Source organism: Protopterus annectens, chromosome 4.part1 (assembly GCF_019279795.1).
Source record: "Protopterus annectens isolate FY-2018-M chromosome 4.part1, PAN1.0, whole genome shotgun sequence".
Taxonomy (NCBI): domain Eukaryota; kingdom Metazoa; phylum Chordata; order Ceratodontiformes; family Protopteridae; genus Protopterus; species Protopterus annectens.
Genome location: NC_056734.1, coordinates 635,117,893 through 635,189,981, shown reverse-complemented (window position 1 = coordinate 635,189,981; position 72,089 = coordinate 635,117,893). Strand labels below are relative to the sequence as shown.

Genomic DNA, 72,089 nt, shown 5'->3' with positions numbered 1-72,089 from the left:
CAGTAAGCCTATCCATTTCTTTATAATATTCCTTTGCATCTGGATTTAGCCTTGATATTCTTGTGCCCTGGCCCTTAAATATATTTGAAAAATATGCTTGGGGTGCATACTTCTACGGTGCAGTAATTTATTGTGGTAACACAGTTTTCTATGTATTCCTGTGATCAAATTCCCATATTTTATTTCAATATGTACATCTAAAAAAATCAAACCTTTGTGAAGATAGTTTAGTATCTAATTTAAGACAACAGGTAGTATTTTGTATGTATTCATCAAATTCTTTAAAAGTTTCTTCTGTCCCTGTCCATAACAAAATATATCATCAACCAAACATCTATAAAAGGCTATGTATCTGTTGTAAATAGGATTCTCCAACACATATTTCATTTCCCAAATAGCCATGACTATATTAACGTAGCTATTTGAACATACTGTGCCCATAGCTATGCCATCTAACTGTAAGTAATATTTTCCATTATATACAAAAACATTATTGGTCAAAATTATATTCGTATAAATAGCTAGTTGTTGAATAAACTTGTCATAATTACTATGCTGCCCTAAATAGCTAATGAAGGCTCTGATTCCCTCTTCATTGGGAATGATTTTAAATAGGAACCTTATGTCCATAGTAACCAAATACATGCCATTAGTATCCTGTCTATTAGGTTGATACTGACACAAATCTTGTAAAAATTGTTTTGTATCCTTTAAAATATATTTGTTGTTGTTTAATATTGGGTGCAAATGCTTCTCTATATATATTGAGAATGGTTCCGTGAGCCAGCCTGTCCCATTTACTATTAGTCTTAATGGTGGCTTTGTGGAATTCTTATGTATTTTGGGAATTCTTTGAATAACCAGTACCATACGATGCTCTATTATAAAGTAATCTGCTAGCTCTACAGTTATCTCCCTTAGAGCTACTAGTTCTGCTAACATTTGCTTTATATCCTTCTGTATTTTCCTTATATGTTGCAATGTAATTACTTTATACGTAGTTGCATCCAATAACATATCTGGTATAGTTTGGTCATAATAAATTGCATCCATGACCACAGTAGGGCCACCTTTGTCGGTTGGTTTGATAATTACATCAACATTGCTGCGTAAAGAATGTAGTGCTTTCCTTTCATTAACTGTGATATTTTTGAATCTACCTATATAATTATCCTCCTTGTTATACCAATCATAAATATTATTGATGCATATTTTCAAAAAAGGCATCTAGCAATGGATGTAACATTGGAATCATAGTGCTAGGCTTTTTATAAGTAACTATGTTATTTTGTAAGGTTCCATAATTCATTTTAAACATAACATTTTGTAAAAACAACTTTGAGTCCAATATTACATTAGCTATATCTGATGCTTGAGATGGTATAAAGAATAGTCCTTTTTCCAAAATTGAGAGTTCATCTGATGTAAGCTGATAATTAGAAATGTTCCATATTAATGATTTTCCCCCACACTCCTCATTCTCTTGATGGTTGGGTGGGACTACTGTCACTTGTGTACTTCCTTTTTTCTCCTCCTCAACTTCTCACTCTGCCTCGATGTTTCAATTCCTTTTTGTTTATAGGAAGCGGTAGTTTAAAAAAAAACTGTTCTTGTGAAGGAATGGTAGATCTTGGAACTCTGGGTCTCACTACTAAATGTTCATCTGGTGTATGGGGAGATCTTGAAGTTGACGGTCTCATACTAGATGTCTCTATCAAGTTCTCATTAGATAATTCATCATTCCCATTTCCTTGACCATATACTGTCACTTTGTCTGTCACTGATATAGTATTAATAGATCTGTTTCAATCTGATATACTGTTGCTGGTCACAGTATCATTGTTCACCACATCCGTTCTCATCCCTTGTGTCCTAGGCCATGCAAACATGTGGCCATTCTTGAAATCTCGTAATCTCTATCTAATTTTTTAGTTTTTATTTGGAATTGTTTTCTCTCAAACAAGGTTACTGTATCTATCAGTTCCATAATTCTACTATCAACAAGCTTGTCCAGAAAATGTTCATATAATCTAGATTGGTGAGCTATTATACAGTCTATTCATTTGTTTTGTTCTGTAGTAAAAAACTTTATCAGCAATTTCATATAGCTATTGCTGGCTTCCAGGTTAATTTGTTGTCATGATTTTAAAAGCTCATGATGGTATTCACCATAACTAGGCATACTGAGGACTTGCAGTCCTCTAGGTACAACTTGGAACTGAAGGCATGCTTCTAAATGCATCATCTGTACTTAATATCTCTTATATCTGTACAGTTCTTCTAATTTGTACATATCATTTTTAAATAAATCAAAGTCTATACCTTCTGTATGCTCTACACATGTCTGTCCCATAGTGGTGAAGTATAGCAAGGGGTTATCTTCCAATTTCAGCATTTCACTAAGACATTTAAATGTTTTCTTATTTTGTTCAGAATCTTTACTGGTGTTATTGGCTTTGATGGTATCTTGTAGAATTTCCCTTCTATTCAGATTGTAATCCAATTCCACTTGCGTAAATCCCTCGGCCATGCTCACTGGCTGGTGTATAAAAAACACAAATATCAAAATCCAAATAATTACACCAGCAACTTGGATTAACGGCTTGTTAGTTGAACAAACCAAAATTACTGTTACTGACAGAAAATAATAAACGCTAGTGTGCCGACACCCAGCCAGGTTAAAATATGAAACTTTTATTTGGTAAGCACTTTCACAACACTCAGTTGCTTCATCAGACCATTTTAAAATGCATTAGAAAACAGCCTTATACATATTAAACAAATAAATATATTTTCCAATAAAAATCTAAATGCAATCAACATATCTAATTAAAAATCAACACTGCATAATAAATGAACTTTGTTTAATAAATCCACCTATCACTACATAGAATGAAACCAAGTGTTGTGAAAGCACTTACAGAATAAAAGTTTAATATTTTAACCTGGCCATGTGTCGGCATTTATTATTTTCTGATAGCAACAATATTTTTGGTTTGTTTGACTAATGAGCCATTAATCCAAGTTGCTGGTGTAATTATATGGATTTTGATAGTTGTGTTTTTTATATACCAGGTAGTGTCTTGAATGTAGTAGTTATGAATTTAAAGCCAATATTGTTCTGCAGAAATGGCTAGAATTTGAAGCATTTGCTATCTTTATAATTTTGTAAATAAATAATTTTACATTCTTGGATATTTTGATAGGTGCACTCTTGATATTGGTATATCTGATCTGACATCAGCATAGAATTAACAGCTGTTGAAACATAGAGTTTTTAACAAATCGCAAAGTTTTCCTGGCAAGTGTGAAGATATAGGAAAGAATTTGCTTTCATGGCTACCTAGTTTTTTCATAACATATGATTGTTGTTAACAGCAGTGTTAACAAACAGCAATTTTAAAAAACAGCATCTTTCAATAAATTGACAAGTCATGTTGGCGAGTATGTAGATTTAGTTAAAGACTCGCCTTTACCACTGTCCTGCTTTTTGATAATATATGATTGTTGGCTTATTAGCGGCAACTTCAGAATTATTACAGAAGTCCTTTGTTTTGTGTGTGAATGGAGAAAGTGAATAGGAGATTGTTGACTAGATTGGTTAAAACCTTTGAGTTAATATGATGGCCATGTAATTGGCTGATTTTAGGGAGAGAAGATACTTTATTGGCCCTTTTCTCATTAGCCTTAGCCAATCAAAGCAGAATAGAGTCATATTTGGTGTAAGCTAAAGATCAGCAATTGATTGGATTTCATCACTGTAATTTAGTTGAGAAACCAGACTGTGACTTTTTTAACTGCTGTATAATTCTCATACACATATTCTGATTAGATGATGAAAAATATATATATAAGTCATATTGAATCATCACTTTAGAATGTATGTGTTTGTTCATTTAACTATCAATCTGAGAACTATTTTTACACCAGGATGTGACTCCACAAATATGTCAGACACACCTGCAAACATCTTCTTCTCTGCATATACTGATGATGTCATCCTCTATAAAGTGCACTTTGACAGAGTTAAGGGTAGACTTGTGCTGTGGCAAGTGCATTAAGTATTGTGTTCTGCAGCTTATGTAGCTAGATAAATAGGGGTTCTATTCTCACAGCGGTTAACTTCAGGATGTGTGTGTGTGTTCATTCACCTATCAACTTGAGGGTGTGTGTTTGTTTATTCAGCCTGAAGATAACTTTACACCAGGATGTGAGTCCACCAGTATGCCAGACACTCCTACCCAAACATCGGGCAGGATTCACGAAGCCCCCGTGTAAGAGATACAAGGCTTACACGGAGGCTGCAGTTAAACAGTGTGACGTCAGCATGTCATGCATATGCATGAGGGCATGATGAATCACACCTAAGGCTAACACGGTCCATGGAAGACAGTAGGGGGCGTGTCCGTAGGCTGAGCCCTGCAAGCAGACACGCCCCCAGAAGAGAAAAAGAGCCCAAAGTAAACCCCCATGACAGAGTACATGGAAATGTGAATAAACACAACACATGCCCCCACAGACTATGAACATAAAATTATATAAATGAACATGTTATATATTTTTTTAACTGTAAAGATGTTTGCCCGTGAGTGCGCTCATTTGCGCAGGCGTGCCCGTAGCTCAGCCACAGTTAGCAGTAAGTGGAAAAGCATATAAGAACTAACTATGCAAAGTAAGCCAAAAAGCAATAGCGTAGCAGTAGAAACATCGGCTGAAGAGCAGGCAGTCATGGCTCAAGCCCCCATAACATCAATTTTTATTTTTAGTGAAATAAGTATGAAACAAGTCCCTGACATATATGTACACATATAAAATTAAATTTTATGTAAAATGTAATGAAATAGGCCATTTATTTTGAAGAAATGTGAGATAACAAAATAATAAAAAATGCCAGATATGCCCATAGCTGAGCTATAGTTTAACAAGTTGAGTGCATCTGCCCATAGGTGAGTAGTGGTTTAACAGGTGCAAAATGAGTGCCTGTAGGTCAGCAATGGTTCAACAGTTGCAAAATGAGTGCCCGTAGGTGAGCCGTGGTTTAACATGCTGAAACTGTGTGCCCCTAGCTGAGCTGAGCGTAATATGCGTGCTGACAGCCAAATTAAGCGTAAACCAGCGTAACCCGTTTGCGTGGAGCTGCGCACCGTGCCAACAAGCTAACCGATGGGCAACGTTGAGAAAGCTGTAACAAAACTGCCTTTACACAGACACACCCCCTAGCCTGTCTAGACAGTCATAAAATATAAAAAGCAGTGGCCAGGTTCGAACCCAGGATACCATGCACCATAGTAAAGGTACTGGACCACTAAGCTATAACAGCTGTACTTAGAAATGCAGTAATAGCAAATATATAGGAATGAATAGAAAGAGGAGCATGACAAAGCAGGTTTTGTGAAGCTGATACAATTCCAAAATGGCCAATCACAGATAAGTGCGGGAAAAATGGCATATATAAGCCCCATAGGTGGGAATACACAGCATAACCGATTGTAGAACTAGCTTGCAGCCAGAATGTTAGGAGTAGGTGAGGGTAGTTGCTTCTCAGCACAGAGGTGGGGCATTGAGGAGTCCAGATATATGGTCTGGCTCCTTGTCCACAATCATGAGGCCCAACTCATGCAGGGCCAGGTCCTGTGGGGAGCATATAGGGCTGAGGCATGGGACCGGATGGCTCATGATCTCACCAGTGCCACAGGGATTCCAAGGACTGGTGAGCAGGTCCGTCACCACCATGCGGACCTGAAGAGACGTAAGCAGGACCAACTGAACCTTTGGATCCAGGAGGCCCGGCAAATGCCCAATGCCCCACTACTGAGCAAGTTACATCTAATTATGTATGTAAGAAATTAACCTTGCTGATATTATGGAGATATGTATTCCAATATTACTTTATTTATATTACAGCTGCAGGTGTCCATTCTGCGAACTGCAGAGCCTATGGCGATAGGCTGGTGTGGTTGCGCCACCAGGCAGGTCAGTAATCCTCTCCCTGTAACTGTAAATAAATATAAAAGTATGACAGTTAGCAAAAGAATGTAGTGTAGTCACTAAGTAATAAAATGTGCAAGTAACAGTGTAAGAGTGTTTGCAAGTATTGCTCGATTACAAAAGTGTGTTGCAGTCTGTAATCCAAACAGAAAAATGAAAATGTCTGAAATAAAGTCTGAAATAAAGATGCCCCACCTGTAATATAATAGTACACAACCTGCAGCAGGCTGAAAAGTACAGCTGCAGAAGATGAGCAAATCACATGTGTGAACTATATCCCAGTTGAAATACTGAAACATGGCAGAAGTTAGACTGTTGGAAAGGATTGTAATAACTACAGGTAAAACATGTCAATAAAGCCTAGAAGTAAGTACCATCCTGAACTGTAAAATTAAAACAAGTGAGAGAGTGTGAGAAAGAGTTATGAATCCACCAATAAAGTAGTAATAACCCCTGAATAAAATATACTGCAGTTAGTACAGAATGAAATGAATGTGACAAGCAGAACCAAACTGCAAAATGTGTTCAAAATGTTCCTGCAGCTGGAATGTGTATCCCAAAATCTGGATATGTTGCTCTCAGTCTGCAATATGCAGATAGTATGAATGTCTGAAATACCAAACATCCACAGTTGTCTATAGCTATATAAAGCAAATATAGCAGGATGATGTAGCTGAACAAAGCCAGATATGAACGTGTTTGAATAAAAATGAAAATGTATATTGATGTAGCAGTAACAATCCTATCACCAACTTGAAGTAGTTATCACATAGGAAACTGTAGGTAGAACAGTAGTGTGTATATATCTGCAGCTATTAGAAATGTACAGCATATGTATTGGTATTTGAAGGCGTTAATTATATTTTCTTCACCCTACCCTATAACCACATATAATCCATTCCACGTGAAATTGGTATGTGCAATCACAATTAACACCCCTGGATGTTTGTCCTGTTGGGTCATACATATTTGCATGTACATTGATGCATCTGCCCTGTTCATACATCCAAACCTGATGGCCTGTTGCCATCAATCAACCCTGCATGTTGTTGGACTGTGTATTGCTGTCCAAATTATGCATGTGTTATGCTCGCTGTTCAATGGTGTGAATATCTGGGTGTTTGGTTAATGGGAATACTAATGCATGCTGTTACAACTAATTGCGAATGGTATTGTATGTTACTAACCCAAACTGTTATGACATAATGCAAAACATAGGACGACAGGGAAGGCGGGTGCCAGCGGACTCACCTCTCCCACCTCAGCTGGCGAGTGCACCTGGCAGTAGTTCCCAGTCTGGACCCTCCTCCGGTGGCCTGCAGGTGGAAGCGCTGCAGGGGATGGGGCTCGTCCCCCCTCTGCAAGTGTGGCTGGAGGAGAACCACCACTCACCCTCCATAGCGTCCGGACTGTGGTGCGTAGGGAGATCCAGGAATCTCTTCTTGGGCCCCTACGCCAGCTTGAGGCACAGGTGGCACAACTTACGGGCATGCCTGTTGCCCGGCCTACACAGCCCCCAGCACAGCCCCATCCTGGGCAGTGAAGGTACAGTGGCAACTGCCCATGGGTGGGGATATCAGTTCCACTGTTGCCATCTGTGGGCTCATGGGCTCTGGATATCCAAACATCCGTCCCCGTCAATTGTGTAACCCACCCACACGTGTCATACACCGCCCCTGTATGCGCCTTGTTTGTCTCTTCTGTTGACCTACCCAACCTACCTCCCCAGCTATACCGACTTCCTTTACCTGACATACCACTCTCACCTGAAAAAAAAAAAAAAAAAAGGGCACTCTGTACCCACAAAAAAATTACGCCCCATACATAGCTGCCCACTTCGCACACATGTCTGCTGGACATGAAAACTGTCAATTACAATTAGCTGTACAAGTATTATTGTTGTCCTTACACCTCTCTCAGGGGTGGAAGGTATCAAATGTCACACCAAATTACAAACATATGCACAGCTGATGCTGATGAAGAAATGGGCAGCTATGGGCCTTACCTACATCCCTCCTGAAAAACCCAAGCTTGTTTCCCTACTGTCTTACCCTCTTTGTGACCCCTTTTTCACCACTTTCCTGTCTCCCCATTTTCATTTCTTTCAAAGAAAATAGCGTGGGTGTGCGCATGAGTAAGCACTTCTAAGCGGTTGTAAGTGGGTGTGCGCGGAGCTGAATGCAAGTGCGCATGCGGGAGCTCTGCGCAAACCAGCGCTAACCCAGTTACAACTGCTTAAAAGTGCCTTAGTCACTCTGAATGGCAGGTCCTGTAGTCAGTTCAAAAGCAAAATAAAATCCCACTGTCAGTCCCGAACCCAGGAAACAGTAGTCTGCATGACTTACCACTAAGCCATGACTGTTATATAAGAACATTGTGCTACAATAAATATATCATGTAATAGTAGGAATGAATGTAAAGGGAATATAGGATGTGTAGTACAGAAAGCATGTCATGTATATTTACTGTCAAATCTAGTGGATTTCTATAATAGTAGTGTGTGAACAGAAACAGCCATGCTAGTTGGTAGCTAGTAGGTAATAATGTCAGTTATTATATATAGATAAATATATGTATATATATATATATATATATATATATATATATATATATATATATATATATATATATAGTTGTAGGTGTCAGTGTACATACACACTTAGTAGAGGAAACAGGAGAGATGAACGGAGAAATGTTAATCTACAACACAGCCTGAATTATGTGAGAGATACTAACCTTTACACTCACAGAACAGTGTCCACAGCATACCAGCATGGTCCCCGCCCTTACAATCTGAAAGGGCAATGCCTATCTCACATACCCTTTTATAGCATTGTCCTGAAATCACAGTGAGAACTGCAATCAGTACACAACTGGCTGCATGCAATCAGCAAATGCTGGCTAACAACTGGTGCAGAGGCCATCACATGGACATATGCAGATACCTACAAAAGCATCCTGTATTCCCAGTCCACGCATGCAATACTTTCATTGCACCGTCTGGAGGCAGAGAGAGAGAGAGAAAGAGAGAGAGAGAGAGAAAAAGAAAGAAAAAAAGGAAATAAAAACACAAACAAAAACTACATTTAAGAAAAACTAAGTTGAAGCTGTCATCAGTGACAGTATCAAGCTGGGCTAGCAGCAGCAGGAACCTATACTAACGGTAACGCAACCAGCTGTGACAAACACAGGTAATGTAAAGTAACAAATTCATAGTCTACATACTGCGAACCCTCCATATGTGTTATTGGTCTGTATCTTTATGTATGTCTATGTGATAAGTTGTGTGTATGTTGTTTTACCCAAAGGTGATGACTATACATTTCATGCCATTCAGTGTTAGGCCATGATTCTGGCACCAGTTGTCCGTTTCAGTGAGGCCTGTCTGTAGGATGTGTGTGCCAGCTGGTGTATCGACTATGGTGCCTAGTTTGCAGTCATCTGGGAACTTTGTCATCCACAACCCGCCCATGTTTGCTTTCACAGCTGAGAAGTAAATGCCATACAAGAGGGGTCCTAGGACAGAGCCCTGTGGGATACCACTTGTGACTGGCTTTGAGTCTGACATGGCTCCTGCAATGTTGACTTTATGGATTCTGTTGTTCAACCAGTTTGCAACCCATCATGTGACATATGCATTAACATTTAAGCTGATGAGCTTGTCTATGATGCCTGAGTGGAGTATTGTGTTGAAGGTCTTAGTCAAGTCCAGGTAGGCTGTATGGACTGCTTTGCCCTCATCAATGGCTGTAGTGACTGTTTTGAAAAAGTCAACCAGGTTCAAAAGGCAGGATCAGACCTTCACAAAGCCAAACTGGGTGGGATCAAGTGTCTGTAGGTCCCCAATATCGCTATATATGAGTTCCATAATGAATCTTTCCATAGCTTTGCAGACCAGGCTGGTTAAGCTTATGGGGCGGTAGTTCCCAGGGTCAGTAGAGGTGCCTCCTTTGTGGAGTGGGACCACTGTTGCTGTATGCCAGGGTTCAGGCACATATCCCGTAGTAAGGCTAAGGTTAAATATCAGTTTTATATGCGGTTGTAGCTCCTCTTGGAGTTCACGTAGCACACATCCAGGGATACCAGCAGGTCACATTGATGCTGTGTGTTCTGCTTTGCTGAGGGCGGCCCTCACCTGGACATCTGAGATGACAGGGAGGTTACATTCAGCTGTGATAAGTATTTTTTCTTTTGGGGGAGAGGGAGGGGGGATATTTGCACTGAACCTGTCTGCCAGAATGTTGCCAATATCTGTGGGTTCAGTGAATTTTATGTAGTTGTGTACTAACTCTGAGCATATCTGAGGCATTTGGTCCATGTTTCTAACAAAACTGAAGAAGGCCTTGTGGTTATCTTTAGTGTCCTTGGCCATGTCTCTCTCAGAGTTGGCCTTGGATGTTGTTATGAGAGAACTTAGCTTATTACTAGTGCCGACCACAGATGCCTTCCCTTTATGTGATTCCGCTCTGTCCTGCAGTAGCCTCCTTCTATCATTATACAATTTGTCTTTGGCTGGGGTCCACCAGACAGGATGCTTAACCTTTGTGCATAGGGTCTGGGTTAGAATTGTGTGTGCATGTTCCATGCATTCTTGGGGATGTCCGTGGGAAGCATTTGCAAAGGGGTCAGCATTGTGGGTTGTGGCTTCCACTGGCCCAGTGGGCTGCATGGATACCATCTCAGTCCTAACAAGTGAAGATCTGTCTATTCACATATGTTTCAAAGTAGTCTATTGTGCTGGTGGTGGGATATGTATATCCAGGACGATTATTTTGTGTCCAGATCACACTAGTGGATGATGTTCCACATACAGTACCTTGTTATGAACCCCTAGAGTGAGGTGGTGCATTGGACCTGTCTCAGTGTGCTGACTAATGGGGCTTGGTACTATGTTGTATGGAATGTGGCAGGTATTGTTGCACAGGTGTCAGCTGAGCACTGATATCTGGCCATGTACATGTGTATCCACCAAGAGACACACACGTGCTACATATGGGAGTAGTAGTATATCACTACAGTTGAGTATCATGTATAGTATGTGTGCTCTATTTTGCTGACATAGTCTGCTGATATCCTGTTTGTGTTCTCTTTCAGGGACATGGCGCGTCAGTGAAATCCTGCCTACTCTGCTGCAGAAGATGAAGAGATACACCAGAGCCTGGTGCGGGATTATGACATACTGTTTTCCCGCACCAGCCAGAATCAGCAGGAGAGGGCTGCACTGTGGCAAGACCTTGTCCGTAGGGTAAATGACATTGGCACGCATAATAGGACATATGAGCAGGTACAACATCACTGCAGTGATTTAATCAGAAATGTCCGTCGGCGTGCGTCGGATATCCACAGGCAACAGGTCGCCACAGGAGGTGGGGTGGCCACACATCCCCCCCTCACCAGACTGGAGGGGATACTCCTAAGTGTTGTGGCTCCAGCCCAGGAACATCAACAGCAACACACCTGCGTTATGATGGAGGCTGGAGCCACACAGCAACACGACATGGAGCGTGCAGGTAATATGCCATATGTACACTTGACTGTTCTGTACACTGTTACTTTATGCATGTGTAAGGTGTGTACTTGGTATGTAGCTGTCAACATAGTATGTAATTGTGCAGGTGTGATATTGCCAATATCAGCAGCTGACATGTGAAAGGCAACTGTTGTACTACTGAACTGTATCATACGCAGTATCAATGGCGCAGTTGTGCCCACTGACACTAATCCCCTCATTTCTGCAGGTCCCTCCAGTGTTACAGCAAGGCAGCCCAGCCATGCTGGTGAGTGTGTTTTAACAATACCTATAGTAGTCCTGATAGTGCTAGTAATAATACTGTACCTCAGTAGTGCTCTGTGTGTATACTGCAGGGTGTGCATGTGTGCATTTGTGTGTGTGTCCACGTGTGCATGTGTGCATGTGTGCATGTGTGCATCACTGGCAACATTGCGTAAACATTGTAAACTGTGTTTCCTGTCTTCCTCCCACAGGTTCTGGTGCTGCTCTGGTGTCCTGCAGCAGGGAACCTGAATCTGGTGCCACAGGTACTGATAATGATGATATCTGTATAATGGCACAGGAAGGTGTGTCAGGGTCCATCATTGGTCAGCCAATTGACAGTACACAGCTGTCAACCCCATCATTGCGCACAGTCATCCTGCCAGTACATCCTATGTCACCAATGTCCCTAGGTGATGGACAGCATTCAGTGGGCATTGACCAGGGTAATGTGGTATCTGTGGCACATGCTTCCCCACACAGCAGCCATGGGCAGGGTCCTGAGATGGTACCACACAGACAGTTGCCCATGGGTTCACGTGGGAGCATTCGTGGGCGTACTGCCTCTGGCACACGTGCCCAAAGAGGTCTGTCAACCTCAGCTATGTTTCGGGCTGTCATGCAGGCACAGTCACGTATGGTAAGGTACACCAGACAAGGTCTGAGGGAGCTGAGAGCATGTCGCACATCCATGACTGACAGTATGCGTGACATCACGGATGCTATCCGTAATTTCACCGATGTCATAGACAGACGTTGTGGGGACATATTACAGCAGTTCCACAACTACATGTCCATGAGCCAGGGCAATGGTGGATGGCTGTGGCGTCGAAGTGGCTGTATGCCAGCAACAGCAGCAGCTGGCAGTCAGCGCAGACGACAACAGGCACGCGGATGCCCCCATAGTGCCAGCAGCAGCCCTAGCAATGCTGGGTCTGTGCTGTCATCAGACCGCCCCAGGAGACCACATGCATGTGGCTCTGGACAGTCCCAACAGGGACCTGTGTCCAGTCAACGAACACCCGCTTCTGATGACAGCACCCAGTCTGGGTTAGTATCGGATACGGTCCGTAGCACCCCTGCCAGGCACAGGTACCATGTCCATGGCCACAGACACTGATCTGTATGACTTGCCAGGTGCAGTCTGTGGCTGTCCACAAACTCCAGTATATGGCAGCCATGAGGTGGAACTGTGTGCATGCATACACACATGCGAAATGTTAACACCTAGGGCTCCCACATACATGCACACACTGCACCAACAGTGCCTCACCCTGTACTGCTGTCCCTCACCAACACACATACACATACATGTCAATTGGTGGAATCAGTGGCAGACTCAGGCATACCTAGTTCACACCCTGTGCATTTGATGAAACTGTGCCACCTCCTGCAATCTCCAACATCAGTGCAGGAACAGGTTAACATGTTGCTGATGCACAGGGTGACTACATAGAAGTGTATTATAGTATCATGTTGGTAACAGTACGGTGTGCAGATATGATTGTGTGTATATCCCAGCATGCCTGATGCAGTAACTGTATGACTGTCCTGAATTGCTATCTACACCCATAGTAAGTACCATAGTGTAACAGCTGCACATTATTGCATACTGGTGGTAAGGATGTCAACATATAGCCACATACATAGGTAGCACAGGGGAAAAGGTAATGCAAGTAGTGATACGCAATGATGGACATGTACACTAATGGTGGTATGTTGCCCACAACCACTATGCAATGTGGATGTTTGCGCATGTTGATATGTGTGCAGTACCAATTTAATTTAAATTAAATTAAATATTAAATAATGTCAGTTTTACCATGGACATCTGAGCTGTGCATCCCTGGGTACATGTTTATAGTGCCTGCATATTTGCACTGTTACCTACTGGAAGTGGTACCCCTTCTTTGTTGTACAATGGACTACTTCCAGCCCTGCTTACTGTAGCTTTGTTTGCATGCATGTTTGCTTGAGGTTCCCTGGAACACTGATTCCACCTGCAATGCAGATTTACAGAGCTTCTGTGGATTCCTAGTAACATCTGCATAGCGTACTATACGTATGTCAATTTTCCACTTGACAGAATGTCACTGTCTGTCCTGTTCACATGTACATTGCCTGTGACACATTGCATATGACTTACCTGGCATTTACCCACGTGTGCAGTCATAAATGCCAACGCTATGAAATCAGTAGCAGTACACCCACACATACTCACCTTCAGTATGTTGTTCTCCATTGGCCCTATGTGTTGGTAATCACCATGGCAATCACACTACTATGGTAGCATGTGCAAAGGTAACCTGTGAATCACCTCTATGGTCCAGTTGTGGTATATGTGAGTCATGTGGCAATGTCACAGCTGCCACATGTATGCAGTCAACCCTCTCCCCTGGCCAGGAACGTACAACACATGTGTGAGATGCAACCACATAGCCAATCTGGGGACTGAGCACTCTGAACCCAGTACTGCCATACCCTGTCAGGTGGCATGACATACTACAGTGACTACAATACCAGTCTGACATAGACCTGCACTGACAGCAATCCGAACACACTGGGGCATACTTGGAGCCTCAGAATAGCATCCTGCCTGAGCATCACACACCTCCGCAGCTGGCACACAGGCATTCATTAAGTCAGAACAGAGCACATGCCACACATGGCACACACATCCCGTGTGCCACACACTCACAGCCTGTAGGGCTACACAACACACCTGCTACAGATGTGTCAGGTACCTCTCTTGGCCGCTGCAGTGGGGTCCCGCTCAACAGGCTGTACATGGTGAAGGTTACAGTGATATGCCCATGGGGCACTATGGTCCACCACATAACACATGCATACAGGTCAGTCAGAGGCATGGACACATATGACTCAGTCATTGTCCATGCCACTGTGGATGACCTGAGATGTACCTCCCTGGACTACATGATAGGGAACATAGAAGGGCTCTCTCAGCATGTGGCATGGGCTGGTATGAGCCTGACCTTGGTTGCCATCATACCCTCACCAGGTATGCTACCACAATATGTAGGAAGGGTGTTCTATGTCTACATTCTGCTCAATCTCCAATGTCATTCATAGGGTATCCAATGACTGTCAGTGTGTGGTTACATGCTAGGGAAGCCACAATGATTTGCGAGGGGCAGCTTGCATGTGTCAACCATGGGCCATTGTATATTGGCGAAGCCCCTTGATACACACATAGTGCCTTTTGCTGCAGGACACATATTACATAGCCACCTCCGTGGGTATCACATGGGATAGGACACTAACAGTAATGCTACACAACACCAGCAGTGTACACTGCAAGATGCATGCACTGGTCACTGTTCTCAGCACGGTAAACTGCAATATCTGTGCAGTAACAGATTCCTGATTCACGGCTCACAGGTGCAACCCATCACTGCCAGGTTATACCTCATACCATGCCTGTCGTCCCCTACACATGTACCACACATGAACAGGGGGGAGGTATCTCAAGGCACCACAGATACACACACCTCCAGGTTGTTGGCACAGCACAAAGCATCAGAGCCTATCCATGTGCAGCTAACAGTGTGTTGGACTGCCTTCTGGTTCTCAGCCTGGCACACACAACCATCCCATACACAGGAAACCCACCTGTCCTCCCTAACAACACTGGGAATATGACGGTCTCTGGATATGTCTTTATATGGCTGGACTGCATCCAGCCGAACATTGTGTGCGAGCATTACTGTAGCTGCAACACACTAGCTGAAAGGCTCCCAGCATGTAGTTACTGAATTGCAGTGGAACAACATGTTACCACTTCCACAACAGGTGGGAACATGCAGCACCTGTTCATCGACTACATGTAGACTATATGGCCCAGACCAGATGTGTATCCCCCGCTGTTAGGATGATACCATATACAACTCACACTGTATATACATATACCGCATGCAGCCCCTGCACAGTAAGACACAGTCATAATGTTATGCAGTGCAAATACCATTTATTCACTTGAGGCACATGTCAGACATGGTAACTATTGAAGGTCACAGGTATATATGTGTATGTGTCACACACATACATCATGTTTGCATTGCCATTGCAGGTTTAAGCAATGCCATGCATTGTTATGAACAACAACCCACACATGGTCATTTTGTGTGACACAAACACACGTGGCAGTTGTGGGTTTCCAAAACATACCTATCTGTGCTCTGACAGTAGTAATAGGCCCAGTAGTGGAGTGCACTATTGGCATTACTGGGCAATTAGCCCTGTTTGGCTGTACTGATAGTGTGGTGACATCACCTGTGTTTACTGGGGGAATATCCAGCATCTGGTGTATTGTAGTAGTTGCCAAAAGGAACTGTTCCCGCATGTTTGCAATTACACACACCCTACTACCCCCCCACACACACACTTGCCGGATTCATACCCCTACTTAACTATGTTATGACACGTGAGAGAAACGCATTATCGAAGTGCACTATTCGGATTACTGCGAGGTCCCTCTTCTCCGGCTGTACTTATAGGGTGGTGACATCATCAGTGTTTGGAAAGGGTAATGTGCATCATGTAGTGTGTTCTCCTGATTGCCAAAAAGCACATGTCTTTCATACAGAAATGCACACACACAAACTCACCTCATTCAAACCCCTACTTAACTATGCTATGACACTTGCGAGAGACGCATTAGCAGAGCGTGCTATTGAAATTACTGGGAGGTTGCTCTTCTCCAGCTGTACTTATAGGGTGCTGACATCATCAGTGTTTGGAAAGGGAAATGTTCATCATGTAGTGTGTTCTCCTAATTGCCAAAAAGGAACACATCTTTCATACAGACTTGCAAGCACACAAACTCCTTTCATCCACACACACTTGCAGGATTCAAACCCCGACCTAGGTAGGTTATAACACTTGAGAGAGACGCATTAGCAGAGCATGCTATTCGCATTATTGGGAGGTGTTCTTTCTCCGGCTGTACTTATAGGGTGCTGACATCATCAGTGTTTAGAAAGGGGAATGTGCATCCTGTAGTGTGTTCTCCTAGTTGCCAAAAGGGACATTCCTTTCATACAGACTTGCACACACACTAACCCTCTCCACACACACTGGGCGTTTGCAGGATTCAAACCCCTACCTAGCAATGTTATGACACTCCAGACGGACGCATTAGCAGAGCATGCTATTCGCATTACTGGGAGGTGTCCCTTCTCCTGCTGTACTTATAGGGTGCTGACATCATCAGTGTTTAGAAAGGGGAATGTGCATCCTGTAGTGTGTTCTCCTAGTTGCCAAAAGGGACATTTTTTTCATACAGACTTGCACGCACACCAACCCCCCTCCACACACACTGGGCATTTGCAGGATTCAAACTCCTACTTAACTATGTTAAGACACTCGAGACGGACGCATTAGTGGAGCATGCTATTTGCATTACTGGGAGGTTTCTCTTCCCCTGCTGTACTTATAGGGCTCTGACATCATCAGTGATTAGAAAGGGGAATGTGCATCCTGTAGTGTGTTTCCCATTTGCCAAAAGGGACATTTCCCTCACACAGACTTGCACACACAACAACCCCGCTCACCCACACACACTGAGCATTTGCATGGTTCAAACCCCTACCTAACTATGCTATGACACTTGAGGGCGACACATTAGCAGAGTGCCCTATCCGAATTACTGGGTATCTGTTCTGCACCTGCAGTATTTATAGGGTGCTGACATCTTTATTTCTACAGAGGTATGTACATCTAGTACTACCTGTCAGGTGGGGGATAGCATATATATGCATTTGCAGCCACCTACTTCAGGGTCAGATATGCACATCACACTGGCAGGTTATGTTCTATACCATGCTTCGTGACCACAGGACCTGTAACACACAACACAACCAGTCCAGAACACCGCTCCCACATCCAGGACACACACTTTGCTTCCCTGGGAACAGTGCCAGGATATGCAGGTGTTCACATACACCATTCCAGTTGTTAACATCACGTACAGGCATATTGTGTGTGGGAACTACTCAGGCCTCTACAACATTACCCTACAGCCACTACAATTTGTGGGTCCATGTGCTATGGCAGAACCACTCACCACAGCCACATGGGGGAATACATATTGCACCTGACCATCTGCAACATGGGTACTCACTGTTCCACACCAGAGGTAGACCACCATTGTTGATATCTGACCATACCCACCTTTCCCTGGACATCCATACCCATCCCCACCCCCAGGCAAGGTTGTCACTGCAAACAAACTGTATTTATCACAAGCAGACTTTACACTTTTGAAGACTGGGGTGGAAGACTTCAAAGGACCCATGCTGGGGGACTATACTGGCCACACTGCATAATCCTTGACAATTGCATTCTATGAGCATGTGGAATGTTTGCATTGATCATGCTATCCCAAATATACCCATTAGTGCTCCACAACAGGACACCTGTCAGGTGTACACCAGCCATATATGAGCTGTCCAACAGACAGAGTGAGCTAATACATTGCAGAGCTGTAGCTCACAGAGGGAGGACATCTCTGAACAGTACCGGCACGACACTTCAATCCCACATAATCATCACAACACAGTGTTGTCAGTGAAATTTTCCAGACAATGCAGATAAGGCTCCCCTCAGTCTGTTATTGATGCCCACTTACTGTTAGAGGTCCTCAGCAACCCTCTTCCAGCACACACCAACAACATGGATGTGGCTTAGCACATTCAAACCCTGGGATCTCCACTGTGTCCCTGCTTGACAGAGGCACAGCACACTAGCCTCACACAATGCCTTATGTGACCTACTTTACAGTGGCACAGTAGCCTACTGTACTGGGGAGGCAGACGCCAAGCACACTCTGACTAAGCTGTCATTCCCTAGGGCAAACAGCCTAGTGTTGACCTCTACACCCATATGTTTAATTGTCAGATGCACATTATTTGTTGCTGATAGACTGTTTGCAGGTCTTTATTGCCATAGCATTCCCTGTTTGTATGAACAACGTGTGTATCTGTGGAAGATGTTTGCATATGGGAGGGATCCACTATATCACGTATGTCTCTGTAGTCATTTAACTGTGTGCACTGGGCAGATTGCTGTAATGTGGTTGGTTCCTGGAATAACACGTACACATACCAGATATGTGTGACCAACTGCTAAACTGTGATTTGGCCTAAGTGTGTGAGCATGCCCAGTTCAGCCTTCCCATGGCATGTTGTCTGACATATGTCTCATTTATCAAAGTGTGCGAGCATGCCAGTGTGTGCTTTCCATATGTTGAACTCTGCAGCCCACCACATTTGTGGATGTGTGTGAACTTCAACAATATCTCCCGTTTATGGTTGTGTGTTGTATGTCATGTTGTGTAGTTACTGTCCAACTAAATTTGTGTGTGAACACAACAGGGATTATACTGTGCCTGCAGGGTTTGCATGGGATACTTTGCATACAGTTGTCAACATCCTTTCATACTGACCTAACACTGTAGTACCGTATAGTGTACTGGTTCAGTACTTTCACTGTGGTGGACAGTATACTGGGCTTTAGTCCTATCACTGCTTTACATTTCCATAGTGAGCACAACAGCCTGGTTAGGGGCCAGTTGTGCACATCTGACCATGTTGCATTATGTTCAGATATGAACTACTGATACCAGGCTTGTCCAACATTGGTAGTGTATACCACAACATAGGTGTACATTGGCAAACAGTAGCGATGTGCCCTAGGCCATATCTAATGCTGGTCAGAGAGTGTGTTTGTCCTTCGACACACATTGTAAGTGGAGTTTGCCATAACATATGCCATGATTGGTATACTGTGCCTCCGTCTACCTGTGACATAACAGTGATACCCAGGGTAAACCTACCATCTCCCATACACTCATCACGATTCCTCTTGAGGTGAATCGATGAGTGACTCTATGGATAACCTGTACTGGGAGTTTACTCATGAGTGGGGGTGGCTTCTGTGTTATGGATCATGCAGTACAGCTTGTCCTATGTATGTCAGTGCTGGGGTTCAGGTCTCTCATGTGCATAGCTCACTGCCATTCAGATTGTACAAGGTGCAGCATGTTCATTGATTCCAGCTTGGACATGGCTTTATACATCAGGCACAGCTTGCCTCTGGGTGGGCAGTATGGCAGTGTGTGGAGCTGCAGTTTGCTTAATCAGGCAACACATGGCATCTGTTCAAGCTCTTTGCTACTCCTGGTGAGGTACTGTTGGGGACTTTACAGTTGATGGAGGTATCTGCTGAGGTACATCTTACAGGGGCTATTGTAGTCAATTGTAACGCTGATGTAGGATGACTGCAGAGCCACAATGACCTCCCCTTATCTAGATCTGACAACCTTCATGATTAGGTGGGTATATGGTATGTTTCTGTGAACACTACAGCCACATGTTTGTCCAATGCAGGAAATCTATCACCTTGTGTCCCCAGGTCTCTCATTACATGTTAGGTACATAATGGGTTAACACCTATGTGGTAATTGGTGGGCACTTACTGTATATCCACGGGGGTTGACTATACACTTTTCTGCAATTAGCTTGCTGACATGGCTATGGCACCAGTTGTCTGCTTCTATGTGGCCCTTTTGTGGGATGCTTGTGTCAGCTGGGGGGTCAGATATGGTGGGCAGTTTGTAGTCCTCTGCATACATGTTCAGACACAGTCCTTCCATGTTGGCCTGTACCTATGGGTCATATATACCAAACGAGGGAAGTCCCAGGACCAAGCCTTGTGGGATGCCACTTATATCTGGTTTGTAGTCTGACATGGCTGCAGCATGTCTGACCATGTCAGTTCTGTCCTTGGTCTGGTTTGCAACCCCTCTACTGACATAGGGGTTTATATTTAAGCTGGTGAGCATATCTATACTGAACACGTAGGGTATTGTATGGAAGCATTTGCAAGGTCCAGCTACGCTGTGTGGACCACATTGCCCTCATCAATGACCTTAATGACTGTTTCAAATGGGTCAAACATGTTTAGGGGCAGGATCTGCACTTAAGTAAGCCACACTGGGTAGGGTCCAGTGTCAGTTGGTCCCCGATATCTTTATGTCTGCGGTACATGCTGATCCTTTGCATAGCTGTGCAGACCAAGCTTGTCAGGATTCTGGGGTGGTAGTTTGCAGTATCCATTCAGGCAACACCTTTGTTGAGAAGGACCACTGTTGTTGTACACTGCTCTTTGGGTACATATCCCGTGGTAAGGCTGACATTGAGCAGTAGTGTGATTTGGCATTCCATTCTTCTTGGAGTCTATGTTGGACTCAGCCCAGGACACCATCTCATACCATTGCTGCTGTGTGTTTTGCTTTGTAGATGCTGGCTGTTACCTCAGCATCTGCAATGTCAGGGGGCCAGCAGTCTGCTGGTATAGATATTTTACATTCTGGGGGGGGGGTTTGCACTGCAGCTGTCAGGTTGTATGTTGGCAATATGTGTGTGTGTTTGGTATGTTGTTTGTAATATTTGTGTGATTCAGAGCATATCTGTGAATTCCCAACACGTTTCCTACCACCAGTTGAGTAAGCCTTGGGATTATCCTTAGTGTCCTGTACAATTTGTATCTTCATAGGTTCTTAGGTTCATACTAGGCTATCCACCCTAGGGCATTTGTAAGCCTAGCCAGAGTGTGTGTTTCTTTCACCGCCCCTTGCTATGTGAATATTATGGCCATTTATGATTTACTTTACTGTGCCTCTGTCTGGACATGACACAGTGAAGACCCCCAGTGTACATCTACGATCATCCATCCACTTGACAATATTCCTGTTGAAGAGTGTCAGTGAGGGGCTCTGCCTAACATGGAGTGGGATCCTGTTCCAGGGTGTGGGGAGCCTCTGGGTTATGTATCTCTCCCTCCAGCACATCCTATTTCATTATGTGTTGAGGTTGACATCTGTCACTCTCACAGCTCCAATGGCTTTGATTTTTCTGGGGTGGAGCATGTCCATTACTCCTGTGTTGGACATGGCCTTGTACAACAGACATACAATGCCTCTGTGTAGGCAGTATGTGACTGCATTCAGCTGGGGTGTCTACAGCCAGGCAGCATATGACATATATTTGAGACCCTTTATCCTCTTGGTGAGGTACCTTTGAGGTCTTTCTAACCGCTGCAGGTGTCAGGTAAGGTACATCCCAAATGAGGCATTGTACTAAATTATGAGTCTGATAAGAGAACAGTACAGGGGCACAATGACCTCTGTTGATGTAGATGTGAATCCTTTCATGATACGGTGTCCAATATAGACAGTCTTCCTAGCCACATTGGCAATGTGAGTGTCACATAACAGGTTGCTGTCCACTTGTGTCCCTAGGTCCCTGATTACTCCTTCCATACATAATGGTTTACCACCTATGTGGTAATTTGTGAGTACCTTGTTTGGTATTTTGTGGGACATTCATACTGTCCAGTGTCTTCAGGACGTCTGGGTGGGGTTACTGTGTGTGAGAGTGTGGTCTGTAGCATGCTACAGACTGTACAGCAGTTTTGACTACGGTTAGGTGCACATGGGTGGTCTTCGATGCTTTGTGCATTGTCAGTTACCTGGACGTATGGGTGTCTGTGCTGCATATGGATACTCCCCCTCCTTTTATGTTTTGGTCCAGGTTTTGGGGCCATAACGCATGATATGAGGTATAACCTGGTAGTGCTGGTGTGCTGTCAGTAGGCTTGCAGCAGGTTTCTGTCACTGCACAGACATCGATGTTCTCCATACTGGGGAGGGCCTCAGGAGCATGCATATTGCGGTTTACATGGTTGGCATTGGTCAGCATTACTCATGTTTCTTACCACTTATTTTTTCTGGGTGGTGGGTTAGTCTTTTCAGCCTTGCCTACGTACGGCTCTATGGAGGTGGCAAAAGCCTTATCCAATATCCAGACGCCCAGGGTTAACAGGTGCAAGCCATCCCTGGAACAGCAGCATGGCATGTCATGCAGGACATCCCAAGCAGACAGACATTAGATCCTCTTGGACTGACAGCTGTAATTGTGCCACCTGTTAAAGCTGATCATTCTGTGTTTGTACTGTGGCATCATTCTTGGTGAGGGTAGGATGCTGCAAATGGCCAGTGTCATACCGACCTGGAGTACATACTCAGAGAGCTCATCCATGTCTCTTTTCATGTAGTCCAGGGAGGTACATCTCAGGTCATTCACACCAGCATGGACAATGACTGCATCATATTTCTACTTGCTTTGGGGTGACCTGCATACTTGTGTTATGTGGCGTATTGTAGCAGCCTACAGGCAGCTTACTGTACCCTTTCCCTTGTTCAGTCTGGTGAGTGGGACAGCAGTGTGTCTGCCTATAGAGTCACCTATTACAACTGTATCAGGCATGTTGTTTCTCCTTCTGGCATGTGACTGTTTGACACACCAGCTTTGTGTACTATGTGTTGCATGTGCTATGTTTGGAGGTTGTGGTTGCTTGGGGGTCTGCTTTGGAGGCCTCTGTTGGTGTGGTGTGTTTGTAATTAGGGCCTCCGGGAATGTTTTTCTGTGTTTATGTGTTTGGTTTACAGTTGTAATAGGTCTATGTGGGACTGGGTTTGTGGTGTGTGTGGTTACCTTCTCCTCCTGACTAGTTTTGACAGCACTGAGTTGAGGGAGCTCTGCCACCGGTTTGGATAAATGGTTGCATCTCTCACATATATTTGTATTTATTGGGGGGTGTTGAGGGTTGTCTGTGTATTTGGGGCAGGTGTAACATTGCCTCAGGATTCTACTTGTTGTAGCTGGCCTTAGTGGATTGCATGTGTGGACATATTTTATTGCCATACTACTGATCAGTGATTACTTCCCTTTTTATGTTTGCTCTATCATGTAGTAGCTTCCTCATTCTCCTGCATGGTTTGGTAATGGCTGGAGTCCAGCATGACAGATGCCTGCGTGTATGACAGCGTGTCTTGTTGTTATTTGTGATTGCATACTCCAAGCATTCCTGGCTGTGTTCATGGAATGCCTGTATAACAGGTTCTGCGGTGTGTCCCATATTTTGCACCTGCACAGGGCCTTTAATGGATTCCACATCAGTTTGGAGGGGTGCAACCTATGCTTTAAACATGTTTTCACTGTGGTTTTCTGGCCAGGGACTGTGGTCAGGATGTGTATATCCGGTGTGTTTACTCTATGGTCTGGTCTTACCAGTGAGGGATACACTTCTCATCTTACCATCCAGTACCCATGTTGCTGATTATCACATCCAGTATGCTTACCCCTCTTGTGGGAGTGGTATGTTGTTCCTGGGCATTTTGGTTTATGGATTCTAGGAACTTTTCTCCTACAGTGTAGGTGCTAGTATAATGCTCCCAGTGTATGTCTGGGTATTTTCAGTCAACCAATATAATGTGGTTTGGGGGCTTGATATATTCATGTATTCCAACATAGGCCAGGTGCAGTTCCTGGTGTTAGGATGGTAGTCTGTAGCAGGCTATAAACTGGGAAGCAGTTTTAGCCACTGTTACTTGACCATGGCTAGTCCATGCTGCTTCTTGTTGTGGTACCAACATGGGGTTGTGGTTATCCTTGACAATTATTGCTAGTCACCCTCCTTTTGTAGCTTGTTCCATGTTTTGAGGCTGTACAGCACAGTATGAGGTGTAACCTGGTAGTGTTAGGGTGCTGTTGTGAGCCTTGACCCAGTTTTCTGTTACAGGACAGATATCAACATTCTCCATACTGGGTGCGTTTACACTGCATGCATCTTGCTGTTTAGACTTCTGGCATTGGGTAGCATTACATCTAGGTTCTTATCCCTTGTGGTACCTATGGAGGTGGGTTTGTGTTTTGAGCCTTACCTATTCAGGGCACGCTGTGGGTAATGACAGCCTTTGCCAGTATCCATGAGGCCTGGACTGATAGGTGCACGCCATCCCTAGCAGGTGGAGCATCATGTCATGCTCAGCATGTCATCCCAGGCTGGCACACATTGGCTCCCCTTTGACTAACTGCAAACTTCAGCCAATTATTGCAATTGATCATCCCATCGTCATATTGTGGCATCATGCTTGGTGAGGGTAGGATGTTAGTCAGGGTCCTCAAGTGTGCATATAGTACATGGTGTTACATTACTTAACACATGGCATTCATGCCTCAGGTGGTGCTGCAGGGCTGCCTCTGTCGGATGCACATATTACACTCCCTGTACATGTTTGAGAGCAGGTTATGTCATTTTAGGCATCCATGTTATTATATGAGTGAGTCAGACAGGGGTATCATTCCCAGGGTTCCTATTGAGCCAGTGTATGTGCTATGCGTTGCCTCTTTGCCAAGGCCAGGGCATACTGCGCACGCCTCCTTCTGCCTACTGGGGCAGGCTCAGGTTGTTCCTCCTCCAAGTCATGCTCTGCCTGTGATGGCCTTGGCAATGGTGGGGGGCTGTTTGGCCCAACCCTATGCTGGTCCTGCTGCAGCTGTTTTCGCAAGATCATATTATGTAGCATAGCACATACCATGACAATTTGGGTACATGTAGTTGGTGAGTACTGCAAGGCTCCACCAGATGTGTCCAGACACTGGAACTGTGACTTGAGCAGCCCAAACACACGCTCTATTACATTACGTGTTTGTGCGTGTGCCTCATTATGGCGTTCCTGTTCAGGTGTTTGTGCGTTTCTGATGGGTGTCATCAGCCACGGCTCCAGTGCATAACCTGCATCCCCCACTAGGTGTCCGTGTGGGATGTCCCCAATGGCAAATGTCTGGTACAGCTGCGTCAAATGCCAGATATGGGAATCATGGTAGCTCCCAGGGCAGCCAGCACACACATTCATTATTATGCCCTGGGCATCACACACGACCTGGCAGTTGATGGAGGGGAAGCCCTTGCAGTTAATGTAGGCCCTACCCCGCTCACCGGCTGGTGCTTTGATGCGTATGTGCGTGCAGTCTATTGCACCCACTACCTCTGGGTATTCTGCTATTTGCTGGAAGAGACGCATATTGCTGGCCAATACCTCACGGGCATTGGGGAAATATACATGATCACCGACATGTACTGACATGGCATCCAGGAACTGGTGCAGTACCCTGGAGGCTGATGCCTGTGATATCCCCATCATATCACCAGTTGGTCTCTGGAAGGTACCTGTTGCTAGTATTCTTAGGTCAACACATACCTTGGTTTCCACTGAGATGGGTTCCCCTCTGTTGGCTCTGTGTGTGAGGCGTGGCCGGCACAACTCGACAATTTGCTGCAGGAGGTCTCTGTCCACTCTATAGCGCTCTACTATCTCCAGCTCATGTAACCCATGGTAGGTGACCCTGGGCCTGTACACTCTTCTCCGTCTCCTCACTGTGGGTTGTCTGGCACCATCTGCATTGTCACCACCCTCAGCAAGTCGCCTATGTCTCCTTATGACAGCTATGGCAGCCCCTAGCATTTCTGCTCTGAGTTCAGCTTTTTCAGTTTTCACTTCTAATAGCTTACTCCTGTTTTGCAGTGTCTCTTGAGAGATACATCCTGCACTGCTGTTTGCAGAGTTTTAAGTGTTTGGCTGAGCTACTATTCTGCCTGTGTAATTGCCTGCTTCTAATTGTTTTCACCTGCTAGCTCCAGCAGTATTCCCTGCTAGCTTCCTACTAATTCTGTTGCTTCCTTTTTCCTTTCTGTTTCCTCAGGGGGGAGCAATGTGCATACCAGCAAAAACACATTCACAGTGGCTTACACGCACACACATGCTTACATGGTTCGGAATCTGCTTATTCGGGTTAAAACGCGCGCACACCAGCGCAAACAGTCTTATAAGTCTGCCAACAGGCTCCCACATGCTCAGTCTGTCCTACACGCGCGCACACTAGCGCAAACAGTCTTAGAAGTCTACCAACACACTCCCACATGCTCAGTCTGCCTTACACGTGTGCACACTGTCCTACCCACACCTCATGGCGTGCAAACGTGCGCATGCATGCCCAACAAGAAACTTTGGTGCAAGTAACAGTGTACACCTTCCATTTCTTGACATTCCCATGCTTATCTTGTGGCACTCCTCTTTCCATGATCTGTGTCTGACATCTGTCATGTAACACTGACCTCCAATGAACTGCATTTCTTTCTACCATTCCCCCCTGTGATGTCACCTATCTCCTACTCTATTCCTCCCCCTTATGTATCTCTTACACTACTCAGAATGTGCTCATTTGCTATGTGACAGTGGGATTCAGTATCCTAACACTCATTTACATCAGATTGCCTACTAATGCTTAGTTACATGTCTTAGACTCAGCTTCCTCCCTTAGCAACCACAAAACGGTGGCCATGTTGTTTTTGGTCTGCTGGTCCCTGCATTGTAAATCCATGTATTGCATAAAACCCACATTTGTGGGTTTATAACCTTCATTTTTATGTTTTATATAGCGCAGCCCGTTTGCGCGGGGCTGCACTGCGTTTAAACACCGGTGATCGCCGAAAAAAAAAAAATTATTTCTCATATTTGCATCAGGGTACCTTGCCAATGGCCACATATTTGGCCATTGGCATGCTGCCTGACACATATGCACCCTTTATTTGGAGCAGACATGGCTCCATTGTGATTTTTGCAGAAACGTACTCAGTTGTCAAATGAGTACATTTCTGCAGCTAAAACGGCTCTTACACGGGCTACTTTCTGTTTCGTGGATCACTACTCTACCTCATTTGCATGCCTTTCGGCTGCAAGTGAGGTATTTAGCATATCCACGCCCAGTCTGTGTAAGAGACGTTTTAGCTGGTCTCTTACACGGAGTTTCAGGCTGTTCCTGGATTGCGAAGCTTGCATGGAGTCTTACACGTCTCTTACACTCCATGCAAGCCTTCGTGAATCCTGCCCATCATCTTCTCAGCATGCACTGATGCTACCAGCCTCTATAAAATATACTCTGACACTATTTCAATCAGGCATAGGTGGCAGTGCTTGTCTTGCATTGTATAGACTACAGCTTCTATAACTAGACAAATGCGGTGTTCAAATATGAACTCAATCAACTGGGAAGTTTGTGGTTGGTATTATATTATGGTCATTATATAATATTTTCAATCTGTTTTGATTTGACTCACACTCAGGAGAACCCTTTACATAGACCTCTGAATGAAACATCCCCTTTTTCCATCTGTCCACATAAAATTCATTCTGCATAACACTGAGGATGTCATCATCTCAAAGATGCATTCACACATTGCGAAGCAGAGTCCTTCCATGACCATCTGCAAGCCATCTCCAGACCACCAGAGGCACAATACCCGAGGAATGCCAGGCACCTAGCATTACTGCAGCACAGGTTAAAGCTGCCTTGTCCAATGCCAAGAATACAGCTTTCATGGGACCTGACAGTATCCCTGGATGTGTTCTACATGAACTACAAAGTGAACTGGCACCACATCTGTCTGCCACGTTCAATCACAGCCTCACTTCAGGCTTTGTCCCTACCGAATGGCACACTGCTACAGTCATCCCTCTCCATAAAGTGGGAGTGACTACAGACCCTTGGAATTATCACCCCATTAGGCTGATGAGTCTGATATGTAAGGCTATGGAGCACATCATCATGCACCTAATTAACAAGGATATAGAGACTCTCCAAACTCTAGATCCCACTCAAATGAATTATTTGAGTAAGTCACCAGAGATGTGGATGAGGGCAAGGCAGTTCATACAGCCTACCTCGATCTGGCCAAGGCCTTTGATACCATTCCCCACTCAGGAATTATTGATAAACTTACCAAACTAGGCCTCAACCTCTATATCACTAGGTGGGTTGCATATTGGCTCACAGATGGAACCCACAGTGCCAAAGTAGTGGACTCCAAGTCAGACTGCCGACCAAAAGGATTGGTCTTGGGTCCTCTCCTATTTGGCATCTACTTCTCAGAAGTCCAGGCTAACATGGAGGGACTCTTACTGACCAGGTTTGCAGATGACTGCAAACTGGGAGCCATTATTAACTCCCCCAAGTGATGCATACATCCTACAGAAAGGATTCACTGAGACCATGGCCTTAAGCTTAAAGCCAACAAATGTGTAGTCATACCTTCAGGAATAACTCAGTTCCCACTAATTACCACATCGATGGAAGCCCACTGAACACTGAAGGCATTATAAGAGATCTGGGGACACAGGTTGACAGCAACATCTCCTTTGACCACCACACTGCCACTGTGGTCAGAAAGTCCTTCTGTGTGGCACATCTCATTACCAAGCATTTTGCATCCAGGAAGAAAGAGGTCTTCCTTCATTAGGCCAATCATCGAGTATAATGCCCCATTTGGAATGTACCTCACTAGACACATGCAACAGCTGGAAAGCCACAAAAGTACCTCACAAAGAGGATTCTAGGCCATAAACGCATGTTGACAGACTCAAAAAAACTCCAGCTATTCTCTGTCTCATATCACCTACTAAGAGGTGATCTCTACTTGACTTACAAAGCCGTGTCTAACTCAGCTCTGTTAGAAATGCTGCATCTAAAAACATCCCAATCCATCTGCACCACATACTCCAGAGACCTCAACCTCATTACCACAATCAACAGAACATGCTGGAGGGACAGATTCATAACTCACAGACTGCCCATGCTCTAGAATAGACTTCCCATACATGTCAACCAGAGCAGCTCAATGGCCCTCTTCAAGAGAAATCTTGAGTGGATGGGAATAGAAAGTTCACCCTGGGGATGACTCCAGTGGCTCTACTTGATAGAGGCACTGGGAACTAATGTCAGGTGGCACAATGCCAGGGCACGTCTTTGGGCTAGGCTTGTAAAGGCTCAAGGACCATTAGCCTAGTACACACCTATGAACCTATGAACCTATGATTGCTAATTCTGTCATGGAATCATTCACATGTCACTTATAGACAGAGGCAGTCTATATTAAATCAAACAAATACACACATATGCAAGTATGCCTACTATCTTCCATCACATACATATAGACATTAGCATTTAAATGGTATAATAATGGCTAGGATTTTATGTGCTCTTGGACAGTAGTCTAGTAATGTCCTTTGACCCTCTGAACATTTCATATGTCAATATTGTTGTCATCCACATGTGCTATTTGAAGTGTGGATGTACTGTATCCCTACATCAGTGTATTCTAGTCTCTGATTTGAATTACCATATTGATTGCTGCTGCTGCCATTTGTTTATATGTTCTTTCCATAACAGTTGTAGTCATATTCCTCCTGAGGACTGTTGACATCGGATGATGCTATGTATATTGTTGCCTTACTAAGCCATGTGTTCTTGTACTGCAGTATATCAACATTCTACATAGTTGTCATGCAACCATCACAGTAACAGATGCAGTATGGCACAGGTGCGCATGTGTATACCTGGCATCTGGAAATGTTATCTAACATGCAGCAATATTAAGACATACTGATTACATGGGCTCAGATGCCTGGGTTCATCCACATGTTGTAAGGCTGTTATATAGACAAACATATGACATGTTGAGATTCACTTGCAACCTTTGTGCCCATGATTGTGCCTGTTTCTGTCTATATTTTCCATGAGTCTGTTGCTATGTGTCCGTAAGTTGAGAGTTATGCTGACATGTCAGTCATAATCAAGCAAGTCATTTTTCACACTATGCACATACCCCCATTGTATATACTGTCCTTGTTAATTGTCCCCTAAAGTGAGCATGTCAGTGATGTTTATATCACAACCATTTATCTCGATTGACATGTAACCTTGTGTGACCATTACATATACAGTGGATATAAAAAGTTTATACACCCCTGTTAAAATGCCATGTTATTGTGATATAAAAAAATGAACCCACAATAAATCATTTCAAAACTTTTCCCACCTTTAATGTGACCTATGACCTGTACAATTCAATTAAAAAACAAAGAAATCTGTTAGGGGGAAAAATATAAAAAAATCATACAATACGTTGGTTGCATACGTGTGCACACCCTTAAACTAATACTTTTTTGTGTATGCACACCCTTAAACTAATACTTTGTTGAAGCATCTTTTGATTTAATTACAGCATTCAGTCTTCTTGGGGTACACATCTGTCATCAATTAAAGAGACTCTGATTAACCTCAAATAAAGAACTTAGACACCAAAAGACACTCCGCACACTCCACTTCTTTAGCCACTAATAACTCAGAAAGTAAAACCACTGCATGAAGTTCGAATTAACCGTAGTTTTATTAAATACAATTAAAATAGACTTAGCACTTTTGCCCACTATGCAAAGCCATCATCAGAGTCAAATTCAAACACTAAAATGACTTCCTATATACTAAGCACATACATCATTTTCTGTCTGTTCTGCTTTGAAAACAATTTTCTTTAAAAAACAATGTTAAAACATTCCACATAACATAATATAAAACATTTCTTAAAAACATAAAACATTTTGGAACTTATCAGCCAGGATACAACTATAGAAATTGTGATGTAACAATATACATTTTAAATATTTTTTGCTCTGTGTTTTAAAATACATACTTTGAGATGTTGTCATTAATCCCCAGTTTATTCTTAGCATTCAAACATAACTGCCATTCTGTTTCTTTTATTTATAAATCTAAACATGCCCTCCCCAATCCTCTATACTGTCTGGGTCCCTTGCTCCCTTCTTGTACTACTAATGCCTCTTTATTAAGCTACTTCTTACTCTTCCAAAGCACCTCCATGCCTACCTTCTACTCAAACTATCCCTTACACTCACCTGCAACCACTTTTATGCACTCACTTCCACTCTATATCCTCTTCTCTTATTCCACCTAACCTACTGTACCTATTCTATCCCAAACACTTCTCCACCGCAACAAAAACATTTACTCATAAACTACTGCTAGCCCCAAACAGCTTCCTATTATACAAACCCAAAAGGCTAAAAGTTATTTCCTGTAATGTCCTAGCCTTATTTTGAGATATCCATCCCAACCCCGGCCCTTGTCTCATTACAAACAACTTCTTCCCCCCACCCCCTACTTCTCCCACTACATACAACCCTTTCCCCCCTTCCCCTTCTTCCTCTGCCTTCTCTCACAACACTCTTAAGCTCTTCACTATTAATGCCCAGAGCCTTAATAACAAAGTACACCAAGTACAGGCTTGGATTAACCATAACCAACCTGACATCTTAGCCATCTCCAAAACCTGGCTAAAACCTCATATTGCGGACTCTGAAATCTTACCTCCTGGTTTCCATATCCACAGAAATGACCGATTAAATAAAAAAGGTGTCGGCTGTGCTCTAATCTACTCTAACCTTCTTTCCTTAATCCCTCTTCATATCCCAACTCCACAATTCAAAAATTCTGAACTAACAGCAAGTATCCTATGATTGAATAAACATAAGAATATCTGCATTATTTCGCTATATATCTCCCCAGGGAACAACATCTCTACCCTTGAAAATATTCTTTATTGGGCCTCAACTGAAATCAAGTATGAAACTTACATTCTAGGCAACGTTAATATTGATTGGAATAAAATCAGCACTCCTTCTCCCTCCCTATCCATTAACCTCTACAACTTCACCCAAGTAATCCACTCAACCACCCGTCCTAACAAAATTTACCCCCCAGTATCCATCATAGACTGGATCCTAGTCACCCATCCAAACAAAATAAATCACTCTGGCACTATCCCAGACACCTTTAGTGACCATCTCCCTGCTTTCATTCATCGCTCAGCTAACTCCACCCCATATCAACACCATTGCATTCCCACTCGCAAACTTAGTAACTTTAACCCCATAACTTTCTCAAATACTTTTTAAACAAATTAATTGGCAAATCCTAAATACTCTTCCCCTTGACAAAGCTGTAGAACATTTCAACTCTGTCTTCTTAAATACTCAACTCCCTAGCCCCTCTAAGAAACAAACAAATCAAAGCTAATTCTGCTCCTTGGCTGTCCAAAGAAACAAAACAAATCATGCACCACAGGGACAAATCCTGGAAGCTTTACCAGAAAAATAAAATGCCTACTACCTTGCTCCAATACACCCAACTCCGCAACCATGTAAAAAAACTAATCACCATGGACAAAAAAACTACTACAATAAGCTTCAGTCCAACAATAATAAGAACCCAAAACAATTCTGGAAATCAGTTAATTCCCTTCTCCATCCAGGGTCCAGGAATAATCCCTGCCCTGACCCAAGTATAACTGACATTGAACTGAGCTCACATTTCAACTCATTCTTTACAGAATCCATAGCTAACCTAACCAAAACTTTCCCAAACAACAATCCACACAGCTCTCATTCTTCAACACCCAACAACCATAATAACAGTCCCCTTAATTTCCAGCTCAAACCAGTTTCAACCATTATTATAAAAAGGCTCACATCCAAACTAAAGCCATGCTCCAATGCCCCTGACAACATACCCTCTTCCTTCCTCAAATGTGCTGTTGATGGTATTGCTCTCCCAATCAGTATCCTAATAAACAGATCCTTAAAAGAGTCATATGTACCCAAACACTGGTGCTCAGCCAACATTCTTCCTCTTCACAAAGGAGGCAAAAACACCAATATTTCCAATTTCCACCCCATTGCCCTAATCTCTCCAATATCCAAAATTCAAGAAAAATGTGTCCACCACCAACTTATACCTTTCTTAACCCAGAATTAACTCCTAACACCCACCCAACATGGCTTCCACCCTGGCCACAGCACCATAACTGCACTACTATCCTTCCTAGAAACAGTCAATTGAGCCCGAGATTCTGGACTACTAGTATCCACAGTACTCCTAGATCTCTCTAAAGCATTTGACACCATTTCCCACAAACACCTTCTCTTTCATCTGGCCAACCTTAATCTTTCCCCTAATACTCTATCCTGGTTCTCCAGTTACCTATCAGACAGATCTCAAGCTGTCAGATGGAAGAACCCTACCTCCTCCTTCTTACCAACACCCACTGGCATTCCCCACGGGTCCATCCTTCATTAATAACCTTCACACTGTCATCCCTGACACAACAGTTATCCAATACGCTGATGACTCAACTTTAGTCTGTGCCACCTCTAACCTTCCCAAACTACTGACTAAAACCCAAATAGCATTTTCTACCACTGAGAACTGGATGCACCAAAACCATCTCTGTCTCAACTCAAATAAATCCAAAATACTACTTTTCCCTCTCTCCAGGGCTTTCTCTTATGACAAACATGCTTTCAAAGTCCTAAGCCAAATGAACACTGCTATAGAAGTGGTCCCTTTTGCAAAACTTCTTGGCATTACCATAGATGAACACCTTAAATTCGATATCCGCATACAACAAAACATAAAGAAAACCCACCAAAAGTTAGGTATGCTCTATAGGAATAACCTCTTTCTCTCCAACTCCTCTAGGCATACCTTGGCAACTACCTACCTTCTACCTTCTTTACTATATGGAGCCCCTCTTATAACTAATCTGTCTTCTTCCAACACCTCAAAACTTGAAATTTGCTATAATAAGATCTCTAAATTTGCAACTAAGTCCAAAACCTCTACTCATCACTGCCTTACCCTACAATCACCGAACTGGCTAGAACTCTCTAACCACCTAGACTATCTTCAACTAACCACCGCTCACAAATTAATATTCTACCCAGATAAATGCCCAGCCTTAACAAACATCCTTTCCCCATACATCCCAAACAGATCTCTGAGATCTGAACACCAAAATGTAATTTCTATCCACAAACCCAAACGTTCTGCTGGCCAGCTTCTACTCTCTTTCTCTCTAGGCAAGAAATGGAACTCTCTCCCTCCTTCACTTAGGACTATACCAAACAGAAACCTTCAAGACCCAACTTTTCTCATACCTGTCATCCAAACAGAAATGTTCCTGCTTACACCCTACCTAAATTTAAAGGAATTCCCCAATGAGCTCATCATACTCCTTGCTCCACTCTTCCCTCAAACTATTATTTCTATTCTCCTAAAATAGACTTAAGCTGACAGTCACCGATTAAGCAATTCTCTCACCTGACTCCAAGTATGTAAATATTGTAAATATCACAGTATTTCTATTGTCTGCACAGCAAGTTTTTACCTTACATAATTAAAACATCTGCATGCAAACTGCCCCCCCCCTTTCTAATGTAAAAACACAAGAAACCTCAGATCTTTATTTTACAGACAGTCGATCATGCTGTGCTGAATGAAAATACCTGTAAACTGTGTTCTCTATTATCTGTTAACTGTGTTTTATGATGTACATTTTATGCATTTGCATTTCCTTGCTGTATGAATTTTATACATGTATTTTACCTTTAACATTATGTAACCATTATTGTATTGCTTATGGAGCTTTTCCCCTCGGGCCTCCACTGAAAATGGGCATGTTCTGGCCCAGTGGACTTCCCCGGTAATCAAACTGAAAATAAATAAATAATAATAAATAAAATCTAAATCCGGGTCACCACCCCTTCCTTCAATGAATACTCTATCCAACACAAAAAATATAAACTTTTTGAAGTTAATACATTCATTACTGTGCAGATAGAGGGCACTGCTCAGCTTCTGTTTCTTAATCTCCCTGTTGTGCTCTGCTATACTCTCTCTCAAACGTCTTGTTGTCTTGCCCAAATAAAAGGCTGGGCATGAAACACACATAGCCACATAAACCACAAATTTTGTGTTACAGTTACATACACCAGGGCATTGTAAATTTCTGTCATATGTTATCATTTCCACATAGGGACCATTGTTATAGTATTGGGATCTTAAGCAATGTTGGGACACCAGCTTACAGAAATCTTCTCTGAGCAGCACATGTGAACAATCTTTTATTTTGAATGCCAGTGACTGAAAACATGAATACAAAAGCTGCATGGAATGCCTGGCTAAAAGGGCATCAGCCAAGAAAAGATAGTGCTGAGGAATAATTTCTCTCTTTATCAAGGCATAATTATTAATATAAATAAATATTTATACTGAAAACAATTCCTCTAATAATCAAATGTCAGACAACAGATGCAAACTAGTTATAAGACTTTGCAGTGTTTTTTAGAATTGTTAGCTCAGCTACTGACATAGGCAAAAATAGAGTGGAAAGGTCACAGCAGCCTGAAACAAGGGTCACACACTGACACACACTAATGTATTATAACAGCAGGAATGGCTCTTGTATTAGAAGTTGTATAAAAGATGTATTAATCAGTACTTTTCTATTTCTAGCAAACCATTCCTAAACTATATGTGCAAAGAATGCAAATAATGTAAAATACATGATTTGTAAAATGTACATATATGCCATTAATATCAAAGAATCAGGAAATGTATATTGTTATATTTCACATATTATCCATATAATGAATGACAGGAGAAGATGTTGTGCCTTGCAAATACATGCTGCAAAGCTGCGAACTTTATATGAAGTTTTTATTAAGCTTTTGTATTGTACTACTTTGTGAGTTGCAAACTTTCATTAGTTCTGAATTATTCAACAACAGTAATAATGTAAATATGAACTGCAACTGTAACAATAATAAATAGCATTTCTCATTAGAAATGTTGTGATAGACAATTAAGCAGTAAGAACATATGACGACAAAGCAAGCTGAAGAAAGGAATGCTGACTCTGTACTTGTCAGTAAAAAAAGGACGAAACCTGTTGTAGTAGTAACTTTTAAAATAGTCTGTTCACAAGCAATTTTAAATAGATGTATAACCTGATTTGCATACAATGTATGTCTAAAGAGGCAGGGCTGTATCTTTCAAGATTGTATAAAAACCCTGTCCTCATCTGTAATCTTTGTCAGTCAGTCAGTCAATAAACCAAACCAGGTACAAGATGAAATAAACTGGACTGACCCTGGGATGCCTTGCTTTGCTAATCATTTATTCTTCTTTTTATTCTAACTGCCTGTATTTTTTTTCCTCATAGGTGCAGTGCTTGTAGATACGTTTACAGTTTTGGTGCCAAAACCTGGGAGGAAGGAAGGCAGAAAATGCAGAGGCTGGAAAGTTGAAGGAAGTTGAAATAGTGCAGAAAGGTCTTGACTTTTAAAAGTCAGCGAATAAAGGAAGAATTAGAATCCTCAAGTTTGGATCAGTTTTCACCGTGGAGGGACAGAAAAATAAAGAATCCTCAGGATAGGATCAGTTCTCCTCCGTGGAGTCTTATCCGCAGGAAACATAGGTGGAATAAAAAGCTGAGCAGCTGAATTTCCCAAAGGGATTTCCACACTACCAATATAGGGTGAGACTCTAGTCTTTCTGTTGTTTGTAGAATGCACTAAAGCTTTGTTCTCCTATAGTTACATGTGTAGTCTGTAATTTACAAGGCATGCAGTTAAAGGAATTTGTATGGTAATTAGATTTTTAGATGTGGTAAGTCTAAGGCATCACAGTTGTTACTGCAACCAGAAACTATTAGATCTGAGAAACTGAATTTGAAAAGTAACAGTATTACAGACTTACACCAGGATTTTATACCAGAAAATGTACCTGTAACCAGATCTAGAAACAGATATTTATTAAGATTTACTAAACCATATCAAGAACAGAAGTTTCAAAAGAAATTTAAAAGTGTTACTGAGGAAATGACTCAGGAAAAATCTGACAGGTCTGTTTTATTCTATGAAGGAAGAGAGGTGTCATATTCTAAACATACCTCAGAGAAAGCTAAGGCATCAAGGTTAATTTTATCTCCTAATTTTCCCAGATTTGAAGAAGTTATAAACCAAGTAAATAGTGCAGGTGGTAATAATTCACAGAGAGGAGATGCACAATGTTTATTAAATATTATTCATGAATGGGTCAGTCAAAAGCAACAAATGTTAAGGGAAAAAAGAGAAGTCCTGTTTTTAAACTGCCTTCATTCATTCCAGCTCTCTTACAATAGTTTGTGTACATTGAAGCTTTGTAAAAAAAAAATATATATATATATATATATATATATATATATATATATATATATGTGTGTGTGTGTGTGTGTGTTCCCACTTACAGGAAAGTGTAAAAGGATCAAACAGACAAGTAAAAGAGACAGCAAATGAATTAACAGCTGTACAAAGAAAGAGAACACTAATGCTACGTGCTCAGATTTGGGTAAGAGACCACTTAGACACATATTTAATAAGGTACAGGAACTGCAGTTAGCATTACTACAAGAACATTCCCAGGAACAAGAACTATAAACTTGCAAGGATTAGGAGAAAAAAATCTCTCAAGCTCAAGTAAGTCTCCCTGTAGAAACAAAGATAGGGGAAGACACCTTCCAGCATGCATGGGTATCAGGTCCTCATCTACAAAACATCATTGGAAATGATATCTTAAAACAAAGAGGTTACATTATAGATTTGTGTAACAGAGAATTGATTAAGGGACCATTAAATGAAGTATTAGTCATCTCTGAAACATTATGCAAATACAGTGTCAAAGACCCAGGACAGTATAATTCAATTGAGTTATTAAAAACACCAAAGCAAAACTTGTCTCAGCTAATTTATTGCTATCAGGATATTTTTTGCCAAACATAGGAAGGATTGTGGACAAATCCCTGACTCTATTCTCTATTCTTAAAGTAAGAGTCAGTCCCAAGAAACCTATAAAACAATATCCAGTAAAGAAAGAGGCAGAACAGGCAATACTGAATACTGTGAAATCTTTAGAAGCTCAAGGAGTAGTGAGAAAAGTTAATTCACCAGCTAACAGTCCATACTGGCCTGCACAGAAGCCAGATGGAAGTTATCGTCTTACTGTTGATTACAGAGAACTTAATAAGGTGATATCTCGTTCTTTGCCAATAGTAGGAAGCTTGCCTGATCTTATTGCTCAGATTCAGGAAAAAATAAAAAGTTTCTCCATATTAGATGTGAGTAATGGTTTCTGGAGTATTACTCTAGATAAAGAATCACAATGGAAATTTGCTTTTACTGTAAAAGGCCAACAGTATACTTGAACAAGAATGCCTCAGGACTTTCATAATGCTCCAACAGTTTTTCATCATGTAATGCAGGAAATACTAAAACCACTAGAATGTAGATCTTCTATTATTCAATATGTGGATGACATACTTGTAGTAACAGAAACTGAAAAGCAGTACTTAAATGCATTAACATAAATTTTCCAAGCAATAAGACAATCAGGATTAAAACTGAACCCTAAGAAGAGTCAGTTTATGAAAGATTCTGTCACTTTCCTGGGTGTCATGGTATCAGCAGGACAAAGAAGCATTAGTGAAGACAAAAAGCAACTCATCAGACAGTTACCAATTCCAGTTACTGTCACAGGGTTAAGGCAAGCCCTAGGAATCTTTGGATTCTCAAGGAAATGGATACCAGTTTATACAGGAAAAGTAAAACCCTTGACTAATATGCTTAAAGGAAACAAAAAAGGAGATGAACTTCTCAATTGGAATGATGAGTCACTAGCAGCTTTCTCTAAGGTCAAGGAAGAACTCATTTTTGCACCTGCTTTGGGTGTCCCAGAAAGAGATAAAGAGCTCATCATACAGTTTGGACACAATGGTCTAACTATGATGGCCATAGTGTTACAAAGAAGAGGATCTCAATATCAGGTTTTGGGCTATTATTCCCGAGCTATGAGTCCAGTTGAGAAAGGAATGAGAGAATGTGAAAAGCAAGCCATCATAGCAGAATGGTGTACTGAAGTAACATGCCATATGATTCAGGGCTCTCCAATTGTGCTACAGACCAAACATACTCCAGTGAAATACATGTTAGAAGGAAATCCAAAGGGCATGAATAATGTATGACTTGGTAAAATCACTGCAAGTCTTGCAAGTCAAGAAGGAGGAATCAGAGTAGAAATCCCTCAGATTAAGTTTTTACCAGAACTGTTTAATTACCAAGGAGAATCTCATGAGTGTCCGAACTTAGAAAATGAAGAAGAGGAACACTTAAGGATGGGCACCCAAACTATAGAAGAAGCATCAGAATTGTATACAGATGGATCCAGATTCTGGAGCTCTGAAAAAGGGTGTTTTGTGACAGGATGGGCAATATACAATGCAGAGACCAAAGAACATAAGAAGGGTAGTCTCCCAGGGGGATGCTCAGCACAAAAAGCCAAACTAGAAGCAGTTAAACAAGCCTTGTTATTGCCCAGACCTGTAAATATTTATATAGACAGTGAATATGTAGTCCGAGTCTTAGCATCATCTCTTCCCATTTGGGCAAGGAGAGGTTTGATTACAGCTGGTGGTAAACCAATCAGTCACCAGGAAGTGTTGACAGCAATTTGGAGTTTAATAAAAGATGACAATCCTTCTACAGTGAGTATAAATAAGGTCAAAGCTCACACCAAAAATGAGGTACACAGTCAGGCGAATAAAATAGTAGATCGGCTAGCAAAATAAGGGGCCCTTGACTCCAAAGAAACTTATCCAATACAAAATGTTTCTCAATACTGGGCATGGGAAATAAATGACATGAAAGAAAAGCAAATAAGAGAAATGGTACAAAATATTTTCAATAAGTGCCAAATACAAATTGACTTACCTCTAAATCCTTTACCTTTATATTGCACAGCTAACTTTTGTAGAGATCAGTGTACAGAGCATGAACATAGAGTGGAAAGTGAGGTAGGTAAAATTACCCAGATCCAGTGTGATGGGATCATCATAACACCTACTGTATGTGGATTAACAGTAACAGGAACAGATGAGATGAAGCCATTATGGGGTCCTGAATTTGAACAGGGTGCTCATATGACCTTAAATGTAAAAACAAACAAAAATAATCAGCAGTTAGGAAGCTTAGTAAAAATTCTGAGAGAACAGCCAGATATCATTAAGAAAGAGAAAATAGAAGAATTTGTAATAATACAAGGAAGTGAATGGAAATAGGTTAGATTTCCAGAACCTTGGTCAATACCAGGAGAATTCAAAAAAGGTCCATTACATAGGATACAAACAATTGAGCCTGAAAAAAAGAAAACTGCTGTTAACTTATTATCATAATTTCCTAGGTCATCCAGGAAGGGAAAGACTACAACAAATTGTTAGTTCTAGATTTAAATGGGAAGGAACAACAGCAGACATCCAAAACCATGTAGATAGATGTGTTACATGTGCCATGCACAATGTGGAAAAATGAAATAGGAGAAAACAATATAGACTCCCACAAGCATTGAGACCCTTGGGAAAGGGTACAAATGGATTTTGTAAGACCTCTTCCAACAGCACCAGGAGGGTTTCGTTTCTTACTTACTTTGATAGATGAATATACTGGATGGGTGGAAGCTCATCCAATGAAAAAAGAAGATGCAAACTCAGTAGTTAGAATAATAAGTGAAAGGATCATTCCAACATGGGGAGTACCCTGAGAAATACATAGTGATCAAGGGACTCACTTTACTGGAAAAGTGACAAAACACATGTGTAAAACTTGGGGGATCAAGCAAAGGTTTCATACTCCTTACCACCCTCAGAGTTCTGGAAAAGTCGAAAGAGCTAATAGAATTCTGAAGGAAGGATTAAAAAAAAATGATTTCTGAGTAAAGGAATCATTGGGTAAAACATTTATCCAACATTTTGATTAAGATGTTAAATTCTCCTCAAGGATGCGGGTTAACTCCATATGAACTAATTATGGGTCAACCTATGAATTTACAAGCAGGAGAAATCCCTTATGGGATACCATTAGAAGAAACAAAATTGTGGGACCAGCTCCAAGACCAAATCATGTGGGCAAAAGGGAGAGTCTGGGAAGCTGGACAAGCCCATAGTCTAGAACTGTATAAACAAAATGAGATTTTGGAATTGAGGGAGGTACAATTGGAACAAGGAGATCTTGTAATGGTCTGTTAGTTTGGAAACGCAAGTAAATGGGATTTAAAATGGATAGGACCCTACACTGTTACCAAAGTGGGGTTAGTGGCTGTACAAATCCAGCCATATAAAAATCAGTCACCAAAAAAAAATGGTTGGATTCATAAAGAGCATGTTAAATTATTAAAATGGAGGGGAGAAGATTGAATAACTTATAAATGTAATAACTGATATAAAGGGACATAATATCAGATACAACTAATAAGAACATTTTCTTTTCCAGAAAATATCGAATCATGAAAACCCTGATATTAATCATGATCCTGACAAGTTTTTACTCAGCCACACAAGAAAAAATAAACTTCAATACCTTGACCAAATCTCTGCAAATGTACTCTGAAACCTTGAAAGCTAAACAATGCTGGATCTGTGCTGAGATACCACAAAATGCAAACAGTGGAATTCCATTACGACCTATTCCATTTACCCTTCTGGAAATGTTGAACCTCACAAATCAAGACTGGGTTCCAAGAAATAACTCTTTCCCAAACACACATCCTTTTTTGAGGCTTGTCCATACAAATGTGACTGCTGATGTTTGCTTACAAGGAGAAGGAACAAGCAATCACCCATTTCTTGGGAAAAGTCCTTGTCATATTATTTTTGCTATCCAAAATGCCAGTGAACAATGTTTTGAGCATTTTAGTAATGAAACTTGCTGGACATTTAAAAAAGCTAGAATTAAACATTGGGTTACAACATGGATGGTTCCAATTAGAACAGGCATATATTACATATGTGGTAATAAAGCCTACAAATGCCTTCCTGAGAACTGGAGTGGATTGTGTTATTTGGGACATGTAATTCCATCCATTAAACATATTACAACATTACCTGATTCTAATGTTAGAAATGTTAGATTAAAAAGACATATTAACATAGAAAAATGGATGTAGGAGATGATGTCTTTGCAGGAGCAGCAATTTTTCCATTCTATGGAGCAGGGAAAGCTATTTGAGAAATTAGAAAATTGGCAGGATTATTGGAGGAATTATGTAATGCTACATTCGAAGCAACAGAGGAAGTTACTTTAGACATGACTGCCATGAGAACTATGGTCTTACAAAACCGCATGGCATTAGACTTTGTTCTAGCTAGTAAAAGAGGTACTTGTGCATTGATAGGAGGAGAATGTTGTACTTATATTCCTGATAATGAACCTGAAATCAGGAGTCACCTCAAGCTAATTGAAGAAGTTGCTCAAAAAGCACAAACAGAAAAAAAAAACATGGTTCTCTTGGCTGAATGGTTCTATCAGTAGCTGGGGAGTAAAAATAATGCAGCTTATACTGGTCATAGTTGGCATTTTATGATGTATAAGCCTAGTAATTGTTGTTATCAAGTGTGGAATCGAATGTGTAAGACGGCAAGCAGTACAGGTTTTGACAGTGGACCAAATGCATCAGATCCAAGACATTGTACAATTTATGAAGTATTCTGAACCAATGAAGCTTGATAATATGCACTAAACAAAATCAACAGACATGGGTTCTTATGTCTGTTCAGGGGGAACTGTTATAGTATTGGGATCTCAAGCAATGTTGGGACACCAGCTTACAGAAATCTTCTCTGAGCAGCACATGTGAACAATCTTTTATTTTGAATGCAAGTGACTGAAAACATGAATACAAAAGCTGCATGGAATGCCTGGCTAAAAGGGCATCAGCCAAGAAAATATAGTGCTGATGAATAATTCCTCTCTTTATCAAGGCATAATTATTAATAAAAATAAATATTTATACTGAAAATAATTCCTCTAATAATCAAATGTCAGACAACAGATGCAAACTAGTTATAAGACTTCACAGTGGTTTTTAGAATTGTTAGCTCAGCTACTGACACAGGCAAAAATTGAGTGGAAAGGTCACAACAGCCTGAAACAAGGGTCACACACTGACACACACTAATGTATTATAACAGAAGGAATGGCTCTTCTATTAGAAGTTGTATAAAACATGTATTAATCAGTACTTTTCTATTTCTAGCAAACCATTCCTAAACTATATGTGTAAAGAATGCAAATAATGTAAAATACATGATTTGTAAAATGTACATATATGCCATTAATATCAAAGAATCAGGAAATGTATATTGTTATATTTCACATATTATCCATACAATGAATGACAGGAGCAGATGTGCCTTGCATATATATGCTGCAAAGCTGCGGACTTTATGTGAAGTTTTTATTAAGCTTTTGTATTATACTACTTTGTGAGTTGCAAACTTCCATTAGTTCTGAATTATTCAACAACAGTAATAATGTAAATATGAACTGCAACTGTAACAATAATAAATAGCATTTCTCATTAGAAATGCTGTGATAGACAATTAAGCAGTAAGAACATATGATGACAAAGCAAGCTGAAGAAAGGAATGCTGACTCTGTACTTGTCAGTAAAAAAAGGAAGAAACCTGTTGTAGTAGTAACTTTTAAAATAGTCTGTTCACAAGCAATTTTAAATAGATGTATAACCTGATTTGGACACAATGTATGTCTAAAGAGACAGGGCTGTATCTTTCAAGATTGTATAAAAACCCTGTCCTCATCTGTAATCTTTGTCAGTCAGTCAGTCAGTCAGTAAACCAAACCAGATACAAGATGAAATACATTGGACTGACCCTGGGATGCCTTGCTTTGCTAATCATTTATTCTTCTTTTTATTCTAACTGCCTGTATTTTTTTCCTCATAGGTGCAGTGCTTCTAGATACGTTTACAACCATCATTAATAAACCTACATGATCTGCATGCACCACATTTGCGCATTTTTGATCTGTATGCTACACTTGCTCTTTCTTTATTTTTCTCCAACATTTCTTTTATATTTGTTCCTCTACTGTATACTATTTTTGGTTCCTTACCTAGTTTTTCTTTTAAATCATTGTCAGAAATGTCTTCCCATAATGAACACATTTTTGTTCTTAATAGTGTTGCATCTTGGTCTTATTGTATTACCATAACATCATGACCAAGTTTTCCTTCTTGTGTGGTATTGCCTTCACTATTGCCTCCTCTTAAAATGGGAACAAACCTAGTGGCCCTATTTTTTGTCACCTCCTTTCATGCTAACAATAACAAATGAATAGGGTACCCCTCACCTTAAACATCACAATTAGGGTTTCCATTGCTTCATTAAATTTCCTGTCATCACTCAACAAACTCACAAGTCTAACCATTTGTCCTTTTACTATGCTTTTCCACTGGTGGTAAGTGTGGCAACTATTAAAGTGGAAAAATGTATTTATGTATGTCTTCTTTCTAAAAATGTTTGAGGATAACTTACCAGTATTAACATTTTTGCTCAATAATATATCCAAAAAAATCCATTTCATGCCTATGCACCCAGTAAGTGAATCTCAAAAATCCTGTGGTTGCATTTAAATATTCAATAAATTCAAACACCTCTTCCTCATTTCCCTTCCATAGAATAAGTATGTCATCTAAAAACCTAAGGTATGTTAAGATCTTGGACATAAAGTGGGATGAGAACAGATATCTTTTTTCCCATTCTATTAATACCAGGTTGGCAAACACCAGTGCACATTTTGCACCCATTGCCACAACTGAAGTCTGCCTGAAATACTCCCCTTCAAACCACAGAAAATTATTTTAATACTGTTTCCATTAAATGTACCAACAGATTCACTCTGAACTGCTGCATAATGCCATCATGTGCTAAGCAACCCAAATAAAACTCTAAACCTATTTCATGTGGTATTACTGAAAATAGGTTGATCACATCCACAGTAACAAACAAATAATCTTGATCAGATTTATCATTCTCAACAGTTCTAAGCAGTGCCATGAATCTTTTAGCACATGAGTTTTCATATTCAAAACTGGTTTTGAATAATACAATAATACTAGAGGTCCTGTTTTTGAGCCCCTAGCTGCGATTATCTGCCTGAATGTGGGGGGGGGGGGGTCTGTCTGATTCTTGTGTATCTTAGGTATCCCAAATATCGATGGAATAATGGGATTTTCTACCCTAAGCTACTCAGATTCAGCAGCTGTTATAGAACCCTGACACAAGGCATCAAACAACAACATATCAATTTTAGCATACACTCTAGTCACTTCATTTATTGGTGCTCTTTCATAAGTGTTTTCACCATTCAACAGTTCCTACATTTTGCATGTGTAATCTATGTGCTTCATGATAACTACCCCCCCTTATCAGGCTTCATAACTCTGTAGTCAATGTTCCTAGACAGTTCTTTCAAAACTTGTTTTTCCTCCTTAGTCAGATTAGCATGTGTCAAGTTACTTGTTTTTAAAGTGTGTCAAAATTCAATTTTACATAGATCTTCAAACATGTGTACTATGAGATTATTAGGTGGTATAAAGGTGCTCTTTCACTTCAAAATTGTAGTTCCCATCTCACTCAAACCATTGTTTAACTCTGTCACAGCATTCACATCTTTCGTTAGAAAAAATAATTTCAAATTGAGCTGCCTTGTGAACAATCTCAGGTTAGTTAATAATTTCACTATATCTGTTTTATAATCAGGAACAAAGTTGAAGCCTTTTCTTAATAATGTTACATGTTCTTTTCTGATGTGAAAATCATTTAAATTGTATATTACTCCATTAAAACAAATTGTAACATATTCATGCATGCCATTATTCAAGCCATCAATACTTATGCTGTTACATTCAGTAATTAGTGCACTCCTTTCCCTCTCATACTCCCCCTCCCCCACTGTCTTCCACTGGAAGAATGTCCTCTGGATGCTTCCTGATAGGAACCATCCTGTTGGGGAAATCACCACTGATTCTTCAGACATTCAGATCATCTCAATGGGGGTGGGTGCTCTAAATAATAACCATTTTCCTCATACTGAATGTCATTTACCTCATTATTATGATTGTTGTTACTATTCTCAATCATGTTATCTCTATCACTAGGGTATATACTGTTTATATGTGTATTTGGGGGTTCAGGCTATGCTTTATGTTGGGAATAATCTGTTTTATCTCTTTGTAGCTTGTTATGCTTCCTCTTAACATTATCTGCCACAAACTTCTCCATATTTTTAAAAACATTATTGTAACTCTCAGCAACTTCAATAAACAATAACTCATTTGTTATACTTTCATTTAACGTGTTAATATCATTTTTTAGCTTAACAACCTTGCGTTCATTGTCTCTAATAATAATGTTCATAAGTTCAAAACCTGTTCTGTCGAACAGTTCTAGTAGCTCTTGATGCATGACAGAGCCTTTTCTGTTCCTGCTGGAAACATCCAGGTATGTAGTCCTTTAGGAACATGCTTCAGTTGAATAGAATGTGCCAAAAATTCATTGTCAAGTTGCAAGGACTTAAATTTCTTACTCAAATGATCTAAAGTTTATATTTGTATGGTTAAGGAACCCAAGCATACATCCAAATCAACAAAAGAATGGCTTCACCAGAAGAAAATTAAAGTTTTGGAATGGCCCAGCCAGAGCCCAGACCTAAATCCAATAGAAAATCTGTAGGGTGACGTGAAGAGGGCTGTGCACAAGAGATGCCCTCAAATCTGACAGATTTAGAGTGCTTTTGCAACAAAAAGTGGGCAAATATTGCCAAGTCAAGATGTGCCATGCTGATAGACCCTACCCAAGAAGACTGAATGCTGTAATTAAATCAAAAGGTGCTTCAACAAAGTATTAGTTTAAGGGTGTGCACACACAACAAAGTATTAGTTTAAGGGTGTGCACACTTATGCAACCAGTGCATTGTACATTTTTTTATTTTGTATATTTTTCCCCTAACAGATTTGTTTGTTTTTCAATTGAATTGTATAGGTTATAGGTCACATTAAAGGTGGGAAAAGTTTTGAAATTATTTATTATGGTCTCATTTTTTATATCACAAAAAACTGACATTTTAATAGGGGTATGTAAACTTTTTATATCCACTGTATGTTATCATGTCTAATGATATAATATATTCGCACAGGAGGTGTAAACAGCAGTATGTACTGTGCTATCTACATATGTGCTTAATGCTATGCTATTGACTTGTCTTAGAAGAATACATACATTGACATATCCTATCTTGTTGACATTGTTATATTTAACATGTTTTCTCCTCTTTCTTCATTTCTGTCATTCATGTCTGTGCCCATTTTCATCAGCACACTTTCCCCTGCCTAGTGTATGTTTCATTGTATTTACCCTTGCTGTTCCCCCTCCGTTATTTCATTCTATAAATAATTGTTGTAGTGTAGACTGCACTCAGTACACTTTCCTTTAATGTGTTAATACTACTGTTATTGCGGTACTTTCACCCCTGGTAGCCATTGTGGTGGTCCACACAATCTTGCCTAATAGGCTTGCTCGTAAACAAACTTGAATGCATCCTATTTCTCAGCTTATGCTGCTGTGCATGGTTTCCTGGTGGCCGGCCAAAAAACCATGCTTGTTTACTGTGTGATGAGCAGCATGAATATGCAATTAGTGTTGCTGCTTATCGCTTTAACACATAAACTCTGTGTAGGCTTCGCCCAAAGCCTACATGGAGTTTATTGAATTCCCAGGTTTAATTAATGCTTTCATCTACTATCATCAAGACTTCATTAAAAAATATCTTATTCCTTAATCAATGCTGTCATCAAGTAGAGAAAACATATTGCACTATTATAAAGCTAATGTAAGCAGAATAGGAATAAAATTATACTATAAAATATTATCAAAATATTTATTAGTAAAACAAAAATAAAAACATAGCATTGATGATTGGGGAAGCTGGCTTTGGAAAAATGTCTCTTAGCTTTACAATTCTAGCAATATTAATGCTTTCACTGAGGCCAGTTAGATTACTATAATCATTTTTAATTAAATTCAAGATTAATTATTATTTTTTTGTAATAATGAAGTTAGTTTATTGATTGATTTTTATTACAGCTGAATGTTGCTTTAGTTACAAAAAGGATTCTTGTTAATCTGTTCTTATCTGATGAAGCCTTTATGGTAGTAGATAAAAGTGGTTATTAAAGTCAGTTTTGTTTTTAACGTTTTTTTTTTTTTTATTTGCTTCTTTTTTTCAATTCTCAAATTCTGAAAAAGGTGTGACATTGTCATAGGTTAGTAATATATGAAATGCTAACGACATATAAAAAGCACAGAGTTAGAGTTCATTAAACCATTCAGAAACACATGCCTGGGTATTCATTTAAATTCCTACCACAAGCCATACAACTAATGCTAGAAAAGCCGTTCCAGTGGGACATGCCCATTTGAGATTCAAGAGCATGCTAGATGTGATGAGGTAAGACCTCTTTATCAGCCAGTTTGCATGTTTCCTGAATCACCTTTACAACTACAACATGCAGATCATGACTGATCTGTATTTCTCTGTAGTAACCTGCTGCTCATCTAGGCAGTGGAGTCCTCCTCCAGTCAGTCTGTCAGACATAGATGCACAAACACAAGCACAACCACACACACACACACACACACACACACACACACACACACACACACACACACACACACACACACACACACACACCACAGTCCTTGTACTTACCATACCGTCCTTTGATTCCACACACCCCCATGCACACATAATACTTTAGTGCCATTACGGCATATATGTATTAAGCCCTGGTGTCTAGTGTACCCACAACCCCAATCCCCTTTACAATGTAGGTGCCTTTATGGCACTTTAAAAAGTCATCCCTGGTGGTCTAGTGGATCTTCCTTCCTCCCATCACTCTCATGAAGTCTGCGACATTATGGTACTTCATACTGTCCCTGGTGTCCAGTGATTCCCCCCACTCTGATCCCCATACTATCATTGGTGCCATTACATCACTTTAGAGTGTGTCCAGAAGTCCCCATCCCCATTATGCTGTTTTAAGCCTTACAGCACTTTATGGTTTAATCCCTAGTGTATAGTTGTCCATCCAGTCCCCTTAGTAATGTTCATGCTATCAGGGCCCTCAAAGCATTCCCTGGTGTCCAATAGTTCTGCTGACCTCCTCCCCCATTACTGCTTGCAATATCTGTGCTATCATGGCTAATAAAGTAAGCCCTGATGACCTAGTGTAGCCCCCTTTCCCAGATCCCCATTTTGCTATCAGTGCCATTATAACACTTTAAACATCAGTTCTAGTGTCTAGGTGTGACTTGGTGGGGATAGTCACATTGATCTACAAGGCAGAGCACTTGTGTGAGTTGCTTTACCATGCAGATGCCTTCCTTGAGACAGTTCTGGGGAGAGAGAAAATGTCTAATTAACATACTCCTTTCTCCCTCAGACTGCATCAGTAGCATTCAGCATGGCCATGGAGCCAGCTGTTTGCAGTGCTGCATGTCTTCATGTTGGAGGACCATGCATCAGTGTGTAAGGGTGCTTGCTGAATACCAGACAGGTACTGTGATGTGCACATCTCTCAGTGTACATGTTATACTACCTTTATGAATTCAGCACATGGTGGCTATCAGAATTCACAAGCTTGTGTTACTGATGGCTCCCCTATCCATTGCTTTGTACCGGACAGCTCTCACAATTTCTAGACCTTCACTCCAACAAATTATATTCCTCCATCACCAAAACTGTTTGTATTAAAGGTGGTGCTACTAAAACAGTAACTATGTACACCTGGTTGGATGATGGCTTTTTCAACTTCTGTTTCACAATTAATTAAATGGTGCCATGTCTTCTCTGTTCAGAGCTGCATGCAAAAGAAAAATTATGTAGGTATGCATGTTCTGTATTAAAACTAACACAGTCTGCAATGCCATTATCCTGAATGCAGATTACCAATGTTTTCACAGATGCACAAATTATATTCAATTATTGAAACTATTGAGTAGTACATCATCTTCATTTATTTGCAAGGCACAAGCAGGAGAGGTAACGGTACACTGAAGGCTGTGGTCTTGTTGCAGTGGACGCAGTCTCTACATGAAAGGAGTACCTCCTTGCACCCTGAAGTACTGTATACTCCTTGGGATAATTACTCAATTACACAATGGAAGGTGTTTTGGCTACCTAAGGAAGACATTAAAAAGAATGAAAGCAACTAATAGCACTCATGAAAAAAAATGGTATCAACAGGAATGGTACCTAAGGAATTCATGGATCCAGTGTATATGATAAATTGACTACTTTATGAGACAGTGACAGAGCAGTTAATGGGGGTATGCAGGGAAGACTAGTGCTGTTGTTTAAAGAAGTTCTGAAGATTATAGAATAACCCAAGAAAACTAGACAAGCCAACCTTCAAGTTTAAATTCATATTTATTCAAGTGCTTCATCTCTAAACACTGTACACATGTCTTTTATTAAATTTTCAGGTGATGCATTTTACTCAGAAAAGAAAAATCCATTACTAATTGAAAAGATTTTCTAAAAGTTAGAAAGAAAGTACATGTTCCATTGGTTACATACTTAGCAGTACGGGACAGAAGAAACAAGCTCCAAATAACTGTAGCAGATTAGTACAGTCATTCATTCATTCATTCATTCATTCATTCATTCATTCATTCATTCATTTTTCTTTAACCCACTTAATCCAGGTCATGGTCTCCAAGGAGCCAAGACTCTTTTGAGCACTCAGTGTGAACTAGACAGACAAACATTTTTCAAACAGGCACCACCTCCTCACAGTGTCTATATGTGCATGTAATATAAAGGACCACCTGTTCACCTATAGCACTTTATAATCATGCAGAAGAAACAGGTACCCCCAACAAAAACTCACATGAATGATATTCAGACTCAGCAAAGAAGGCAGCCCAAGCAAAAACTGAACCTAAGAACCAAGAGGTGTGAGGCACCAGTACTAACTGCTGTCCCGGTGTATTCCTCAGTCTTCACCACTAAAGTGACAACTGGAAGGATGCTGGCAACTGCAAGGTGGACATTTTCACATCATTGCTGGGGGCATTAAAGGAAAAACTGCTGAATGACAGAAGGCCTTAGTATTGCAGACTCACCAAAAGCAGCTTGGTGTCACTATATCGAACTCATGCCGTGCTGTGCTCATAGAGCTCTGGGTCACGATTTAAGAGGACTTCCCAGTGAACTGTGATGGGTGTATTTTGGTAAGGTGTCTTTATGTTGCAGACTGAGTTCCACTCAGGATGCTAGTGAAGACATTATGCATTCTGATAGTAGGCCAGAATATATAAATACACACACACACACATATATATATATATATATATATATATATATATATATATATATATATATATATAGTGATGCATGTATATAAGCTAAGCACAAGCAAATGCAAGAAAATATGTACAGTATGCACTTAGTAAAACAAAGTAGGAAAATATGCACTACATATACTTAGGTGCAAGAAGATGATATGTTAGTCTATTGCCAATATAAAACCTTAGCAATTTAGTAATATGAACCTGGCATAAAAGGTTAGCACAAATATGTTCATATGTAAAATAGTATCTGATCTGTTTCTTCAATTACTATATTTTATTTTGTGAAGTGAATAGTATGCAGTAGAGGAGAAAAGTATTCTGTTATGTGGATCTCAAAAATATTGGAATGGACTGACAAATGAAGTGAAGGGAGTTAAAATGCTCTATGAAAAAGCAAACAAAAACGGTATTTATCTTTGCTCTCTAATTCCTAGTGCTAGAAATGATAGTGGCCATACAATGCCTGAAGTAAACCAAGAGCCACACACCTGATCAAGCCTATACTGTGGGTCAGTAGCAATGGTTTGGAGGATGCAGGAAGCTGCTGGCTGTCAGGGTTACTCAGGATGTCTCTATAAGCATTGATTATATCGAATTTTCTGTCTTTCAAGTAGGAACAAACTGTGTATTCCTACCTAATCAATATCCAGTAGATGCGTAATCTGTCAAAGGCTATAAATAAAATGGCATGTAGGATGCTGGGATGCTCTGTCAGATGGATTTTATGGTTGGAAACTGGATACAGGTTCCTTCTTTATACATCAATTTTAAGAGCCCACTTGAGTGCTATTTAAATTTTATTCAACTGCTCCTTGTAAGAACACCGTAAGTATAAAAATGATAAATTTGAGGTCAGCTGCTAAAGCAGAAACTCCACAGGTAAGTGTTCTAAACAAATTACCTAAAGGTCAATGTATTCAATGCACTTTACAGAAGAAAGCAAAATGTGAGGAACATTAAATTAAATATACCTTATAGAATTGTTTATACTTGTGGGTTGTCTAACGTTAAATAATTCAAAATCACGTCTCTAGATTTGCAATCCAATCTTGACCATCTGCTATAATACGCTGTTTAATATGCAAGTGCATGTGTGAAGTATTTCAAAGAGGGAAGGGTACTAAAACAAGACAGAAGTATTTCAAAGGCAGAAGACTGGAAATTTAGATAAAAAGATCTTGTTGTTCCTCCAGCTGGTTAGTATCCACAGATAACATAACAGAATGCACTCTTAAAAGCTGCTGAATTCTTTCCATCCATTTAAAAGCATAGATTATCCAACCATTTCCCACATTAGAAACCCAGCTACCTCAGTAATAAGCAGAACAAAACTTGTCATCAATAATCAGGAACCATGCATATACTTCACTACAATCCTCACTTATTTCACTGTTCATTGTTGTGATTAAAATATTCATATTACATGATCCAGGAATAGCATGTCCAAAGCTAGTAGAGTTTGACTTTATTGACCTGAATTTATCCACGAAGACTTAAAAAGTGAAATAGTCATGAGCATTCACAAGCCGTGTAGCTGAAACAATTGATATCCCTAAGGAGTCATTTGAAAATATTCCATGGGCCTCCATTACAGGAGATTTAAGGTATCACACAATGAAAATTCTAGCTTGGCTGGGCTTTTCTTGCAGTTTTTACTAAATGGTTTGTCTGTGTGACCTTTCTCCCCTTCAGTTTGGATAGTACTAGAAATATACAGTTAAAAGTAAGCTTATTTCAGTATACCTAGACATATAATGATTTATTTTGTCCTGTATCTGAATATGTGGTGAACAAAGCATCTAAGCAAGTTACCTTCATATTTGGGACTACCATAAGTTTGCAAAAGATGGGAACTCACTGTCACCTATGCTAGGTAGTAATAATAATGGAAAAGGGACTGAGAACAGAACTGCAGGCCTGCAAGTCCTTTGTGGTCATAAATTTGAAGTTTTCTTTTTTGGATGTTTTGTTTGTTTGCTTGTGCTGTGCTTAGATTTTAGGACTTTTACTTTTACTCTGGTGTTAGTACGTGAATCCATGCCTGACTCCCGGTTTTTACAGTTTGGTGTTTGTGCAAGAGTTTTCTGTCTTTTTGAGCAGTTTTCTTTTAAACCTTAAGATAAATTCATGCCGGAAGAGTTTACTTGAACAGATTTGAAACAGAATTGCTTCCCTCCTTGCACTTTGCTCAGAGAAGATTTAATGCATTGGTCATATGCTTGCATGACTTGTAGGAAACTTCACTTTATTAAATTATGTATCTAATTTCTATTAAAATCCTAATTAAATCTAATGGCTATGGCTCTGCTAATTATTTTTCAATTATGTTAACAGACATTAATCAGTTGTCCAATTTCATCATGCTGTTAAAAATAAAGATTTATACTGTATCTGCGCCTGATGTGTCCTTCTCCCTATCTTTCCTATCGCTGTCTCTCTCTCTCTCTCTCTCTCCCTCACTCAGTACACTTCAAAATCGATTAATGACAGCTGCTCAGTGTCCTTTAGAAACACTTCTTATGGAACAGACGTACGATATAGAGCACTGAAACTTGCATTCTCAAATCTCTGCCACTAAACTGTGGGTACTTACTCTTTTATAACGGAATATTAAATAGTAAAGTGCTGGTCTAGTAAATGAATATTGAAATAGATACAAAATTCATGCAATAGCATAATTCCATCATTCTATTACACCGTAGAAATGCTAACAAATTAACCAATAAATCTTTTGAAATGTTTTTTTTTTCTTTCACTCTCATTTTCTTTTTGTTGTTATTCATTTCTGATGTCTCATGACTCTCAAGGCCCAAGTTATTGCACTGATGTATTGGCATTTTACCTAATACTTTTCACTGCTCACACAAGGCATAACATTATCCTTGCAAGACAAAAGCTATAATGGGCATGCTTGCCATTAGCAGACAAAATGTGAGATGAGTCATCAGACAAAAAGCCGTGTGTATATGCTACTGAACAAAAGCACTGAAAATATTAAGATTTGCATGCAGATGACTGTGCTTTCCAAATATTTTGTATACTTCTAACATTTAGAAAGGAAAATTACAGTGCAAGGTACTATACTCAAGTTGATGTTTATTTAGAAAACCTGACAGTACAATCTCTTATACAACAGACTAGTTTGGCACAGATTGTATTGAACTGCATGAAGCTATAGAAGTTCATTTTCATGAACTTTACAGGTAAAATCCTGTAAAATATACCACACTTTACTAACATTTGCCATTCAAATCATGGGTTTCACTAGCGAGTCATGGATCAGACTTGGTAATTAAACCTGTTAAGCTTGTTACAGTTCAGGGATGAACTGGGTTCATGTCAGTTTGCACCTTCAGTTTGCTGTGTAACATTAGGCTGGCACATTGTTTCATAATGATGTAATGATATAAATACATTTAAGTAATAACGTTAATAAATTAGACTGCCTTATTTACCTTATGCAGGCTTAGGTACATCTGGATTTTGGGAAGTGCATCTGCAGATACCAATGTAAATCAAAAAATTTCTCATAAAAAGATTGGAAGATCATAATGTTTACAGCAAAATATTTTATTTGCTGGAAGACCATCAGAAGTATCAGAGATGAGCTCTAGACTAGTCTTTGAGGGCGGGCAGTCACAGAAGAGGTTACCACCCTTACCCACAGTTTGCCACATATGATTTGTGAGTAAATATGACAGAGACATAGGATGTGTGTTGTAATCTCCTTGGGGTATACAAGTTCAAAATGCTACGTGATTTATGTCGTGAATGTAAATGCACTGATAATATGTATCTTTCTGTTAATAGCTTGTTATATACAAGCTATTCAGAAGCAGCTAATAATTTACATTGGTCAGTTAAAATACATGTGTCATGGCCTAATTTATATCAAACTGAAACTTTGTATATATTCATACAATATTTTCTATAATGAAACTTGCAGTGTCTGGAATCCTTTTAAACACAAGGACAGTCCATATTATCTGTCTGATTTCTTCAATACTCTTGTATAGCTGAAGAATTTAACAGTACTGTTTGACCTGGATGTCAGTTGTTTTTAGGATGATTCTTGCTGCATGAGAGCTCCATTTAATGAAATGACTTCAGGAATCTTAGTCTCTCGCTCTCATCCTCTCCATGAAGCACTTGCAGATGCTCTTACTCCTATGCATTTAACATTTTTGGCTATATAAGTGTCTTTCTTTTCTTCTATACTGTTTTCCATCTTTGTCTTGAACAACAAAAGAGTTTGGTTCAACAACCATGCTGATAACTTCAAGTTCATTGAGCAGGAAGAAGCTCTGCCTGACCTGCTCCGTGAATAATCTAGAACCGGGTATGCAATTCTAAGGATTATTGTTGTAGTAGGCATCGCAGGTGGTACAATACTGCTCCAATGGCTTTATCTGAGGCATAGTCATCTTAAAATTAATAAGTACAAACTCCTCAACGTATCCTTCTTTCTTAGAAACCTTAATACTGCCTGCTTTTCTTCTGGACATTTATAAGGTTGTTCATATTTTATCTGGATCTGATTTCAAACTCTCCTATATTAAAACATGAACAATGCATTTCAGATATGTTACTTTTCTTGAACAGTTGGCTTTATTTATTTTGAAATTCTGTTACTTCATTCTGTTTAGCACCTACACTAGTCTTATCAAGTCCTTCTTGTGTCTGACCTACCAGTAACAGATCAGCAATTATTTGTATACCACCTTGCCAAGCCTTCGATTTTTTGCAATAGTTCTTTGGATTACCTCTGGTACTAATTAAATTACAAGTTAGGAGTTTAAAGTATCCATGGCAAAGAGAGAGGTGGCGAAGGCTAAGGATAAGGCATATGAAGAGTTGTATGAAAGGTTGGACACTAAGGAGGGAGAAAAGGACCTGTACTGATTGACTAGACAGAGGGACCTAGCTAGGAAAGATGTGCAGCAGGTAAAGGTGATAAAGGATAATGAGGGAAACATACTCACAAGTGAGGAGAGTGCGTTGAGGAGATGGAAAGAGTACTTTGAGGGGTTGATGAATGAAGAGAATGAGAGGGAGAGAAGGTTGGATGATGTAGGGATAGTGAATCATGAAGTACAATGGATTAGCAAGGAGGAAGTAAGGATAGCTATGAAGAGAATGAAGAATGGAAAGGCTGTTGGCCCAGATGACATACCTGTGGAAGCATGGAGGTGTTTAGGTGAAATGGAAGTGGAGTTTTTAACCAGATTGTTTAATGAAATCTTGGAAAGTGAGAGGATGCCTGAGGAATGGAGAAAAAGTGTTTTGGTACCGATTTTTAAGAATAAGGGTGATGTGCAGAGCTGTAGTAACTACAGAGGGATTAAATTGATCAGTCACAGCATGAAGTTATGGGAAAGAGTAGTGGAAGCAAGGTTAAGAAGGGACGTGATGATTAGTGATCAGCAGTATGGCTTCATGCCAGGAAAGAGCACTACAGATGTGATCTTTGCTCTGAGAGTGTTGATGGAGAAGTACAGAGAATGTTGGAAGGAGTTGCATTGTGTTTTTGTAGACGTAGAGAAAGCATATGACAGGGTGCCTAGAGAGGAGTTGTGGTATTGTATAAGGAAGTCAGAAGTGTCAGAAAAGTATGTAAGAGTGGTACAGGATATCTATGAAGGTAGTGTGACAGCGGTGAGGTCTGCGGTGGGAGTGACGGATGCGTTTAAGGTGGAGGTGGGGTTACATCAAGGATCAGCTCTGAGCCCTTTCTTATTTGCAATGGTGATGGACAGGTTGACAGACGAGATCAGACAGGAGTCCCCGTGGACTATGATGTTTGCAGATGACATTGTGATCTGTAGTGAGAGTAGGGAACAGGTGGAGGAGACCCTGGAGAGATGGAGATATGCTCTAGCTAGAAGAGGAATGAAGGTCAGCAGGACTAAGACAGAATATATGTGTGTGAATGAGCGGGAGGATAGAGGAATGGTGAGGATGCAAAGAGTAGAGGTGGCAAAGGTGGATTAGTTTAAATACTTGGGGTCAATAGTTCAGAGTAACGGTGAGTGTGTAAGAGAGGTAAAGAAGAGAGTACAGGCAGGATGGAGTGGGTGGAGAAGTGTGTCAGGAGTGATTTGTGACAGATGAGTACCAGTAAGAGAGAAAGGGAAGGTCTACAAGAGGGTAGTGAGACCAGCTATGTTATATGGGTTGGAGACAGTGGTATTGACAAAAAGGCAGGAGTTTGAGCTAGATGTGGCAGAATTAAAGATGTTAAGATTTGCACTGGGTGTGACAATGGTGAACAGGATTAGGAATAAGTATATTAGAGGGTCAGCCCAGGTTGGAAGGTTTGGAGACAAAGCCAGAGAGGCATGAGTACGTTGGTTTGGACATGTGCTGAGGACGGATGCTGAGTATATTGTGAAAAAGATGCTAAGGATGAAGCTACCAGGTGAGAGGGAGGCCTAAGATAAGGTTTATGGATGTGGTGAGAGAGGACATGCAGGTGGTTGGTGTGACAGAGCAAGATGCATAGGACAGGAAGAAATGGAAACAGTTGATCTGCTGTGGCGACCCCTAACGGGAACAGCCGAAAGAAGATGATGAGGAGTTTAAAGTATCCATACCTTCTTAATGTAATATAAAATACACACAGTTTGGAGGTAACTCCATCTTACTTTGTCAGCCAAAATCCTTGATCTGCATCTATATTTCAAATTAACTCAGCAGTTAGCATTCTTGAAACCATTTCTTCAATAATGCCCTGTATTTTGTTAAGGACCGGTTGATTGAAACTTAACTGCTTGATTATAGCAGACAAAATAAAAGGTTTGTGTGTAACTGGCATTTTCTTTCTTTAGAAATGATTCCCTTACTTTTCCTGTAGATAATGGAGTTCGTATATAGAAGTTGGGGGAGTGGTATTTGAGGTGTTTATCTGCACACTGGGAATTCAGAATGGTCTGATTCTCTGCAGATTGTTCTTTGTCAATCTCTGCTATGAATTCACATGCCAGCTTTGTATTTCAACAAGTTATGATTTCTAAAGTTATTTTCCAGCAATCTGCTCATGACCTCACATTGTGAAACATTTCTTCAATCATAAGCAAAGGTCAATGTTCATTATCAATCACTTTATTCAGATCTTGTACATCAATAAATATGTGAATTTTGTTCTTCTTTACAACAGTAACAATGCAGTCCTCTCATTTTTTGGCTGTTAATGGTTTTTAATACTACCAAAGATTTTCATTCTGTTTAGTTCATGGAAAGCTTCACTTCTTTGAGCTATTTCTATCTTTTGTAAAATTGTGCATCACATAAATATTTCAAATGAAGGACTACTGGAAATTTAGACAAAGAAGATCTTGCTTTGATCCCCCTGCTTTCCAGTGTTACTATCCACAGATACGATGACAGAGTGCATTCATATAAGATGGTACTGCATTGGGATTTATTTGTCTAAGATATTCTCCTGGCAAGCTTCCCAAGCCTGTAACCAAATGATAATAGTTATGGAGGCTATCACTGCTATGCTTCCTTGAAGTATCTGAAACATCTATGTGGCTTTTTAAACTTTTCATTCACTGTTTGGTTTTGAACAACTATGCAATTTTGTCTCAACGTATCAGCTTCAGTGGCTCGGCTTCAGAAGTAACACTAAAAATGCATTTTTATTTTTCTAATCAATATCATATGCTTTTTAGATTTTTTTGTGTGTGTGTGTGTTTGTACTAGTCATATTTATTTTCTCTCGTGCTCATAGTCAAGCCTATTGTAGGCTTCAATTAAAATAATGCAAGCATTTTTCCGCTCCTAATTTTGGATCTTGCCTTTCTTACAGAACATTACCACATGTCATTCCTTTCCAGATCCATGACCATTACAGGACTCTCTTTTGATTTTATATGCATCCTTTTTCTCAGATATTCTTTTAAGTATGCACTAGTACATTTACTTACTTGGCATACCTACTAAGCTTTTGAAAAGCTTATACTTGCTTCTTTTAGCAGTTTGCCCTTGTTTCATCAATTTTTGTATCACAAATATGTCTGCTTCTTATTCAAACATCATGCAAATCACCAAGTTTATGGAGTTTAGCTCTGTTCTTCAGTTCAAGGATATAAACATCTATATTCTACTTCAGTTCAGGGATATAAACATGTATATTCTCTGTGGAACACTGAGCCCATGTAAAGAGCAGTTAAATAATAAATGTCAAATACTTTCTGGATGCACAATAATTTCTGAATTATATATAGTATTTTATCCTTGTCTTTATAATGGAAAGTAAAAAAAGTCAAATACCATTATGGCTTCTATCCTACATGACATGACATGTAAGGATATTGCACATTGTATCTTTTCAAACCTCTCTGCTAATATACTTGCAGTAAAGAATGAATCAGTCCAAAGCTTCCAAATTTTAGCCAAATTTATTTTCAGTGCAAAAACTCAAGTCATCTGCAGGTGATCCATTTTTTCCACTGTAAATTATAATTCTGTATGAGAATCCTTTCAAAAAGGATACTCACGCAGCTAAACTTTGGTTTGAAAGCTGAGCATTGATATGACCTGCATTAATACTTTAACCATTTATTCATTCAGGATTTTAACTTGACTTGGGAGTTAAATTGCTCTTGGTGGAGCTGATGAAAATCATATAATATATATTACCCTTGCCAAACTTTATATAACTTTGAACAGATCCAAGATAGTGGAATTAGTCAGATTAAACTTGTCAGTGGAATGTGGTATGTTTTCTAGTATTGCTAAAATAAGTAAATTACACATTTACTAATGTGCAGAATATGTACTTAATAAAGAATATGGCTCCTAACCCTATAGCAAATTAAAAATTAAATTGATCACAGAAATAGTAAAACATCCTAAGTCTAACTTAAGGTTAACTGTAACTTATTACTGAGAAATATGCTTATACATGGCTTGCGTTTGTGTGGGGTTATGCATAATAAAATAAAATAAAATAAGACTATGACCAAAACATAGAGAAGGCAAAATACAAAAACGTTCTGAGATAACCTGTTCATCTGTTTGTTAAAATGATACTTAAAGATCCCATTTCATACATGTAGAGTATTCACTATTTAAAATAATTACATCTAATTTCCTTCTTAACTGGTGTAGTTTCACCCTAACTCCAAAAACAGTAGTAAACTGTATATTCATACAGGTGACTTATCTGCCTACAGTTTCTTGTACTGTTTAGCCTTTTGACTTAAATGATAAGTAACCAAATCTCCATTCTGCACTAGCATTAGGATAAATTTTGTCAGCACAATGAAACTTAACAACATGGTCTTTTGACTTAAATGATATGTATCCAAATCCCCATTCTGCACTAGCATTAGGATAAATTATGTCAGCACATTGAAACTTAACAGCATGGTATTTTGACTTAAATGATATGTATCCAAATCCCCATTCTGCACTAGCATTAGGATAAATTCTGTCAGCACATTGAAGCTTAACACCATGGTCTTTTTTGGTTTGGTCACAAGCTAATATATGCCTGATGAAAGCATTCTCAAATACTGCAATTTTTCACCTAGTATGGTTATATGCCCTTTGTTTAAAAGCCTGCTTTGTCTTTCCCAAATAAGAAGTTTTTATTTTTACACATATTAGAAGATATCATTCTGGGGCTATTCTTTATTTAAGAATTTCAAACAGGATGTTAAAATAAATCTAAATACTGTAACCTGCTTAGACAGCAAATATGTGAGTATTCAAATGTATACATGCACTTCAGCCATACACTGCATAATATAACATGACTGAATAAATACAGAAATAACATTTAAATGTTACTGCTTCTTCGTTTAAGATGGGAGAGATCTATTATGTACCAGAAATGGCCTCTGATGAGACCTTATATTGAAGAGTGTTTTTGTGCTATTCAGAGATATAATAGCTAAGCATACAATAAGAAATATTTTCCCAGTGTTTATGAAATGCCTACTTGCCCTTTGCAGTAAACTGCTTGCCTGTAATATATTATCATGCTGATAAACACCTCTTAGCTGTACAGATATAACAAAACAATAATGAGTTATAGTGCTGCTGTACTGTTGTGCACCCTTTAAGGGTACTGCAAGCCATTAACCCTATAAATGTATAGACAAAAATCTAGGTATGATCATCATAGGCAGATTCTGTCTCTTAAAGAATGGTGTGAATGCCTATAGTTTTCACTAGACTTGATTATAACTGTTATTAGGCAAGATAATAATATACCCTGCTAATCGAGAAATGTATTATTGCCATTTCTTTTATTATTCAACATTATCATTAGGATGTCTTAATAATACATTCATTTTGCTCATTGTAAAAATCCTGCTTCTACTATAGCTCTAGAAAACCGTGATGCATTAAAACAATCCAGAATGCAATTAGAAAGCGATACGAGTATAAATACTCAGTAACTAGTTTTGCATGCATTTTTTGGAACTTTTTATATTTTTATATATTAGAAAAAATAAGCAATAAGAAGGAAAAAAAAGAAGCATTCAGATCAAGGACTTAACCCAGTAGACTGATGTAATACTTAAAAAAGTGCATGTAGCTTATAACAAGCATGTTTGCTTATGGAAGGATATACTACTTAAAAAATGGAATTTAACTTTACCAAATATGTGCCAAGGATAAAGTATTACTAATAAGATTAGTGATAACAAATCAGAGCAGAAAAGTTATTTCTAATTGACCTAGGATGCTGAAAGTAAGGAATTATTTCTGACAAACAAATAGCAGAAATATAACATAATGGATCTGTCAGACTATTTTGAATAGTTATGTAATATGGACTAGAAACAATATGAAGATAAAATATTCAAATGGGTACATAAATGCTCACAGCTTAATATTAAGATACATTTTAGCTTGTTGACAGGAATAGTTTTGATTCAGTCAACACATTTAAAAAAGGCTAAATCCACAAGGCCTGATGGGCTTCATTATAAACTATATCAAGTTTTTGGAGACTTATTAGTCAATTTCAGGATACATAATTTAAAAATCCATGACAGAGGTCCATTTTTTACTCATTAATAAAGATCACAAATCTGGCTAAAATATTTAACATTATCACCCCATCTTGGTACAAAACAATGACTACAAAATATGATCTAAAAAGGTCAATATGAAAATAGTGAGTATGTTACCAGTGACAATTCATCCAGTGCATGTTCCAGCCTATTAGTTTGATAGAAATAATAATACCATTTGAGAAATCAAATATTTTTGATACCAAAGTATCAATAGTTAATTCTGCTGCAATAACAGAATTTTACCTCCTCAATAGAAAATTCATATTTTGAATCTTTGGTATCATAAGATCCACAGCATTAAATAATAATGATAGGAATTCTATATCAGCTAACCAAAACTTCAGATTCTTGAGTGGGCAAAATCTCCCCTTTATTTCCCTCAAGACAAGCACAAGATGCAAGCATTCTTCTACATTTCTCCATTTATTATATCAATAAATCCAGTGTTGTACAAATTATCTGTACTAATACATGCATTAACATAGGGAAACAAACATTTGTTTAGTTGCCTTTGCAGTTAGTTTACTGTTGGTGACATCTGGTTATGATTACCAAAACCTTAGATTAAACAATTTTTTACAGAAATTGAATCCAAATAGGTTTTAAGGTTAATCATAGAAAAAAAATCTAAAATGGCACTTTCTAGGAAGATTATCACCACTTCTCGGTGAAATTTCCTTGGTTCAAGAATTTTATCTTTTTAAGAATACTGTTCACAACCAATAATACCATAACCTTGCTACTTAATTATGAGACAATGCAACAAAAAACTCAAGGTTACAGTCCTTTTGCTTTCTTATTATCGGAGTTGGTAAATGTTACTAAAACAGAAATTCATCTTATAATAACTTTCCTATGTTCCATTAATTAGTGTTATGCAAGGTTGGTTGGATTCAAACCATGAAATGCATGATTTTTAATTGTTGAGGAGGGGAACACCAAAACGGATTGCCATGGAAAATATTAATAGCAGCTTTGACTATCACATACTGGCATTTCCTAACACAGATCTTTATGTCAAGATAATAATATTTAGACATGTGGTTGTATTCCAAAAGAGAACCGAAACTTAACTATCTCAGTGCTGACAGCTGAGTAACTTGATTTAAATATTAAACTGAATCTCATTACAGCTTATTTTCAGAAATATTTGAATATTAATTTGTGGATTTTATTTAATCAAGGGTAGTCCATTTGTTTTTGAATATTTGGTAGATATTACTCTAACAACATTCTTTTTGAAAATTCTGATCAAGATATTAAAGAAAGCATGCATAATTCAAACTACCTAAATAGTAAATACAAATGCTTAAAATTTAAACATGCACATAGACCTCACATTGTATGATACCTTAATATACGTAAAACAATACCATGTATACTGATGTGCTGCTTATTTAGTTAGGGAGGGGCACAGAGATGTCGGAGGTATACCAGAAACCTGGGAATGGCAGTTCAATAAGTTCTTATTATGAACAAATTTTGTGCATGATTCAGAGCTGAAATTTCCAGGGATATGACAGCATTATGCCACTGTATTGTAATACACTAACCCTATAGCAAATTAAAAATTAAATTGATCACAGAAATAGTAAAACATCCTAAGTCTAACTTAAGGTTAACTGTAACTTATTACTGAGAAATATGCTTATACATGGCTTGCGTTTGTGTGGGGTTATGCATAATAAAATAAAATAAAATAAGACTATGACCAAAACATAGAGAAGGCAAAATACAAAAACGTTCTGAGATAACCTGTTCATCTGTTTGTTAAAATGATACTTAAAGATCCCATTTCATACATGTAGAGTATTCACTATTTAAAATAATTACATCTAATTTCCTTCTTAACTGGTGTAGTTTCACCCTAACTCCAAAAACAGTAGTAAACTGTATATTCATACAGGTGACTTATCTGCCTACAGTTTCTTGTACTGTTTAGCCTTTTGACTTAAATGATAAGTAACCAAATCTCCATTCTGCACTAGCATTAGGATAAATTTTGTCAGCACAATGAAACTTAACAACATGGTCTTTTGACTTAAATGATATGTATCCAAATCCCCATTCTGCACTAGCATTAGGATAAATTATGTCAGCACATTGAAACTTAACAGCATGGTATTTTGACTTAAATGATATGTATCCAAATCCCCATTCTGCACTAGCATTAGGATAAATTCTGTCAGCACATTGAAGCTTAACACCATGGTCTTTTTTGGTTTGGTCACAAGCTAATATATGTCTGATGAAAGCATTCTCAAATACTGCAATTTTTCACCTAGTATGGTTATATATGCCCTTTGTTTAAAAGCCTGCTTTGTCTTTCCCAAATAAGAAGTTTTTATTTTTACACATATTAGAAGATATCATTCTGGGGCTATTCTTTATTTAAGAATTTCAAACAGGATGTTAAAATAAATCTAAATACTGTAACCTGCTTAGACAGCAAATATGTGAGTATTCAAATGTATACATGCACTTCAGCCATACACTGCATAATATAACATGACTGAATAAATACAGAAATAACATTTAAATGTTACTGCTTCTTCGTTTAAGATGGGAGAGATCTATTATGTACCAGAAATGGCCTCTGATGAGACCTTATATTGAAGAGTGTTTTTGTGCTATTCAGAGATATAATAGCTAAGCATACAATAAGAAATATTTTCCCAGTGTTTATGAAATGCCTACTTGCCCTTTGCAGTAAACTGCTTGCCTGTAATATATTATCATGCTGATAAACACCACTTAGCTGTACAGATATAACAAAACAATAATGAGTTATAGTGCTGCTGTACTGTTGTGCACCCTTTAAGGGTACTGCAAGCCATTAACCCTATAAATGTATAGACAAAAATCTAGGTATGATCATCATAGGCAGATTCTGTCTCTTAAAGAATGGTGTGAATACCTATAGTTTTCACTAGACTTGATTATAACTGTTATTAGGCAAGATAATAATATACCCTGCTAATCGAGAAATGTATTATTGCCATTTCTTTTATTATTCAACATTATCATTAGGATGTCTTAATAATACATTCATTTTGCTCATTGTAAAAATCCTGCTTCTACTATAGCTCTAGAAAACCGTGATGCATTAAAACAATCCAGAATGCAATTAGAAAGCGATACGAGTATAAATACTCAGTAACTAGTTTTGCATGCATTTTTTGGAACTTTTTATATTTTTATATATTAGAAAAAATAAGCAATAAGAAGGAAAGAAAAGAAGCATTCAGATCAAGGACTTAACCCAGTAGACTGATGTAATACTTAAAAAAGTGCATGTAGCTTATAACAAGCATGTTTGCTTATGGAAGGATATACTACTTAAAAAATGGAATTTAACTTTACCAAATATGTGCCAAGGATAAAGTATTACTAATAAGATTAGTGATAACAAATCAGAGCAGAAAAGTTATTTCTAATTGACCTAGGATGCTGAAAGTAAGGAATTATTTCTGACAAACAAGTAGCAGAAATATAACATAATGGATCTGTCAGACTATTTTGAATAGTTATGTAATATGGACTAGAAACAATATGAAGATAAAATATTCAAATGGGTACATAAATGCTCACAGCTTAATATTAAGATACATTTTAGCTTGTTGACAGGAATAGTTTTGATTCAGTCAACACATTTAAAAAAGGCTAAATCCACAAGGCCTGATGGGCTTCATTATAAACTATATCAAGTTTTTGGAGACTTATTAGTCAATTTCAGGATACATAATTTAAAAATCCATGACAGAGGTCCATTTTTTACTCATTAATAAAGATCACAAATCTGGCTAAAATATTTAACATTATCACCCCATCTTGGTACAAAACAATGACTACAAAATATGATCTAAAAAGGTCAATATGAAAATAGTGAGTATGTTACCAGTGACAATTCATCCAGTGCATGTTCCAGCCTATTAGTTTGATAGAAATAATAATACCATTTGAGAAATCAAATATTTTTGATACCAAAGTATCAATAGTTAATTCTGCTGCAATAACAGAATTTTACCTCCTCAATAGAAAATTCATATTTTGAATCTTTGGTATCATAAGATCCACAGCATTAAATAATAATGATAGGAATTCTATATCAGCTAACCAAAACTTCAGATTCTTGAGTGGGCAAAATCTCCCCTTTATTTCCCTCAAGACAAGCACAAGATGCAAGCATTCTTCTACATTTCTCCATTTATTATATCAATAAATCCAGTGTTGTACAAATTATCTGTACTAATACATGCATTAACATAGGGAAACAAACATTTGTTTAGTTGCCTTTGCAGTTAGTTTACTGTTGGTGACATCTGGTTATGATTACCAAAACCTTAGATTAAACAATTTTTTACAGAAATTGAATCCAAATAGGTTTTAAGGTTAATCATAGAAAAAAAAATCTAAAATGGCACTTTCTAGGAAGATTATCACCACTTCTCGGTGAAATTTCCTTGGTTCAAGAATTTTATCTTTTTAAGAATACTGTTCACAACCAATAATACCATAACCTTGCTACTTAATTATGAGACAATGCAACAAAAAACTCAAGGTTACAGTCCTTTTGCTTTCTTATTATCGGAGTTGGTAAATGTTATTAAAACACAAATTCATCTTATAATAACTTTCCTATGTTCCATTAATTAGGGTTATGCAAGGTTGGTTGGATTCAAACCATGAAATGCATGATTTTTAATTGTTGAGGAGGGGAACACCAAAAAGGATTGCCATGGAAAATATTAATAGCAGCTTTGACTATCACATACTGGCATTTCCTAACACAGATCTTTATGTCAAGATAATAATGTTTAGACATGTGGTTGTATTCCAAAAGAGAACCGACACTTAACTATCTCAGTGCTGACAACTGAGTAACTTGATTTAAATATTAAACTGAATCTCATTACAGCTTATTTTCAGAAATATTTGAATATTAATTTGTGGGTTTTATTTAATCAAGGGTAGTCCATTTGTTTTTGAATATTTGGTAGATATTACTCTAACAGCATTCTTTTTGAAAATTCTGATCAAGATACTAAAGAAAGCATGCATAATTCAAACTATCTAAATAGTAAATACAAATGCTTAAAATTTAAACATGCACATAGACCTCACATTGTATGATACCTTAATATACGTAAAACAATACCATGTATACCGATGTGCTGCTTATTTAGTTAGGGAGGGGCACAGAGATGTCGGAGGTGTACCAGAAACCTGGGGATGGCAGTTCAATAAGTTCTTATTATGAACAAATTTTGTGCATGATTCAGAGCTGCAATTTCCAGGGATATGACAGCATTATGCCGCTGTACTGTAATACAATAACTGGCCCTTTGCAGTGTTTTGTCATGAAGGTCAATACTACATTCCAGCACAGGCATGACGAAACAATGAGTGGTGGACACTGTACTGTTGTACATCCTGTAAGCATACTAGAAGGCATAACCCCACAAACTTAATAATACAATGTACATTGGAAGATCAGAGACAGATTCTGATCAATAGTGTATATCATGAGTACCAGCAAGTCAGTAATCCCAGACAACCAGCTACTGGGATGTGTCAACAACACAGCTGGATTCAATGTGCCTGTGTTTACAGATAGCACACATGTCCAGGGTGTGGATCATAGCCACGTGGAATCTTTTCAGGTCTGAACTATTCATCCTTGGAAGAAATATCTCAGACAGTAACTGTTTGCACATATATAACCAAATCAGTTCTGATGGCAGTTGTATGTGTAGCAGCCACTCAGTGGAACATCAACTACTTTCAGATGGGTCACCTTCCAACCTGTTATGTTAACCATTTTAGGATAGCACATATCACCATGCTAATACCCTGCACATGAAATACAGTACAGTACAGAACTAACCCTCTGCCAGCCCTAAGTGATGCTGCTTAAAAGCAGCTTCCCTGATTCCATAGTTCTGTATCTAGCATGGATTTGCATCTCGTTACACCCAGCCTAATATTGCAATGGCATCCAGGAGTCACAGCGTTCTGCCTTATAATTTGGAATGAGCACTGACACCTATGAAGCATGACAATGCCACAATGCATATGGCGTACTTAATCTTTAATTGTATTGGGGTGAACACAGAATATGTGTGTGCAAAATGCAAATTTCATGTAGCTTTTAATTCATTGTTTTTGAAACATATACATGGATTTATCATATACCTTGAAGTTGCAGTCAAGACTGCATGCATCTGACTGGACGAGGAATTGTATGTGTATGTAAATATATATATATATATATATATATATATATATATATATACTGTCTGGTTCGATTTTCAGCTAGAGCGTCTTCTGAGTGGAGACATGCGTGAATGGGTGTACCTTCATTGAAGGTTGTGCATCAGGGCTGGTAACTCGGCACGTAAAAATCAACTACCAATCATTAGCGGACTGGAGTTCCGCTTTGGCGACCCCTAACCGGGAAAAGCCGAAAGACACAACAACGACAATAGATATATATATATATATATATAGATATAAATATATATATATATATATATATATATATATATATATATATATATATATATATATATATAGGTGCATTTTTAAATGTCGAAATTCTGAAATCTCGACTTTTAAAAATGTACCCAAAACATCAAGATTTCAGAATCTCAACATTTAAAAGAGGGTTAAAAAATAAATAAAGTAAAAGAAACTGCTTGCAGGGGGCAAGCCCCCCTGCACCCCCACATACCACCTACTTAAATGTATCATCTCTGAGATCACACAACAGTGAAGAGAAAGGTAAGTGCAACAGGAGCATTACCATTCTCTTCACTATAGCGTGATCTCGCAGTTGGTATATTCAAGTAGGGGGGGTGGGGGTGCAGGGGGGTTGCAAACACTTTATTGAAAGTTTCTGTCTTTGTTTTTTAACACACTTTCAAATGTCAAAATTCTGAATTCTTGATGTTTTAGGTACTTTTTTTAAAAGTCGAGATTTCGGAATTTTGACATTTAAAAGTGGATCCATATATATATATATATATATATATATATATATATATATATATATATATATATATATATAAAATACTTATTTGTAAATGGTCACTTAAGCATGTGCTTCTATCTTTCAACCATCCCTGACATGTGTTCATTTTAACATTAGGCTGGCATGTACTGCCCTCATAATGCATACCTTTGATTATGCACTTTATTATTTGCTTGCCGCAACAGGGAACATAGCTGCATGTCAGCTTAGTAGCTCTGCAGTTTGGAGTAGCAATGTTGTGCTTAGAGCTTGAGTTTGGGTATTTTTTATGCAGCACTAGCACATATATGCGACTTACTTAGTAATTTACATTCCACCACTGACCCCAGCTTTACTTTATGGCATAAAGCCATTCCAACAAGTATTTGAAGTTGACATAGATTCTTATTCAAGATTTCTGTGTTAAATCTTTTACCATATGCAGTTTTTTTCCTTCTGGTTTAATGATTCATCCAGAGCAGTATATTAAACAACTGAGGGACATCAGGATCCATCCTTAGAATGCAACACATATATAACTTGCAGATCATTGTAACAGCATACCCACTCCATTCTGCATAGCAGACCAGCTGATTTATTTGCAGTAACTGCAACGAGAAATGGCAAACAATTACTAATCAGCTTTACTGAACAATGCATATTTGGTATTTCATACTCAGTTTAATCTGAGTTCCATAAGGTCAATGATGAATATTCATAATTAAACTTTGTTTGTTACAAACTCTTCCACTTTTCTTTTTACTGCCTTTGTTTTGTTATATATTAATCTGCTTATTCTATAGTATGAGCTGCTAAACTGAACACTTTTCCAGGAACAGTCTTGTATTTAGGTATAATTAGACAATAAACCATGTTAATCGATATCCAAATATTTATATTGCTATACTAATATGCATTATAAAACTGTAAAGCGAAGGAAACCAATAAAAACAAGAAACGGATAAAGACTTAAATGTTTTACTTAGCGCTTTCGGTAAAACTGTGCTTCACCTTCCTCAGATAAATGCCAATACAGTCATACCACCATATATAGTCTCATTTTCTAATTAACAAATGTAATAATCCCATTAACAATTAAAGAACCAACAGACAAATAAACTATACTGAAAAGTGTAGTAATGAATACATTAAATTTACCAATGTTAACCAATGAACACCATACATTTTTCACATTTTAAAGAAAAAATGATAAGAAATAAAAAATAAAAGCTTAAAGCTTACTTTTTTAAAAACCAGTAAATTACTAGCCACAAAGAGTCAATAGTAGCTAAACTGTTACTTTAACTTAACAAACTTTACGTGGTTCAAAGCAGTTGTTGTTGTTATCTTCTTAAAGCTAACAGTTTAAGCACACATTTAATCGATATTTGTTCGTTTAAACCTGGGAACACATAGGCAACAGTCCTAAGCTGCCACATTAGTTCATCTACTTCTAAAAGCAGTTGCCATGGGCCACTTCTTATGTGCGATGGTCTGCTGTGTAAAACTGTGAATCTAAAACTATGAGTAGGATGTTCACTTATGTGCCTTGCAAGGGCATTATTAAGGTCTTTTTTTTTTTTTTTTTTTGACTTAAAACTGTATGTCCGCAAGTTGAACTTGAACATTTTATTTGGCAACAAATCAATGTTAAATACCTCTGAAAGAGTGTCCAGTGTATATTACCCTCCTCTACACCCTAGTCTTGCACTATTTGAAAAAATGTGTGAAATAGACCTTAGGGACTTGAATAAAAACAAATATAGACAGGCTAAGCATAAAAACAATATTACACCATCAGAACAAGACTTGATAACATTACTTAACAATTGCAATATAAGAGCAATGAAGCCTGACAAGGGTGGGTCTTGTTCTGATGAACCACTTTGATTATGTTAGCCATATGAGGGAACACTTAGAGTCTAAGGTTTATAGGAAAGTATCAGTAAATGAATTAAACATTGCTTATAGAAGAGTTAGAACTACGCTGGAAGACTTATTTTTGGAATCTTATATTGACGTGGACTTATATCACTATCTGTCCATGCCAGCTCCAAAAGTACCAGCTTTTTTTGGTATTCCGAAATTACATAAGTCTATCTCTAACCCTCCTTTTAGACCCATAGTGGATGGACGTGGGTCAATAACATATGCTTGTGCGAAGCATGTGGACAATTTACTGAAACCTTTGATTGAGAAAGAGTCACAAGTATGTAAAGATTCTTGGGAATTTTTACGTACTATAAACACCTTAAAATATCAGAAAGACATTTACTTCGTGACGATTGATGTCAGAGATGTTTACACAGTAATTCCCCATGATGTAGGTTTAGAATGGACTAGGGAATTTTTGGCCTTTAGAAAAATC

General features: G+C 39.1%; 1 protein-coding gene across 1 annotated transcript; it reads left to right on the top strand.

Annotated features, from left to right (window-relative positions):
* The first annotated feature begins 39,583 nt into the window (after positions 1–39,583).
* LOC122801262 (ribonuclease H-like) lies at positions 39,584–40,036 on the top strand. Its single transcript, XM_044070813.1, has one exon. It carries the CDS (start codon positions 39,584–39,586, stop codon positions 40,034–40,036), a length of 453 nt encoding a protein of 150 aa, XP_043926748.1.
* Positions 40,037–72,089: the final 32,053 nt, after the last annotated feature.

Bases quoted from the DNA above. Each gene is read 5' to 3' on its own strand.
- LOC122801262 (XM_044070813.1), top strand. From the start codon at position 39,584: ATGGGCACCCAAACTATAGAAGAAGCATCAGAATTGTATACAGATGGA.